The sequence below is a fragment of the Myotis daubentonii genome, chromosome 7 (assembly GCF_963259705.1).
Source record: "Myotis daubentonii chromosome 7, mMyoDau2.1, whole genome shotgun sequence".
In the NCBI taxonomy this organism is placed as follows: Eukaryota; Metazoa; Chordata; class Mammalia; order Chiroptera; family Vespertilionidae; genus Myotis; species Myotis daubentonii.
The window spans coordinates 2,893,881-2,954,828 of record NC_081846.1 but is presented as its reverse complement, the minus strand read 5'-3'; the positions used below and the strand labels follow the sequence as shown (position 1 = coordinate 2,954,828).

Genomic DNA, 60,948 nt, shown 5'->3' with positions numbered 1-60,948 from the left:
TTCTCTCTCACAAGTTTTCACTGGACCCGAGTCATTTTCTTTAGTCTATCACCCCCCACCACACACGCGCACACACACAGCGTCTATATCTTAAACTTCATACAATTCGAGCTATCTTTTCCCCCACTTATCTTTTCCCAGATAGTATGAAGTATAACACAAGCCTGGAAGTATATGGATCCTTAGGATGTGAGTTTTCCCCTAATTCGGGTGAATTGAAGGCTGGAATCTGGGAGCAAAGAGGTCAGGGAAGGGCCGCCCAGCCCTTCATCTGAACATTCTTAGTAAACTCCCCGCCCAGCGCCTGCTGGGTGGGCGTACAGCTCTGAGCTGTTGGTACAAAGGTTACCCTTGGGAGCAGGCACATTACCAATGAGTCATTTCCTTCCATTCTTAAGCTTTCCTGAATATTTTCTTGTTTAGCGATCTATGGAAGACCTTAGAATCAACTTATTGTTGGATCCTCCCTGATGACTCCCGTTTGTAAAATCATTCTATTGCATACTTTCTTATCTCAAACGTTACATCCTGATTGCTTATTCCTTTTGTGTATTTTGTTTTGGAATGTTTGCCTAGCCTTATGTTCAGAACTGTTAACACTTTCATAATCTGTCTTTTGGATACCACGTGACCAATGTGAAAAGGAAATTAAACAGGGACTAGTGTACTAAGGGCTTTTAATTTCTTAAGCATTCAAAGTACAACTTTTAGAGGCTTCCCTAAAATTTGTGACACACAAAAATCCATGTTTTCTAAACCACATCCGTTGTGTCTCCACGCCTCACATCACCAAGCCATTCTGGTGAAACCTTAGGCCACAGGAGAGTGGACAGGCGATAGGAGAGAAGCACATCTCATTATGCTGCGTTTTTAACTCATTAAGCGACTTCCTCCGTGAAAGCTCTCCGTGTTGGATTAGGAATGTTACGGAGGCATTTCATCTGCTTGAGTCCTCAAAGAAAAGACTATGAAACTGACATTTTTAAAAAGGTTAAAGTTCCAGAAAAGCTTTCCATGTCGAATTCTTCTAGTGAAAGGGAACATGCCAAGCCTCGACCACGTGGACTTTCCCCCCCCACCCCCCCTGCCCCCGAGCCTCTGGGAGAGAACCTCTCTCCTGCCAATTTTCACTCCGCGTCTGCTCTCCGCCCCGCCTCCGCCCCTCCACCGCCCAGACCCCGCCCATAGGCCGCCCTAGACCCCGCCCATCCCTGCCCCTGCCCCCAGCCCTCGCCCCGCCCCCTGGCCGTCCGAGACGACGCCCCGCCCCAGGTCCCGTCCCGCCCCTCGGCCACCGGCCCCGCCCCTCGCCGTCCGAGACCACGCCCCGCCCCAGGTCCCGCTTCGCCCCGCCCCCCGGCCACCCAGTCCCCGCCCCCGCCCCCTCCTCCCGCCCCCACTCTCCCTCACGCAGCTTTTCTCGCCCGGCCCTCAGCGCCGCGTCACGCGAGATCCCCGAGGCCGCTCTGCCCCGTGGAGGACTGTCATCTGCTTCCGGGTCGCGGGGCGGCCGGGGCGGCGTCGGCGGGGGCGGGCCCGACGGGGCGGAGGAGCCTGTGGGAGCGCCGCCCCGGCCGTGTGCTCGCTGGTGTTTTTGGAGCTCAGGCTGCGGGAGATGTCGGGCCTCGCGTCAAGGTGAGCGGGCGGCGGGCGGCGGGCGGCGGGCGGCGCGCTTGCGGGAGGAACGTGTCGGCCTGAGCCCTGCGGCCTGAGGTTCCGAGTCGCCCGCGGGGACGCCACTCGGCCCCGTCCTGTCGCGGGCGCCCCGGCCGCCTTCGCGCCCCTGGCCCCTTGTTGAGGCATCACCTGGACCCCGCCCTGACCCTGCAGCACCTCCTTCCCTGGCCCGCGCTCCTCCCTGTCCGCACATGTCCGCCCGGAGGAACGGGGCCGGGGCGCGCAGGCCGCACTCGCGCGTGCTTGGCCGGGGCGCCCCGGGCGCGAGGCGGGACTTGGCTCAGCAGCCGGTGGTTCCGGGCGCCCCTTGGTGCCCGGGAGCCCGGGGGGAGCAGGCGTCTCAGCGGGTGGGCTGCGCCCTCCGGCCCCGCTCCCCCGGGAGAACCGGCTCGTGGACCGGACAGCGGAGCTCGGAGCTCGGGTTCTTCGGCCTTGGCGCCGCCCGGGGCCGGGCGGGGGCGTGCTCTTGGCCTGGGGAAGGGCGTTGCTCTGCAACATTTGTTGGAAGATGCCCGAGGAACTGCGCTCTTTGTGGTTAAATGCCCTGAAATCAGCGGCCCCGCCTCCGAGCCGCTCGCAGCGGGTTGGCGGCTCTGAGACTCCAGCCCGTGCTGTCCGCGCTGCTGGCGCCCTGAGCGCGGGCAGACCCCCTGCACTTGCCGGCTAACGGGCGGGGGGGGGTGGGGGGGTGGGGGACTGTTCTTGACCAAGTGAACGTCCTTTGTCAAGGAGGGAGTTTGTCCTTCCCAGCGGTCAGGTGGGCTGTGTCCCACCCGCATGTCAGGGCAGACTGGCCGGGTGAGCTCTGGGCAGTGGGAGGGCTCCGGGTGGGGCCCTAGCAGAGCGGAGGCCGGAGCCCAAGGCCACATCCTGACCCCCAGATGCATTCAGAGCGGGGCCACAGGCGCGCTCCCCAGAGGAGCCAGGGCTCTGCTGTGGTTGGGTGGTTTCCCGCGACCTCCGGCCTCCCCGATGCCCTGGGGTCTCCCCGATGCCCGGGGGTCTCCCCCATGTCCGGGGGTCTCCCCGATGCCCGGGGGACCTGCGGATTTCCTACCCCACTGCCCTGCTGGGGGAGCCTTGGTGCCACTTCAGCCCTGGGACATTCCTGGTCTTGTTCCCAAATAAAGCGCCTCTCTCTGATGATAACTTCAGCTTTTTATTTCTGTAAACCTTGGTGTATCCTGAGCACCCGTGCTAGGCAGACCATCTCGCTTTGCGACCTTTACTTGGCACCCGCACTTTCAGTTCCTGGGCACCTTCCTCCTAGATTCCCGAAGCGGTGGGAGCTCTCCCACATCCCCACTTCTTGCCTCTTCCTGCCGATTGGAGCTCAGGCAGTGCTCGCAAATGTGTCACTAGTTCACCGTTACAGAAACCTGGCTGCTGGCCGTGCCTCTTCCCGGGCGGAGTCCGCACCCACCGCCTCCCTGAGCAACTTGCTCACGTGTCCTTTGGCGCCTGCGGGTCCTCTGCTCGGAAGCTCGCGGAGAGGCTCCTGCCTTTGGAATGAGCTAGGACATCCCCGCCTGGGTTTCAAGATTTGGCCCCAATTTGCTTCATGAATTCAGCACTTACTGTTACGTTCTTGTTTCTGAGAGGCACTGTTCTGGGTTCTGTTGCTATCCCCTGGCCCATCTGGATTATTGGATATTCTTTTGTTGTTGTTAGTCCTCACCCAAGGATATTTTTTTCATTGATCTTTTTTTTGGGGGGGGAGCATGGGAGGGAGGGGTAAAGACAGAGAGAAACATCAATGTGGGAGAGACACACTGACTGGTTGCCTCCTGCATGCGCCCCCACCAGGGCAATGGAGGTGCGTGCCCTTGACTGCAATTGACCTGGTGATGCCAGGACTTGTATGCACATTAGAATCACCTGGAGACTTGCACACAGCCAAGACCATACACTCTGGAGGTGGGCACAGGCAGAGGTGTTTGGTCCCAAAGCGCTGACAAGTTGTCATTAAAATCAGTGCTTTTAAAAACGTGTCATTCCCAGAGTTCAGGCTGAAGCGACAGACCCTAGCCCAGCCGTGGGCAAACTACGGCCTGCGGGCTGGATCCGGCCCGTCTGAAATGAATAAAACTAAAAAAAAAAAAAAAAAGACCGTACCCTTTTATGTAATGATGTTTACTTTGAATTTATATTAGTTCACACACACACTCCATCCATGCTTTTGTTCCGGCCTCCGGTCCAGTTTAAGAGCCCATTGTGGCCCTCGAGTCAAAAAGTTTGCCCACCCCTGCCCTAGCCTCTCTCAGGACATTTTCTAAGTAGGGTTTTCATATGGACATTTAAAATCAGAACTACATTTACCCGGGAGCACCATTTCTAACGTTTTTAAAAAACTTAATTCTATCTTTTTGGAACCTGTTTTAACCAGCAGAAAACGTAAGTGCTCTCTTCCTTAAGTCAGAACAACTTTGAATTCCTTAATGAGGCCAGTACCCAAATGCCCGCCCGCGCAAGGTTAAAGATGTGCTGCCAGATTGGCAAGTTTTACATAACAGTTCAAATACTTCCTGCAGCACGGAGAGTAAACAGCGAGAGCAGGTCTAGCGTCAAGTCCCAGTTTTATTTGTGAGACAGAATTTTATTTCATTCATAGGAAGTTAATAAAAACCTACAAATGCAAGTGTAACTCAGTGAGCACTGCATTCATAGGTCACAGAAACCTCTGGACCAAAGCAGAAAGCAAACAAACCAAACTACCACTAAGTTCCTCACCAGATTTTATATCATCATATTACTTCTCTTCCGATTCATACTCGCATTCAAGTATTCAGAGTCCCCAAATAACTCTGAGTTTATGGTCTTCTCTTTCCTTCCCGTTGGCTCCAAACCTGGCACGTGGTTGAGGGGAAGCGGACATTCATATCCCAGCCTTCATCACTCATCCAGGGGCAGCTCCACCACCTTGGCGTCCACGGCTGTGGTACAAAGGAGAAATGGTAACCCCCCTAAGAGACCCAGCGCTGGTCCCAGGCCCCACAGACCCCACATCCCCACCTTGCCCTGCACAAGAGAGTGTGCTCATACCCTTTGGGGATCTGTGAGTGCGTGGACATTGTCCTCTAGAGTCCCTGGGACAAGTTCTGTTTTCACACTCATTGATGGTAAGTGTGCCTGCCTTCTCCACCTCCAGTTGTACGGCCCACGGCCTTCGGTCGGGGACTTGCCGCAGGTGGTCTGCGTCCGCTCATCCTACTGGCCCTGGCCCAGTGGGTGCCCCGAGACACCACATCCACCGCCTTGAGGTGGGGACCATGCGAGAGTGGTAGGGTAGGGTCCAGCCTTGTGCTTTGGCAAAGTTCAAAAAGGCAGGCTCCTTTACTTTTAGTTTTTCTGGTATTTCTAGCCCCTCACAGTTCCTAACACAGCTACAAAGAGCAAACAGACTGACGTGCAGGTCGGGGTTCCTTCTGTGATGCCTGCTGTTGGGCCTCTGTGCAGTGTGTCTCTGGGAATGACACTTGACCTAGGGCAGAAAAGTAATTTTTGATTAAAGAATTGGCACTGTTTTCTTAGCTGTGCAGGAGCTAACCCTCACGCCTCCAGGCTCCCTCTCACTCAGATTCCTCACTGCATTCTGTCTTTCTGATGAACGAGTCAGTATTTTCGTGATGATGAAATGTTCGCTGCTGGACATCTGGGCCTATCTGGATGCAGAGGACATTTTTCCGAATCAGTTGAACAGTGTGTCCTAGTGGATGAGTTCCGTCTTGGTTTCATTTAAAGTCCAGCTGCTCTCTCCACCACTGCAGTCACACAGACTCCTTTCACTGCCCAGGCATCCCGGGTATTCCACCTCTTCTCCCCTCTTGCCGGCAGCCTCTGGTCTGTTTACTGTCGCCATAGTGGCAGTAAAGTGGAATATACAGTACAGTACATATCTTTTCAGAAAGACTTCTTTTGCTTAGCAGTACGAATTTAAGGTTCCTCTGTGCCTTTTTGTGGAATGACAGTTTGTTTATCCTTTTATCTATTGAAGGACCTCTGGTTACATCCATGCTTAGGCTCTTGTGAGTAAAGCTACCATAAACACGTGGGCGCTGGTTTTATTGTGAAAATGTTACCAACTCATCTGGGTAAATACGGGGAGTGGAATTGCTGGATCGTACGGTGGAGTATGTTCAGCTTTGTAGAAACTGCCAAACGGTCTTACAAAGTGGCCAGACATTTGTTTCTACCATCAATGAATGAGGCTTACGCCTTTTTTTATTTTTTATTGAATTTATTGGGGGGACATTGCTTTTTATATAATTTACATAATTTATTGGGGTGACATAGGCTTCAGGTGTACAATTCTTTAATACGTCATCTGTATATTGTACTGCGTGTTCGCCATCCCAAGTCCCAAGTCAGGTCCACTTCGGTCCCACTTACCCCCCCGTTTGCCTTCTACCTAAATCTTTAAAAAAAACAAAACACTTTTTGTTTTAATACGTTTCAGAAGAGACTAAAGCAATGTGTGCAGTATTATACACTGAAATGTGACTTCTCACATTATTGTGTTCATTGTACTCTACGTTTGTTTCAGGTTTAGCTCATTCAAAAGGACTAATGTCATCCTGCAACATCTGGTAAGTTTGGACTTGGCTTTGCTGGCATTGTTAGATATGAGGGGTAACTTAGGGTGCCATTGTTCGGGCAGAAGAGAAGTACTGGCAGGTGCCTTTGACCTTGGTACACCCTGGTTCCCAATCATACAATGTCAAGACGTGACCAACATAGCTTGCAGGAGGTGGCCTGAGGCAGGCTGTGGATAAGAGCACGGGTCTTCGCGTTGGAATGCCTGGGTTTCATGGGCCCCCACTTAATCGTGGGCAGAGCACTTGGTCTCTCAGCCTCCTCTTGACCATATATAAACTGAGGATAATGGTATCCACCGTAGCGTGCTTATGGATAATAAATACTATACTTCATTTGAAAAACTAGCCTAATGCTTGGCATATAATGAACCAGTAGTTTTCAGGTTTCTAAAAAGACAGGAACTTTTCAAGCGGGAAAAAAATCATTCACTTCTTTATATCGTTCTAGTAGGAATTAACGTTAAAGATTCTGTAATATCCTTTGCTCAAAGTCTCACCCTCTGTAACTGTCCGCCAAAAATGCTTGGCCCAAGTGCGTGAAGATCCATGCCTAAGGATATCCCTGCAGCATTGGAATAGCAGAAGGTGGAAATTACCCAATGCTTTTCAGTATGGGACTGAGAAATTGACATGTAAGACTGCATAACTGTCAAAAATAAATAGGCATCCTGTGCAGCCAAGTCCAACATGAAATATACAACATGATTTTATAAAGGAGGACTTAAACCTTGTGTGAGCCCTAGCTGGTGTGGCTCAGTGGATAGAGCAGCGGCCTGTGGACTGAAGGGTTCCAGGTTCAATTCCAGTCAAGGGCACATGCTCAGGTTACAGGCTCGATCCCCAGTAGGGGGTGTGCAGGAGGCAGCCAATCAGTGATTCTCTCTCATCATTGATGTTTCTCTCCCTCTCCCTTCCTCTCTGAAATCAATAAAAATATATTTTAAAAAGAGATATTGCTTAATACTGTCAAAATATGGGTTTCTGGGTTTTATTAGATTTTTGTTAGTAAGGATTCATTCTCCAGTTAAAAATTTCCAGTTTAAGCTCTCAGTTTCATATTGCACTTTGTTCCCATGTGAAGTTTCAAGCACTGTCCTTAAAGGAATGTATGAAGTGGGCGGTGCCATTAGCCTTGATAGTGGTGTGTAGCAGAGACCTGGGAATTGCTATGTAGTTGGAAACGTTAATTCCAGGTGTTACATTAGTTAGTCCTCTATTACATGAGCCGTGAGACCTGGTGATTAAGTCACGGTGTGTGCGGCCCTTATGTGAGCATATGGGCAAGTTCTTCATAACTATGACATGTGAGCCTGTCATTTTATAATCTGGCTTCACACTGCTCCTTCCTGTTTTCCCAGAAATGTTTACTCATTTCTTCAACCAGCCTTTATTCTGCACAGGTTTATTTTCAGTGAATATTTTCAAATAATAATTGCTACGTTTTTGCATGTACTATTCTGTAGCATTCTCATCCCCCCTTTTTTCTTAGCATATATGAAGGCCCAGCTCAAATAACAACTTTTTCCAAGTTGTTGGTAGCCACTGTAGTCTGAATTATTTGCCCTCTGTATTCATCTTTGCTTTATAAGTAGCTAATATATTGTTGGTATACAGTAATAAAAGATTAAAGAATATTTCATCACCCAAGTTGACTCATTTCACGTAGAAGTAAAATTTAAAAGATGTAAGAGGTAGGTATAGTTGTTTTAATTTTAGCAATCTTTGTCAGATGTGCTCAGTTACCCATGTGATCGGTTACCTTAGCACTGTGTGAAGGCTTTGATTTGCTGTAGCTGTTTCAATGTAAAGCTCTCATGTGCTTACACAGAGGCTGTCCGCCCACACGGATGCAGCGGGAGAGGTGCTGCTGGAGAGGAGGGGCTGCGCAGGGGTGATCACCCTGAACAGACCCAAGGCCCTCAACGCACTGAACCTGAGCATGATCCGGCAGATCTACCCACAGCTAAAGGTCGGTTGTTTTCTTACAGCCACTGTATCGATTGCTTTAAAAGTGCACCTTATAGTCCATTTCTGGCATTCTTTCCCACGGAGTCATTGGACTGCCTGGGGTCGGCGCCCAAGCCCATCGACTCCTAGCTTCAGTGCTGGCCCTGCGTTCGCCTGAAGCACCCAGGCCGGGAGGGCGTTGCCCCAGGAGAGCCCCTCCTCTTCTGTGGCTCTAAGTCTCTGCTTTGTCCTGCCGCTCTTTCTTCCTCCCCCCTTTTACCCGGTGATCCTGGGTCTGCCTCGTAGGGCCCGTGTGAAGGTACAGATCTACTCTGCTTCCACATGACAGCGGCCTTTTGATTTGAAGACCACTGTTTCTTACTGCGTGGCCAGCCTTTACTGGGGAAGGTCATACATAAGCTTTTCTATTCTGAGTGAACTGCGGGTGCAGGGAAATCATCACTAAAGTCAGACCGCTGGTGCTTGAAACCTAGGCTTCTGTTTACTAACTGTGTCGATGGAGAGTGCCAGTCGTGTGTACCTCCCTCTGCTCAGCTGTGAAGTAGGGTGCTCGCACCTCAGCATTGCTGTGGAGAGAAGCCAAGCAGTGAACCTCGTACAGTCAGCCACATGGTGTTCCACAAATGCTAGCTCTTCCTGGCCACCTGTTCTTCATTCTTCATTTGACGAGTCTCTTCAATTTTGCTGTCTGTTGGAATACCTTGTAGTATGTTCTTAAATGTGACACAGAGAAATAAGCAGTGTTCCAGGTCAGAGTGGACAGAGTGGAAGCAAGAAGAGAATTCCTTGTAGAACACCACGTTTCCACTAACTGTCCAGCTCCGCCTCTGCCTTGGGCATTTGTACTTTTATTCTCAAGTGTAGAATGTATAGAGCCTCTGTTAATTTTTCTGTCTCTCGTTAACTAATATTTTATTGGTCCATTGTTCTAGTCTTTTGAGTTTACATTGGCTCTTCATTGTTTTATCCTACTTAATTTTTAGCTGGCCTTACCTGCCCCCACTTTCAGATTTGGTCTGTGTGTTTTCACTCTGTCACTTACAAATTTGTCAGTTGGACGGAGCCCCATAGCAACACACTAGAAAGGTAATTGCTCTGTTATCAACAACCTTTGGATGGATTTGTTCACTAGATTACTAAACTAACGTAACATGTAGTAGTATTAAGCCTATATATATGTGTGTGTGTGTATATATATATATAAAGCATAATATGCTAATTAGGCCAGACTTCCTTCTGGGCGAGCTTCTGGACGAAGTTGGGGCTGTGAGGGAAGCCCGGGTTCCGGGTGCCAGAGGGAAGCTGGTGCCAGCAGCAAGGGGAAGGAAGGCCTACTCTTGCACGAATTTCGTGCATCGGGCCTCTAGTGTGTGTGTGTGTGTGTGTGTGTGTGTGTGTGTGTATTAATATATATATATATTTATATATTTATTATATTTATATATTTTAACCTTTGTCTAAAAGTCATGGCAAAGATGTCAGATGCCATCATGAAAAGTTGGGATCCATTCTTCTGGATATACTTTATAAAGGTTCTGCTATATATCATGTATGGATATACACAGGGTGGGGCAGAAGTAGTCTATCCATATACTGTATGCCTGTACACATGTGAGTGTGTGTGTCTGTGCAAGTGCATGCATCTTGAATGAGTTTGTGGTCGTAATGTGCTTATTCTGTCGTCTTTTTAGAAATGGGAACAAGATCCCGAAACCTTCCTGATCATCATAAAGGGCGCCGGGGAGAAGGCCTTCTGTGCTGGGGGAGACATCAGAGGTACCAGCCCCTCCTCGCCCTGAGTGCTCCCTGGACAGAACGGATAAAGTGCTAGCAAGCTTTCCTACTACTTTGTCACGTGTGTTACTTTTTAGAATTTTTTAAAAAGTTTATATATTCTCAGCTAGTTAACTTGTCAGTTTAAAGATGGGTGGAGCCTTATATATTGATTTTTAGCTTCTTTAGACTATTTTTGCATAAAAGCCTACCTTGATATTGTTGTTTGGAAATACAGTACAAATTGTAGAATTATTCTAGTTTACATGAAATAAAACAGGGATTTCAATTCCAAAAAATTGAGCTTCTTGAAAGATCATAGTTCAGAACGATAAGTGGGCACTCAGAAAAATTTTTAAATGATATTGTGAACGTCACTTAATTATTTTATATGGAAGTAATTGATCAGAGTAAGACCGGAAGGAGATGTCAGGTCTTTGCGGAAGAAGAGCTTCAGCATGCAGTGCAGGGTACCCTCCTTTCCGTTGAGAATGGCAAGGAGTGGTCAGCACTGAGCGGAGACGGTAGAGGAGCGTTTGGGGCATAAACCAGGGAAAGCCTCAGAATGACAAGAATGATAAAACTGTCTTTTAATAGCCATGCAAAGAAGTCAAATTTGGAGCATTTTAAAGGAAGATGACATTAGAGTTAGTTTAAAACTATAAACAGTCAACAGGTTTTGTGTGACTTTCCCATAACAGGGAAATTTGTGTGCTAGTAGGTGAGTCTCATAGGCCTTGACAGCAGGAAGAGGCATGTGCTCTCTCAGTGTGCGTGAGAGAGAGAAGGGTCTCATAGTGGTATTGACAGTGACTGCAGAAAACACAGTGGGTGTGAGCTTGGATGATAGGCAATTGCAATAGAAAGGAAACCACTGGTAGTGTTTATAATTCAGGCATTTACTGTGCACCTTTGTATTATGCCAGGCAGCAGTACGCCGTAGCAGCATCTTTGGGAAGATGTATTTCCTTTTGTATTATTAATAAATAAGGGCCTTACTATCTCATTTCCCTCTCTAGCTTCTTTTATGTTTCTCCTTCAGTCTTTTAAAACGACTTCTTTCCATGGCACCTCCTGCTCGTGCTCCTGCAGCACCTGCCTTAGAGTGAGCATCGCACCGGCACTGTATTGTAGTATCTTCTCTCTGGTCTGCATTCAGGGAAGACTCTTACATTGCTGTCTTCATAACTGCAGCACCTAAAACAGTGCGTGGTCCTTGGTGGATGCTCAGTAAATGTTTCGTGGGGAAGTGAAGGTGGCAGAAATACTGAATTAATGGGATATATATATATTTATTTCTCTGTGTGTGTATGTATAGTATACTTGAAATATATATTACCACCCTGTCAGGTAGCTTCTTTGTTTAGAGCATCGTCCCAATGCGCCAGGGTTGTGAGTTTGATCCTGGTCAGGACCACATACAAGAGTCAACCAATGAATGCACAAATAAGTGGAACAACAAATCCATGTGTGTTCTCCCTCTCCTCTTTCTCTCTTTCTCCCTTCCTCTCTTTCTCTCAAATCAATAACTTAAAAAAACATATATATTATCAAAAGAAATGTATGTCCACCAGATATTCACTCAGGTGCTACAGAAAACAATCAAAAGAAAGTGCATTTTGTAGCAATATATAACTTCTAAATTTAAGTGAAACATTTTGTAGGAAATTCTTAAGAATTTTTCCCTTGGAGTTGACATGGGACTATGGATCTGGGGCTACCTATAACATGTCTGTGGCATGGTCAATTTCAAAATGTTAACAAATCATTCTAGAGTTTTCCCCAGGACTGAGTATTACAGTATTTTAAATTTATTTTATTTGATTCTATTGACTAGAAAACACTTTTTAAAAAATTTGTAATCTTTTGTTCTTTCTTTCTTTTTTTTTTTGTAACAATCTCAGAAGTTGTAAAGGGAGACCGGAAGATAAGTCAGGATTTCTTCAGAGAAGAATATGTGCTAAACAATGCCATTGGTATGTGCTTTGCTGAGAGCTTTGAAAATGGAATCAACAAAAGCAGCATTAAAGTATGAATTATTAAAAATGTAATCAGTAGATAATCTTATTTAATCTTTTATATGCTATGTGTCAGTCATAAGTCAATTTTTTTTTAAAATATATTTTTTATTGATTTTTCACAGAGAGGAAGGAAGAGAGAGAGTTAGAAACATCGATCAGCTGCCTCCTGCACATCTCCCACTGGGGATGTGCCCGCAACCCAGGTACATGCCCCTGACCGGAATCGAACCTGGGACCTTTCAGTCCACAGGCCGACGCTCTATCCACTGAGCCAAACCGGTTTCGGCAATCATAAGTAAATTTGATTAAACTATTTGGACTGCTCATTCCTAAACCACACTTTCATATTAGTAGGCTGTACTCACCTATTTGTCATTCAGTTGATATGAAAACATGATTCTGATCATAGCGCTGGCTTTCTTGGAAAACAAAAGACGTGAGTCCCAGTATTCTCTGTACAATGAGGTATCATTTTCTAAGTATTGAAGAATTTGGGATGAAACGTCTCTAGGTGATGTTCCAGAGCCTGGTTTTAGATGTTAAACTACAGTGAATAATACAGTAAGTGCTTGTGTGCTCACCAGCCCAGAGGGAGCAGGCATCAGTACTTTATTTTGCTTGATGTTTTACAATTTATGTAAAAGAAATAGGATTCTACACGTTTTAACATTACAGCTCCGTCTGCCTTGTTGCTTTCCTGGGCACCATTTCTCTCCCCAGAGGCAGCCGCTACCCCTCCGCAGAGCACCGCTGTCGTTAATTCGTAGTTTACCCTCGCAGACCACTCTAGATTTTACTACATGCTTACCTGTTTGTTGCTTACCTATGTATTATATAGAGGGTGTCCAAAAAGTGTATACATGCTTCAGCAGCTGATAACTCAGTTAATTTTCACTCCTTTTCAGGTTTAACAGATTTGAGATAATGGCTGAAGCCAGACTCATTTTTGAGCAAAGAAAATGTATCCTAAAGTGCCACCAGACTTTTTTTTATGGAGATACATAAAAGATAAAGTTTATGGTACAAATCTGGTGACAGCTGACAAATTGAGGGCACACAAATGCTGAACGAAATGACCCTTGATGTCTGCGATCCCATTGTTTTGCGTTTTCAGCTGTGCCTGCACCAGAATAGTCATCAGTTTGAAAACAGGCATTGGCAAAAAACTTACTCATATCTGTAGTTTTTAACTTTTGGAAATGAACTGTGTATTAATAGACACTGACTTCATAATCATTCAAAGCGTATATACATTTTGGGGCGCCCTATATGATATACACATAAGATATGCATGTAACGTGTTAGTATATTTACGCCTGAAGCCAGTATGTCTGTTGAACATAGCTGAATTGGCAGTTAATGACGGCGCTGAGACTACAATCTGGGCCTCCCAACTTCTGGTCCGTGCTTTTCCCTTTATGCTTCACTTCTCTTTGTGTCCAGTTACTTGAGATTTATAGAAAACAAGTTATGTTCTTTAAACTATAGCTGTGTCTATAAACATCAGTGGCTTGTAAGGCAGTTGTTAGTCATATTTCTCAGTAGCTGAATTAAACAAAGCTTCCATTTGTTTCAAATTGCAGGGTTGAGTTGTTAAGTGATTATGAACAGATCATCAGGATTGTTTATGGATTGTCATTTTAAGAAGAACAGTTTACAGGCCACACATTTAGTCTACCTTGATATTTCTTGCAAAAATTTCCTTGGGAAAATATTCAGTTCATATAACATGTGGTTTTTTTAGGGGGAAAATTTTTTTAAACATTGCAATTAATTACAATTCTTTTTCTTTTAGATTCTTGCCAGAAACCGTATGTTGCCTTTATTCATGGAATTACAATGGGTGGAGTAAGTAGACTGTTTTACTCTCATCATTACTATGTGAGTTGTATTAGAAATAAGTTAGTTATTAAACAGAAATAGGTCCTGGCCAGGTAGGTCATTGGTTAGAGCACTGTCCTGATATGCCAAAGTTTCAGGTTCGGCCTTCAGTCAGGGCGCATACAAGAAGCAACCAGTGAATGCATCAATAAACTGAACAACAAATCGATCTCTCTCTCTCTCTCTCTCTCTCTCGCTCTCCCTCCAAAAATGACTTAAAAAAACCCCAAACAAACCAGAAATGAATCGATGAATATAACACAATAAAACTTGTTGAAACAAAGTTATGTTTGGATTGTAGAGCCTTGCAAGTTTGGGATACACATTTATCACGTTTACACTATCTCCACCCAAAAGAAAATGGTCTTACTTATGTTATATGCTGTGTTAGCGTCTGGAATTAACAGATTTTTTAACCAATAGAACTCACTGAATCTTGTTTTTAAAAATGTAGAGCCCTTTTCTACTATAAGTAACCGATTGCTCCCAACAGCGTTGGGAGAGAACCTGGGCTCTTGGTGTGTTTTGCCTCCGAGTAGTGGGGATGTGGGGTCGGCGTTGTCTGTGGCACAAACTCCCCTCAGTGACAGTGGCTGTTCTGTGACGTTCTCTGAAGTGGCGTTTGTTAGTTGAAATCTTTACTTTGAGTCTACGCTCTTATAAAGAAGTCTTACAGGTCCCTGGCCTTGAATAACTTGATGTGGAGTTGGAGAAAACGTAAGATAATTAGCAAGTGGTAAATTGTATGGCACTGACAATAGCGAAGACAAATGTTTCAACAAGTGGGAGGTCTGAGGGAGTCTCCATGGCAGGAAAAGGTAGGCTTCAGGTAGGTGGTAGGAGGCCAGAGGGTAGGATTTAAACTTCCACCTGCCCCAGTGTTGCAGGATCTGGTCATGGGCGTGTAAGAATCCCCTCTTTTTCTGAGACACGCACTTCTGCAGCCTGTGGGCCTGGGAGGGGCCTGGGGCTTGACATCCCTGCGGGAGGGATTCCTCAGCTGTGGTGAGGAGCAGGAGTTGATTATGGCGGTGGTGTTTTTTGTCAGGAAGCGCTAACAAAGGGAAGATAAGAGCTCCCTGAAGAAGTGCTGCAGAGCAAGGGCAAGGAAAGGAACTGCAGCACTGAATGTGGACGGAACCAGGGCAAAGGAAAACAGAACAAAGAAGACTTGGGGGATCCTTGCTACCATGTGAAAAGCTGTGGCCCCAGTAAAATAGGGACAACAGCCCCTAAGGAGACGACGGCTCAGAGGAGAGAGTCACAGGTTGCAAAGGCGAACCAGGCGGCCCGGGAAGGCGACTGGAAACTAAAATGCAGGAGCAGAACTGATGTCACGTGAAAGCACAGCAGCAGGAGTTGGATTTGGTGCATGTTACTAAGACAGACAATGACTGTGCTTTCAGTAATGCAAATATTGAGGCTGTGCCTGTGGAGGACAAAGGGATAAAAGGAACAGTGATAAGAAGGAGCAGTGGTGAGGTGGTGAATGTGAAAGATACCGGTAACCCCACAAAGGAATGATAAATACTCCATGGAGTGTAAACCCAATAGTTGCAACAGAAATGATGATATAATTAAAGATTATTTTCTTTTATTTAAGAAAAAACTAAAAACTTTCAAACCTTTAGGAGGAACTGCCTGGGACTCCAGCAGCCTCTGTGTCACCAGCCACAGCCCCCACTGGTTTTTACAGCCAGAGCTTATGGGGCCGTCTCTTCCCAGTCCTGGAACCCTGGGCGGGGGTCTGGTGTGGGCCTGGGACCCCTTGCTCCTCAGGGTAGACCTCTGCAGCCAAGACATCGCTCCCATTTTCATCCCCACACGTGGGTGTGGGACCAGCCAGGTCTGTGTCTCTGCCTTTCCTACCAGCCTGGGGTGGCTGCTGCTTTCAATCCCTAACAGCCAGATTTCAGGCAGTTCTGAATGATGGTGCTTCTCTAGCTTAGGTGTCTGACTGTGTCTTAATAAACACCTATAACATGATATTGGCTTTTACAGAGAGTATCAAACATTGTGATTGACTTTATAAACGTTGACATCGAAGGATATAGGTAATAACTGAAGGATTTTATTCATTTCCATCGTCTTTTAAAATATAAGATTGGCATATAGTACATAGAATTTATAGGAAATTGCATGTGTTTTTTAATATTTTCTGAAAAAGGTTTAAAAGTTTCAAGAGCTTTTAAATGGCTGAACTTGAACTGAGGAAATGTAATGAGAAGTTAGAATAATCAGATAGAAATGAGCCCCTTTCTAATGCGTTCACACTGATAGAACTCTGAGTGCTTGACATTGTTTCAAATAATTTACATGTTTTAACTCAGTTAACTGTGTGATGTCAAAGATAGGGTACACTGGTTAGAAAGGATTAAGAATGAGAACTAAATGTAATAGAAGTTTTGAACAATGTGAAGAGAATATAAAATAGGAAATGTATGTTACAGTGTGAACACTGACATAAATTTTTTGATACTTTGTCATCACGTGTATACTCCTTATTTATTTTATTCAAATATCTGTTTATTCAACTATGTTTATTCAGAGATGACTGTTAAGTTTGCCCTTCTCAGTGACCTTCACCCAATCAGAGGCTTCCGGCCAGCCTTTTTATTTTCTAAAACTTGTGTCTTAGTAACCATTTTTAAAGAGTTACATGGTTGGCCCATGGTATCTGAGAAAAATGGTATTGCTAATTTTATCTGATGGAACATGAATAAGTCATGTGCTAACATTCTGTTTAAAGCTGCGGAAGTTTCCTAGAGTAGCTTGATGGCACTTTTCTGACCTGGGTTCCATGAAGAACACTCAGTGGTCTGGGTAGTCAGTTCCACAGTTCTTCTGTTTGGAATGAGAGGGCCTTGGGGGGCTGGGGGGCGGGGGGGAGGACGTGAAGCATGGCACAGAGTGGGAGTGAAAACACCTTCGCCAAAACAAACCCGTCGCAGACACAGGGAGGCCTGGGTACTTGTCACCCAGCCAGGTCTTCTCAAGTTGTGTGGCTCAGGGTTTCCCTCAGTCTGTCTCCTGAAGGCAAGTCTCGTGGAATAGAAAGATGATTATTTGCTCATAATATTCTGAGTGTACGCATTTGTTTTTATTCTCTAATAGTATTTTAAAACATGTTTTGCCTTATTTGCCTAGGGAGTCGGACTCTCCGTTCATGGGCTATTCCGAGTGGCTACTGAAAAGTCTCTTTTTGCAATGCCAGAAACTGCAATAGGTAAAAAACAAACCCAAAATTTTCATAATTACTTTTATTTCAACTTATTTTGACTGCACTGTATGTCACACAAGAGTTGGTTAATTTCTTCAACAACAATGTAATCTGAACTATTAGGAAATAGGGGATATTATGAACAATGTTATGCTAATAAACTGGGCAGTGCTCTATGCTAATAAACTGGACAGTGCTCCGACCAGCTGAGCGCCCCAGCCAGGGCAGTTCTGGGTCCGTCCTGATTGGTTGTTTATCACCTCACTATGGGCAGCATCTTCCTGCTTTTTAAGATGCTTGGCAGTTTCTAATTGGACTCCAGACATTGTAAACTTCACCTTGTTGGGCGCTGGATGTTTTGTTTTCTTATAAATATTCGTGAGCTTGCTTCTGGGAGGACTAAAGTCATTTGCAAACAGTTTGATCCTTGTAAGTCTTGCAAGATTTTGGATGTTTTGGTGCAGGATCTGAGCAGTTGCCCAGGCGAGTGCTGCTTACTTTCCTCTTTGTATTCTGCTCAGTGCTGCATGCATCATGTGCTTTCTCATCTGACTGGCGGGAACAGGCACTCTTCCAGCTTGGTGCCGGTCCCGGTGCTGTTCTGTGTAATCCTTTCTTCCCTCTTTCTTTAGACTGTCCATTTTTTATTGTCAGATAACACTTCATCTCATGAACAGAGTTCAGTTTGCTCATCCGTTCACTCACTGGCAAACATTGAGTGGTTTTCATCTTGTGTCTGCTATGCGTAATCTGGTAGAACCATTTTTTTAAAATTTATCTTTATTATTGAAAATTAAGATGTCCTCTTTTTGTTTGTTTTGGCTTTGTTTTCTTTTTCCCCTTTTTTATTTATTGATTTTTTAGAGAGAGAGGAAAGGAGGGGGGGGGAAGAGAGAGCGAAATATTGATGTTTTGATTGGTTGCCTCCCATATACACCCAGACCAGGGATAGAACCCACAACCTGAGCATGTGCCCTGACCGGGAATTGAACTGGCAACCGTTTGGTGATGTGCAACCCGCTGAGCCACACTGGCCAGGCTGTGTAACCCTTTCTTAGGGTTCTTGCCCTAGCCACAGTGGTTTATTCATACACGAGTACTGCTCAGTGCTGGTCTTACCTAGAGCAGAGAAAGTTACATGCATCTCTCTCATTTGAACCCCTGCTGTCTCTCTTTGTTATTTAATTACAGGACTATTCCCTGATGTGGGCGGAGGCTATTTCTTGCCAAGACTTCAAGGAAGACTGGGTTACTTCCTTGCGTTAACAGGATTCAGGCTGAAAGGAAGAGATGTGTACAGAGCAGGAATTGCTACACACTTTGTAGATTCTGAAAAGGTGAGTACTTGGAAATTGCATCTTGTGTTGTTGGAAGAACTCATTGCATGGGAGGCAGTGGGTGGCTGAGGTCCTAGGCTTCGGTAGCCGGAGGTCTGAATCCTGGACCTCCTGCTAACAGCTCTGTGACCGCCGGGAAGGGTCTCAGCTCCCCAGATGCAGGTCACTGGGTCAGGAAGAAGGGCTCCCTGTACAGAAGGACCGGAGTTTGCTCGTGGAGCGCAGCCCCGCTGGGCTTGAGAGAGCGTGGTCAGGGGAGGCCTTCTGGGTGGCGGAAACATTTAACAAACAGGTGGGACATGGGTACTTGGGCAGCACGCACCGCTATGTTTTGGAGACAGTGAAAAGCCCCATTTGATGGAGCACAGGGGAGGTGTGTGAGGAGCCAGGGCGGAGCTCGGTGTGGCTGTGTTCCAGAGCCTACGGCCACTGTAGCGGCCACAGTTCGGTGGGATCATTTTAGTTCAAGTCAGTTACAGTGTACAGTTCAGATCTTTGGTTGTGGTACCGCATTTCACCTGCTCCGTAGCCAGAGGGGAACAAAGATGAGTGTCTCAATCCCTCCTCTTCAGTTCCCCCACCTGCACTCATTCCGGCTGTGGGGACGTGTGTGCACACGTCAGTGACAGCCTCCTTCAGCAGCTCAGCCGAAGAGAGGGGCATCATCATTGTAAGGCAGGAATTTCAGAAAAGAATCGAAGGTTTCTGAAGTACTTTGTGTTACCGTGGTGTTTCAAATCTGTTTCCTGTCCCCCTTATTATTGTTATTTTTTACCTTTAGTTGAGCCTGTTAGAAGAAGATTTATTATCCCTGAAATCTCCTTCCAAAGAAAAGATTGCAGATGTCTTGGAAACGTATCATGCAAAGGTGACCTTGTCAGTATTCTAACCTCAGGCTTTAATTCCGGGGAAGGGTGAGTGGCTGGAGAGCGGTGATGAGCACTGTGGTGCGTGGATGTGGATAAATGTGTGCAGCCTTCTGAAAGCCACAGAGGAAGCGTCTGCAGAGCTGTCAGGGAGGGGACCGAGTCCAACTCAAATCCAAGGTCGTTCCCCCGGCAACCAGCCCTCCCATCCTCGGGGCTTTCCAGAGTCCCCTCATTAGCAGCATCAGTGCTGTGGCCGAGAGGGACTTGTTACGAAAACAAGACACCCGTCTCACCTTTATTTTGGGAACTGAAGACAAAAGACCAGATATTAACACGGAAGGTACTTGCTTATGTTTCCAGGCTGTGGGCAGCTGTGAGCCATGAGTGAGACTGAGCCTCTGTGCATTTTAAGTCACGCGGGACGGAGAATGCAGCCGAGGTGGCACAGGGTAAAAGCTTTAGTGCTATGCGTGGTCATGATGTATGGAGGGCCCTTGTCTGTGGGCCTCTCGTAGTGGACCCGTGCCAGAGGAAGTTGCAGCCTCAAACCATTGCCCAGCTTCCTTACCCTTGGGCTGTGAGCACTGAGGGGGGCTGACAGTGTAGAAATAGAGCGCTCCCTGGCTGAGGGCACTGACCGGAGCATATCTGCTCCAGGAGGAAAAACTTCATCAACACGGAGCCTGTTTCAGAAACCCAGTGATCAGTGCTCAGGCCTTTGTGACACGCAGAAAACAGGGCACGTGATAATATAACTATTTTATGTAGGAAAGTACAGATGTGTGGAATAAACCAGTAGCACTTGTGAATTTTCTGTGAGGTCTAAGAGATTCTGGACTTTTCATCCATTAAAGAGAACAAAAACCAGTCATCTTTTCATTCCTTATATCTCTTCTACCAAGATTTACAGGAGTCAATTTTTAAAAAAATATATTTTATTGATTTTTTACAGAGAGGAAGGGAGAGGAATAGAGAGTTAGAAACGTCGATGAGAGAGAAGCATCGATCAGCTGCCTCCTGTACACTCCCTACTGGGGATGTGCCCGCAACCAAGGTACATGCCCTTGACCGGAATCGAACCTGGGACCCTTGAGTCCGCAGGCTGACGCTCTGTCCACTGAGTCAAACCGATTAGGGCTATAGGAGTCAATTTTTAATATTGGCTTAAAGCACATGATCACCCCCAGACCAGTCTTAAATAAATCTTGAGTGTGTGGACTATGTTTCTAGAATAATATTGTAATCCACATTTTGTTTACTTTGAAAAGAAAAAAAAAGCTTTAGTGCTGAGTGTGACTACACAGCCCGGAAGGACTGCCCAGACTGCCCCAGCTGGTCCTCTCATAAAAGCCTCGTATCCAAAGCAGACGGGCCCGTGGCGTCGTGCTGTGCTGTGCTAGGACTCAGCTACACCAGCGAAGGTGTGTGTTCACACTTTAGGAAGAACCTTGAGCCCGACCGATGCACCTCACTGGTGGGGCTCACCCGCACCAAGAGGCCACCCGTTCCATTCCCCGTCAGGGCACATGCCCGGGTGCCGGGCTTGATCCCCAGTAGGGGGCGTGCAGGCGGCAGCCGATTGATGTTTCTCATCATCGATGTGTCTCTCTCCCTCTCCTTTCCTCTCTCTCTAAAATCAATGAAAGCATGTTAGAGAAAAATGAATGACCTGGATAAACTGGAATTGGTGCATTCGAGGGCCCTGGGTTGTGAGGACCCTGCAGTGAGGAACGATGAAGGTGGAAGAGGGTGAATTAGAGCTAGAAACACGAGGGCTTATTTTTGGCCCAGAATTAAACACAAGCTCTAGCCACAGCTGCCCCCGCACTCGGGGCGCTATTCTATCTCTGCGGCTGCAGGGAGCTGGCGGGATGCCTGCCTCACGTGGCATTGGGCAGGACGACTTCCCGGTCCTCACAGTCCTTGAACTTCCTGACACGCTGTGACGGACACGTGTCACAGAGATGATGTGAAATAAAAGTACAGGAGCACTTGGCCTTCGACCCTGTCAGGTGCTGGCCTGGAATAGACACGTCTGAGCTTTGAACACAGTGGTAGGCAGTCAGGAGACGGTTGGATGGAATTGGATTGAAAGCGATAATCTGTCACATAGTGTATCCTTCAATATGAACTGATTGAAGATTTTTAAAGGATTTGAGTTACTTCAAATGAATGTCAATATTTTTCTTTTCAAAGTCCAAGGCTGATGAGGGCAAGGCGTTCGCCCTGGAGGAGCACCTGGGCAGGATAAACAGGTACTCGAGCCCCGGGTGCCCCTGCCCCTGGGGGCTGGGAAATGGGACCTGCTAGTGGAATGCCACTGTGTTGAGGATGCACCTAATGCTGCAGCTGGAGAGCACAGTGCTTTTATTTCACTCACCTTTGAAAACAGCTCCTGGGCCACTCTACTGGGGGAGACCAACCCATTGGTTTAGGTGCATCGACTCATGTTATTGAAAAACATTTTTTTTTTAAAGTGGGAAAGAAAGGCTAGAAATAATTGAGTTAACTTACCTTTTATCTTTGTAAAGTCATCTTCCCTGAAGGTCTGATGTATCAAACCCCTCGGCCAGTGGTTTAGTGTAGTGATCTGAGAGATTAACAGACTGGCTTAAGAACACAGGAGGAGGAAACTACTGGAAAATAAGACAACCGTCTCTACAGTTAGAAGCACCAGTTTTTCAGTTTTGATATCATTTACTTAGAAATAACAGTGCAGGAGGCCCACAGAGAAGACTTGGGCTCTGCTCTGCGCCACCAAGAGCAGGGCAGCGGTAGCGCCTGCGCCTGTCGGAGGGAGGCCTGCGCTGGGCTCTGGCTGGCACAGGAGGAAGGGATCGTCATGTGACATCACGTGTCTCCTTTCCTACAGCTGCTTCTCCGCCAACACCGTGGAGCAGATTATTGAAAATTTACAGCGAGATGGCTCGCCTTTCGCCCTGGAGCAGCTGAAGGTAAAGCCTGGGTCACTTCTGCCCGAGCGGGGTGGCTCTCTGGCGGGGAGGCCGCGAGGAGGCAGGTTTCTGTGGTGGTGGCATAGCCCACTGTTGTTGTTCCCCAAAACCTTACCAAACCCAGGTGCCGGTCACCAAGCCCTTGGCCATCACAGGGAGCCCGAGGCACGCTTCCCCTGCAGGGTCCTCCTGTCCCGGGGGAGCACCAGGGCGTGTGTATTAGAAGGTTGGGCAGCAGGGACGGTCACCTTGCAGCAAGTTGCAGGTGTGACACTGATCAGTAAGTTCTGTTTAATGAGCAGCAGCTCAATATAGTCTTTCTAAGAAGTAGGTTTAATAAAAAAAAGAAAAATCTTTTAAAACCCGTTGTGTGCCATAAGTGTCTGTAGACGCAAGCGTGGACCTTCCCCACACGCCACGAGCGTCTATAAAAAACGTTTTCCTTAAGTGGCAGCCCTGATCAACTTAAAATCATTTTTCGTGAGAATTTTCAGCTGGAAATATTCAAGAACACCCGGATTGTGAGTAATATATTTATTTTTATAGTATTCATTGCACATTGATTTTTTTAAATTAAATTCAAAGTATCGTGGCGTGTGGGGGTGGTTTCCGCCTTGGACGCGTGGCAGTCAACTGATCAAACTAGCACAGGGCTCCGTCTCCAGCCGCCGCTGAGCTAAGCAGTTTCAGCCTCAGGGACACGATCTTCCACAGCCGGCTCGGCTGGCGACAGCGGGAGGCGCCGCTTTGTGGGAATGCCATGCTGGCAGGTTAGACCCCTGAGACAGCTTTCAGACTTCTAGACGCGGCAGGCACGCATCAGAGCAGGTGGGACAGCGGTCTCTCTCCCTGACTCACAAAGTCATTAACGTTATTCCAGCTTTTAGGAATGTTTGCATAAATGTAGATGGTCGTTTTCTGTTTCAGGGATTCTGACTTCAAGTTGGTTCTCTTGTTCCAGAGCAACATAAAAACTAGTATTCCTGTTATCACTGTTCTCAGCAACGTGGCTAAGTGTGCCCTTAGCAGCTCCATTTGCAAATAGCCACGTAGCACTTTGCCTGACAGGCGATCTGGTGTCACTTTACAGCAGCTCAGATGTGCAGGGACCACCTCCCTTGAGAGCACTGCCCCCCTGGCTGAGGGGGTGCTGGACGCCCTCCTGCTGCCTCTGTCCCTCTGGCGTGTCATCGTCCCACACACAGAAAGGGGTTCTGGCAAGCCCATCCCGCGAGGCCACACACACACTCACAGGAAGTGCGAGTTTCCTTCTCACTCGGCTCACTTGGAGCTCTGGTGAATGAACGCGGCTCCAAAATGCCCATCTCTGCTGGGAGTGACGTGACATGACATGACGTGACATGACGTGACGTGACGTGGGATCAAACTCCCGCTGAGGCTTCCTGGCCGAGGTAGACACCCCAGAACCACCTGAAGGAGAAGATAGCCGTTGGTGCTCAGGTGAAACGTTTGCAGACGAGAGAAATGGTGGACGGATTTTCGGAGGGTCCCGGTGCTTGTCTCGGCGAGCCTCTCGGATGGCTCCTCGCCCCGGGTGTCCTCGGGTCCCTGTGCTCTTCCTGTGGGTCCCAGGGGTTTAGCCGGGTTCCTGTGCCAAGTGCCACCGCGGCCTCTACATCTCGGGGTCCCTTTCTCTCCAGGATTGACTGTGAGAGAGACATCATTTCTTCAACATCCTTACTAATCGTTGAATAGAAACATAGTGTTCGGTGCACACCCAGTGATGACACGTTACACACGCGCTGAGTGGGCCTCCCACTGAGTCCGTCTCGGCAGTTGGAGGGATGGACTTTTCCTGACTGTCATGGATTAGGAAACGTTTCCTTGGTGCTTGGGCAGGATTAGCCTAAAGCAGTGATGGCGAACCTGTGACACGCGTGTCAGAGGTGACACGCGAACTCATTTTTTTGGTTGATTTTTCTTTGTTAAATGGCATTTAAATATATAAAATAAATATCAAAAATATACATCTTTCGCCGAAACCGGTTTGGCTGAGTGGATAGAGCGTCGGCCTGCGGACTGAAAGGTCCCAGGTTCGATTCCGGCCAAGGGCATGTACCTCGGTTGCGGGCACATCCCCAGTAGGAGATGTGCAGGAGGCAGCTGATCGATGTTTCTCTCTCATCGATGTTTCTAACTCTCTATCTCTCTCTCCCTTCCTCTCTGTAAAAAATCAATAAAATATATTTAAAAAAATATATATACATCTTTGTTTTACTATGGTTGCAAATATAAAAAAATTTCTGTATGTGACACGGCACCAGAGTTAAGTTAGGGTTTTTCAAAATGCTGACACACCGAGCTCAAAAGGTTCGCCATCACTGGCCTAGAGTGTAGCCTAACTTTGCTAGGACTTTGTCATCTGAAAGTGCTGTGTGAAGGAGCACATTTTAACATGATTAATACCAAAACTCAGCTGGTTTGTATAGACAGCAGAGGAACCATTGGCATAAAACGAGCACATGCTTTTTCCTAACAGATAATTAGTAAGATGTCTCCGACGTCTCTCAAGATCACCCTGCGGCAGCTCACAGAGGGGTCCTCGCAGAGCCTGAAGGACGTGCTGACCATGGAGTACCGGCTGAGCCAAGCTTGTGTGGTGAGAATTGGTCTAAGTGTTAGCATTTCAGAGCTACGAGCGAACGAATGGTCATTGTGGAGCGTGCAAAACACGGAGCCATCGATAGGAAAAGGGCCGTGCATGTCTGTAGAAACACAGTGGGCCAGTTAGCTCAGGTGCCGTGGAGACACTTGAGCAGAGGGATGGGTGGTGGTGGAGTGGGGACCCGTCGGTCCGTCTCTGATGCTGTGGCAGCAGTGGCCATGGGAGTGGGAGCTCAGCGGGTGTAGAGAGAGGTCGCCGGGAGCAAGGGCGCTCACAGCTCTCCCTCCTCTCGTGTCTTCCAGGGAGGCCATGACTTTCCCGAAGGCGTCCGGGCAGGTGAGTGACAGCTGGCTCCTTCGGCTCTCATGGGAGCAGAACGTGTGAGCGCACGCTGTTCATCCAAGATGGTTGCTGTCTAATTAGTGAAAATTAGACTTTTATACTGATTGCAAAGTGTTAAAAAATTACCAGCTGGCATATAGGGGAGATAAGTCATTGCATCCAATATTGTTTTAAAAACTTACATGACTGCTCACTGCTCCCTAATTTATATGTAAGAGGTCACCCTGCTTTTAAAGTCGCGGGCAGAGGCAGTGTGAGCTTGTCACTCATGCTGTTGCTGAAGCCTCAGAGAGATACGTTTATTCCGCACAATGCAGGAGAAAAACCATACTACGTAATTAGTAAAATACGTGAGTGCTTTTACTTATATTTTTGCTTATCTTCAAAGCCAGTATATTTAGAAGAAGCAAGTGGCTGATTTTTTTCATTCCTAGCAAATTTGCAGTAATTTTTATGCATATGCCCATCTCCCTAAAAACATAGCTGTTACTTCTGTGAGTTTCCCTCTGCCTGCGCTTTGCATGTCTGGTTTCCTCATGTTTTTATTGATCACTTTCATGTAGTAAGACTGGATGCCCTCTGCCTGAATAGAGCTTCGGTCAACACCGGGCACTGCGTGGGGGAACTTCTGAGCTTATGGCCTGATCGCCTATCTGAAGTGAGCCTGGGCTCAGACCCTCTCAGAGGCACATGGCGCTGCGTCGGAGGGGGCCATAGGTCGTACAGAAACCAGTAAGATAGGCATTTCCCCCATTAATTCCCAGCAATGTGGGATCAGACCTAGACTTCTGATTTTAGGAGGATCCATGTGATACTTGGGTTCTGCTGCCAAACCTTCATTTTATGTGAGAGCAACCCTTCTTAAACTTAAAAGTGTTGTTTCTAGATACACTGTCATGATTTTAAGGAAAAAGAATTGAAACCGAGCTGCATTAACTTCTGATTACAATGCAGGTTCTTATCAGGCTACTTTTTACTGAGGAGAAAGGATAGCCCCTCGTTAACCAGCATAACCTTTTTATTCGGAAAGTAGCATCTGTTCTCAGGAAAACTGTTCGGTGTTTTTGCATAATCAAATGTTTGCGTTAATTTGCTAATTATAAAATATGTCATCAAATTAAGTAAAGTAGCAAATTAGGGGAGTGGTTGTCAGAGGTGTTTGTTGTCAGCATGTAGAGCAGACTTCTGGGCGTCGGGGAAAGCAAAGCAGGTCATTCTGGCAGAGCAGCTGCGGGCGGACTGGACCCCGTCTCAGGGACCTGCGGGCGGAGCTGCCTCCATGCAGGCTGCCTGTCTGCTGACGAAGGGCTCGCTGGGGTACAATAGACTCCGAGTTGGTCACTCTTTCTTCTGCCCTTGAGGGGACGTCCGGGCGGCAGACGGCATTGGCAGGGGGCCGGGGTCCGGGCGGGAAGCCTGTCCCAGGGCTGCTTGCATGGGCACTGCCCCGGATGTGCAGCTCAGGTTGGCTGGGAGGATGACATCATGGTCAGCACCCTCACTGGGCTGATGCTGATGCTGGGGCCTCAGCCAGGCAGCTGAACTGCACCCCAGTGTCCACACTTAACTATGCATCCACCCCCACCCCCCAGGCAGCCTGCTTCCTTGTCCCAGGTGGCTGCTCTCATCATTGACCTTGAACACTAAAGGCGGTGTCTGGTTCATGTAGAGTTTGTCTGTTGATATGTTTCCGCTCTTCACAGGGACTGTGCACATTTTACTAGTAAGCATGGTTCAGACCGCCTGCCACATGTGAGTGCGGCCCTTTCCCTTCATGGCTTTGTGACAACTTAAGAAACCCCACAGAGCGGCCCTGCCTGTCCCAGCAGTCCCCAATGGCAGCATCGGTAGCTGCGCTCTATCAGCCAGAAGCTGACACCCCCCCTTAAAGGGGCCTTACAGACGCCTTGCGCTCCCCCTCCTGTGGGGTCTGCCTGGCTGCACTCAGTGAGGACACCACTGAGGCTGGAGGGGCTTCTCATGATGCCGGTGGCGTCGGCGCTCTGACTCAGGGCTGTGTGAGCGGAGGGCTCAGCAGAAGGCAGGGTCCACGCTGAGTTATGCATAAGCCCCTTCCTCTCCCTTCAGTCATCGTCCCTCACCTCAGCCTTCCTCCCTCCTGCTGTCCTCCCAGTCACCCCAGCGCTGGTCCTATAACAGGAGGCTTCCTTCACGGCTTTGCCGGAAGACGACGAGGCTTCTAGCCCCGAACCCTGGCTCCGCTCGGAGGCCCGGGCTGGCGGCTGCCACACGGTCCTCATCGGCACGTGGCCGCCCCTCCGGAATCTGTGGGGCTTCACTTTTAAGAGGAACAGACACACACACATTCACGCTTTGCAGAAAGACATGTGCTGGAAAGCCACGCCTCGTACCAGGCGTGTGTCATTCGGTAATTAGAACCGTGACTCAGCAAGGAATGAACTGACGTTTCTTGTTCTTCACTTCAGTTTTAATAGATAAAGACCAGAGTCCCAAGTGGAAGCCGGCCAGCCTGGCAGAAGTGACTGATGAGGCTGTGAGCAGTTACTTCAAGTCCTTGGGGAGCAACGATTTGAAGTTGTGAAGTGCCTGGGTTTGGGAGGCAGTTGGAACAGAGGCTGGCAAACGGAGGCTCGTGCCCGAGTCGGCTGCTGCTTTCCATGCCCGCGAGCTGGGCGGCTTCTGCTGTTAATGGGGGGAAGGAGAGCAGAGACGGGTATTTCATGAACCACCGGTGTCCGCAAGTAAAGCGGTGGAGCGTGTCTGGACTCGCCTGTGTGCACTCCCCTCGGAGATCACGGCCCAGACGAGGCCTGCCAGGCCCCAGCTGTTTCCTCACCACCCTTAGAGAGGACGTCTGCCAGCCCCTGACTGGAGATGGGAGAGCTGGTGGGAATGGGAGCTGAATGTCCGGCTTTGGGAAGGCGTTTATATGTTGATTAAGTAGATTATGTACAGATGATGAAAAATAAAATCATGTTTTTGGATACTGTGTTAATGCTTCATAGAGTTTTCTCCATGTATAAGTCTATTTTAAAATGATCGTGAGTAACTAACAGAAGTGTTCCTTTTACAGCGTTAGAAATCTCAGGCAAAGAGAGAGCTTCTCGTGAAGTTCTCTCTCCAGTGTTACTCACTCAGCCTCGGCTTTTCTAGTTAAGCCCCCCCCACCCCCGGGAGAGTGGGGCCTCACTTCCCTCCGCACCACCCGCTGACCGGCAGGTGGGAGCTGGCAGTCCAGGCTCCGAGATGGGGACGCCCTGGTGCCTGCAGTTGGCATCCAGCGTCCGTGTGGGCATTCCCATGGGTCCTTACCCAGTTCAGTCAGGAGGGAGACGTGAACACGGGACTTCCACTTAGAATAGAAATCCCTTCAGTAACTGGTCCTGTTGACAAAACGAGGGTGTTCAGGGCACCAGAAGCCGCAGGGACCTGCAAGTCTAGGTGAGAATAAGTTAAAGGTCAGCTTCTTGTTTATGTTGTAACCCGTATAGTTTTTCCTGCGTGGGGAAACCCTCAGAAACTAAGAATTTCAGGGTCATAAGAACAGAGTGGCAGCGATCCATGATTCTCTCATCATTGATGTTTCTGGCTCTCTCTCCCTCTCCCTTCCTCTCTGAAATTAATTTTAAAAAAATTTTTTTTAAAGGAAAGTGGTAGGACTGAAAATGACATCAAAGGTTTTATCCTGGACCTTCCATAGGTGGGGAGCTGCAGCCCAGAGGACTGGCTTTCCACTCTGTTCTTAGTCTACGCAGCAGGAAGGAGCTTCCAGAAACTTCAGGAGCAGAGTAGGAATAAAGGTGCCCCAAGAAGGAGCACGCTGACCATTCTGTTCGGAACGCTCTGAGTCGGACCGAATGGCCCACGCAGCCACGCAGCCACGTGCATTAGTGGGTTCTGCTCACTTTGTGTTTGTGAGAAACAGGAAATACTAAGACCTCTGTGTTGAAAAGCCTGTAAGTGCACAGTGTTAAAAGCATTTGCTTCCTGAAATTAAATAGGAACTCATAGCTAGTTAGTTGCAACTAGACCTTTATTGTACAAAGAAGTGTTTCCACAAAAATATTTGGAAAAAATATTCCATTTCATAGCTAAGACTTGGAGGGGAACTGGCTGATAAAATGTCAGTTTTGCCAAATGAGAGGGAGAGAGTGCCTCTGAGCTGTGCGTGTCCCGCGTGGTCACACAAATGCAGAAGTAAACCTGTGTGAGAGCTTTGTTTTAAATGACTGCTGACGGGGTTTATAGCGTGTCTTACCTCTAGGTTTCTCACATACAAGTGCAGTCTCCATTTCGTAAATGTCCGTGATACTGGCTAGGATGCAGGATACCATGCTGTGCCTTTACTGTGCCTATTTTTAGTGCCAATAAGGCAATTTGACAGAGGATTCCTTGGGACTGGAGTCATTTCCATCCCCTTCACCCCTGTGCATTCAGAGCTAATAAAATGGGGAGTTGGCAGAGAACCTCTGAGAGCGGAGGGAGCTCGCACCCAGGCCTGTGCTGCCCGCGATGACCTGACCTGGCAGGAGGCCAGGCCCAGCGGTGGGGGAGGTCGCGTGCCTAACGGAGGGGGGCACATTCCCTCTGCCGCCTGCAGGGGGTCGTGGCCCGTGCTGGCCCCGGGCTGGTGTGTGGGGCGCTGGCCTGTCCTCAGTGGGGAACGTGTCTCTGGGGAGCTGGCGTTCCTGCTGCGCCTCACACTCTGCCCCGCTCTCCTCCCTCACTGGCCATCTTCTTAGTTCATCTGCGTGGGACTCAAGTTGGAGCAGATGTTTTCCCTGTTGTACGTCTCCTCCCTCCAACAGTCCTTTCCCCTTTAAAAGGAAGCAAACCTAATATTTAAAAGTAAGGCCTGACGGAGCCCGAGCTGTCCTATGAAAGAGGCCTCCTGCATCTCGGCATCAGCGCCAACCACGCGCACCTCAGCGTGTCGGCGGCACCCTCCCGCCTGCTCCCAATGCAGGTGCCTCTCCAGGATCTGTGTGTCGCAGGACGGCACACCCCGAGAAAGGGCTCGGGAGCCAGGGCGCCCGGCCACGGGGTCAGGGAGGTGCATCGTGTCAGGGTCACACACAGGGAGGGGACCAGGTGGCTTTCCGTGACCCCTGAGCAGAGCAGGAGCGGAGGCTAAACACTTGGCATAAGCCAGCCAGCAGCCTGCGGCCCTCCGTGTGCTGCTGGCATGTGGCTCTGTGTCCTCACAATGTGTTGTTTATGTAACCTGTCTTCCAGCACATGGCTTTGTGCACAGGGTCCCAGGCGGAGGTGTGGAGTGAGTGAGAACAGCAGCTTCTGGGCTTTGGCCCGGGCTCCCGTCAGTCGTGTCAACACTCAGAAACCTGCATTTTCTTCCGTGGAAGCACCTGCCGTGGCGGGAGGGTGTCTGCCTCAGCCTGAGACTCGGTTCCTCATATTCGAGGGGTTTCCTGAGCTGCTAGGACGGCCGGGACCAGTGGAAGGAAGGTGAGTGACAGGCGTCCCGGGCAGTGGGGGGTGGCCCGTCACGCGCGTCGCAGACCTCCTCAGCCCGTGACTCGGACCCCTGTGCTCGGCCGGGGGCTCAGCACGGCTGTGAAGTGAGCGGTGGCACTTCCGCCTGCTGCAAGGCCCGCTGCATGTACCTCACGAGAGGCCGCGCCTGTCTCAGCTTCCGGAGGCTTCCGTGACGAGCCCATTCCTTAATGAAAGGCTCTCCCACGGGCTTAGCTCTGTCCAGTTAAACTCACCAGGGCAGGGCTTGGCAGACCATCCTGGAGACTCAGTCCCAGCCTTCCTACCAGTTATGTCTGGGCACCTTCCCCTCTGCCTGTTCTGTCTCTAGCCATCTCACACGGCCCTAAATTCCCGTAAAGAAGCTTCCTGGGAAGTCAGCTCTATGAGAACAGCACCGTGTACGGCGGCAAGTGCCCTAGGACAGTGCCACAATGAGCAGCAGCCTCCAGCCCTGCACCTCGCTGGGAGCAAAGCCTGGTGCACGCTCAGCACCACGCCCAGGCCCCGCCGCCGGCGGTCGCCGTTCCTACCGGCACCCAGCTGGTGTTCTTGTGCGGTTCTGTCCCCGGGCCTTGGTTCCTGCACTAAACGATACTGCCAGGTCTTCAGCTGTCTTAGGAGGTGCCTTCCACGGAGAGTCTGGGTCATCTGCTCACGAGGGTCCTGAGGTTCAAGGCGGAACGTGTCACAGATGAAAGCATAGCACTCTTGTCTCTCTAACCCTCACTCCAGGATGTTTTTATTGTTTTGAGAGAGAGAGGAAGGGGAAGAGAGAAACACTGGTTGCCCCTATCGGGGATTGAACCCACAACCTCGGTATGGACCCTGACGGGAATCAAGCCACAGCCTTTGGGCGTACAGACCCCACTCCCACCCCCGAGCCCCGGCCAGGGCAGCGTACGTGTCCAAAGGACAGGCTCCTGGGGGCTCTCTCCTCAGAGCTGATTCCTAAAGCGGGGCCATTGGGGTAGGAGATGGGGATCCTGGGCGCACATGGTTCTGACAAACAGAACCCACTGCGGATCCCTGTGGCTCGAGCACCACCACTGCCACGGCATTTCCCGAAAAATCCTCTCCGTGCCGTGGGGTTTCGGTGTAAACGAGCACAGGTACTGGTTAGTTCGGGGGTGTCTCCAGGCCGCTTGGAGCCTTGGGCACTATTGCGTTTTTATTGATGGCGCTGCTGTCCTGTCTCGGGCACCCAGATGGCGGCGGGACCACAGGCCTGTGGCTCGCCCTCTCCGCGGAACTCGCACCACGGGGAGCACCTGCTGCAGACACATTTCACTGGGGCCTGTGCTGTGGCGATTGTCATAGACTGGCCTTTACTTAGAAGGAGTCACATGTGTTTATTCATACAACGCTTTGCTTCTGTTTCATGTATGTGAACCAGCACCGACTCTGCCCGCAGCCCCGCCGTCATCGCTGGGCCACGCCCAGGCCGTCGCTCTCGATGAACGGGATGTCCGCGTACTTGGCGTTGCCATCCGCCCACTGCTGCAGGGCGCCACTCAGGATCTCCTGCGACAGGCGGTGCGCGAACTCGGACACCACGACTTTGGGCTCCGCGGGCTGTGCGGGCTCCTCCGCCTCCTCCACCGCCTGCACCTCCTCCACCTCCGCCTCCTCCACCTCCGCCACCTCCTCCACCTCCACCTCCTCCACGTCCTCCCCGTCCTGGGTGACGGGCGTCGGCACCCGCGGCTCACACCTCTCGATGGTGGAGGGGAAGGGGAAGGTCTGCTTGGACTTCATGCAGCCCATGCTGCGCCGACGCCGTGACCGCGACCGGCCTGGGGGCTACCTCAGCAGCATCTTGGGAGACGCCTGTCCACGGGATGCTGACCGCTCCCCGGCACCTGGATGGCGCCCTTCCTCTTCACATGGGGCGTCTGCCTGTGGAGAGAGAGGAGTTTCACGGTGAGGCCTGGCACGCAGACTCGGCGCCATCACTCCGCCCTTAGCCCTCAGCGCCCACGTCCTCCGGGGGGCCAGACGCCAGCTCTGTGTCAACAGCAGAAACCAGGAGAACCGCTCAGGGAACGTGGCCAGTGACCAGAGAGGAACACGTTTGTTCAAGGTCAGGAAAAGTTTACGACCCTGAAAACAGTTCAACTCCTCTAGCTGAGATCCACTGTGGTGGCCGGGACGACGGCGCTGGTCTCTGGGCCCCATCGCCGCCTGCTGGTGAAGGAAGCTCCCATTGCTCACACACCATCGATGTAACTTCACTTCCTGCGAGTGCCTGGGCGGGTTTTGTTGTTAACTTCTCACTCTGCAGGGGTCTCACACAGGGTGACCGCAAGCCAGGGGTCAACATACACCACAAATACTCAATCTTTTTAAAAGGCTTTATTGTTGAAACTTACATATGTCCTCTCCCCCCACCCCCCCTCCTAGGCCTTCACCACCTTACTGTCTGTGTCCATGGGTGATGCATATGTGCACCTGGTTTTCTGCTGAATGGGATATCCCTGTGAAAAGCTCAGATTAATTTAAAATAAGGTTCCTTACCTGAATATCTCATTCTTACTCTTATTTGGGATGCTGACAAAAAAGGGGGCTCCAACAAACCACCACTCCTCCTGGGAGGTAGGTGGGCGTCCGTCCCGCCCAGGCCCCTCACCGCCCATTGAGGGGTTTGAGGAGCCCGTCCCTTGCGGCTGTGCGTGTGGGCGCGCACCTGAAATGCCGAGTGGCGCCCAGGAAGGTGCGCTCGCCTGGCTTTCTCCCTTCCGTCCTCCCGCAGCCTCAGCGCATCAGAGACAGTGTGACTGTGTTCTGTGGACCGTCCGGCCCTTGGCAGCGGGTTGGCCGTTTCTCTCGCTGCAAGGGGGCCGCAGCCTTGTGATGTGTCTGCTCAGCTTCCGACGGGAGCACCGAATGCAGCTCTTACACAGGCGCCTCCTGGGGGCGGGCAGCGTCGGAGTGCGGTCAGGCTGTGCACCGTCCTCAGTGGTCGGGTCAGACCCGGCTCCAAGAAGTCGCAAAATAAGCCGGGTTGATTGGTGTCTGCGACCACCAATCTAAAGGAGTAGCCATCAGCGTGCGTTTAATCATTGTCAACAGTTCATAATGGAAGCCCAGAATGGTGGCCCTTGCCCAGGCCTCACTGCTGTGCGTGTCGGCTTCTACAGTCTCCCCAGTTCCTCCCATCGCACGGTGGTGCCCCTGCGGCCCCTGGGAGGAAGCCCAGCCGTCCGCTCCGTGGCGTCCGCTCCGCGTGCCTGCTCCGAGGTGACGGCAGAACCGGCAGGGAGCGTGGCGGCCCGTTCACGAGACCCGACTTCCTGGAGAGCACGGGTGACGTGGCCTCTGCGTCGTGCCTTGAGGGGTGGCTGAGGGGACTGGGCCTGGTTGACCTGAAGATGATGCTGGGGACCCAGGAGTGCCAGGTGCAGGCAGGCCAGGAAGCGTCTTTCTGGGTCTTAGGTTTGCAGAAGCGGTTTCATCAGACCTAGTGCCAGGTCTGCCCTCTCACCAAAACCAGCGTTAAGCCTGGACGGAACCAATGTCCGAGCTACAGAGACTTCTTCGGCGTTTACTGAGCCAGACTGAGGACGTGTGCTGTGTGCTGGGGAGCAAGATCTCAGGTGCTCCAGGGAGGGACCGCCTTCCAGCTTCTTCCCCTCCCCTCGGAGATGGAGGAGGAGCCAAGGAAGATTCCGCGAGGGAGGGAGGGAGCCAGGCAGGGCTGGACGGCCTCTCGCATTTCCAGGTGTGTTAACCCAGATGCAGGGACACCCTGGCCTGGCCGAAGGCAGAGATAAGCCTTTTAGGAAAGTGGTTACTAGCTGGGCCTGACTCCCCACCGGAGCTGCCCAGTTGGGAACTTGTGTTCACGCCGCCCTGTGGGGTCCTTTCCATAAGACCCCTGTTCGCCCCCATCGGGCCTTGTCAGGCCCTGCACAGCGGGCAGCACCGAGGGACCCCGAGGGAAGGCGGCAGCTGTAAGGCCACAGCGGGTCTGCTCCGGCAGCGCCAGCATGGTCATGGGAGCAGAGGCTGGCAGAGGCTGGGGGACGGAAGCAGGACTTTAGAAAGGGGCGGGGGGCTCATCAAGAGCGCTTCCCTGCAGGCTGGGAGGGGTGCCCAGGAAGGCTCTGTCCGTCCGTCCGTCCGTCCAGCGCACCGGTACTGCTGGGCGCCCTGGGGGTTTCACACCAGCCCCAGAGCAGAGGCTCCAAATACATCAGGCCTTTAGCGACGACCTGCTAGTGGGGCCCTAGGAGTCGGGGTGCACCGCAGGGCTGGCCAGCCTTCCCTCGGGGCCACCGGCACGTAATGTGTGAGCTCTGTGCTCTGTTACACCGCTCGGCCCGCTGTTTCACACAAGCCTCATGGACAACACGTGAGCGTGAGCCATGGCTGAGTTCTGACAAAGCCTCCTTTACGGAAGCAGGCAGCCAGCCACGGCCACGCGGACCAGTGCGGACAAAGAGGCCCATTCTCACGGGGTACAGTTCAGTCCGTTTCAGGGAAGACACCCCGGGCAGGACCCACAGGCCAGGGGCAGCTGTGAGGAGGAGAGGCCCTCGTGCTGGCCCCCGAGGGCAGCCTGTACATGCAGAGGATGGGAAAGAGCTGAGCAGCTCCCATCGCCTGTCAACGCAACGTTATCCTCTGGGATCCACCTACATGTTCCTTTTATGTTTTCATTGACTTTTTAGAGAGAGGAAGGGAGAGGGAGATGGAAACATCGATGGGAGAGGAACGTGGCCCACCAGCTGCCTCCTGCACGCCCCCTGCTGGGGGATCAAGCCTGCCGCCCAGGCCTGTGCCCTGACCAGGAACCCCACTGTGACCTGCTGGTTCATGGGTTGGTGCTCAATCACTGAGCCACATCGGCCTGGCTAAATATTCTTGAACCTTCCATTCCTGTCTCTATCCACGTCAGGGCAGTTTTCCCTACCAGTGTGGTGTGCTTTGTATTCATCTGCAAGCTGTATGTACAGTGTGGCGTTTCCTCAAAAAATTAAATATGGAACTGCCATGTGACCCAGTGAGCCCACTCCTAGGAATGTATCTAAGAAACCAGAAACACCGATCAGAAAGGATGTATGCACCCCTGTGTTCACAGCAGCGTGATTTACAGTTTCCAGCCAAGATCTGGAAACAGCCCGAGTGCCATCAGTCAGTGAGTGGAGAAAGGCGGTGGCACGTCTACGCCAGGGAATACGATTCAGCTGTGGAGGAGGAGGAACTCTGAGCCGCTGGGACAGCACGGAGGCCCCGGAGAGCAGGGTGCTGGGCGAAGTAATGATCACATGATCTCACTCACACGTGGGATCCCGTGAACACAGTAAACTGAAGAACAGAACAAACAGGCATGGCCCCGGGGCAGACAGACCAATCTCAGAGGGCAGGTGGGCGCAGCGGACAGGAAGAGATCAGCCAAAGACCTGCCACAGGCATTGCCCGTCCCTCAGCACAGCTAACAGTGGGGGCAGGCGGAGCAATAAAGATGCACATAGAAGCAGCGTTGGAAGGGGACAGAGCTGGGTGCCCCCCCAGGCCCGCCACCTTGGGGGAAGGACTGTGGCGCTGAAGGCGGGCAGCCTCTGCTTTCCCTGGTTCTCCAGCATCAGGTGCCCGTTCCCTTTTGTGAAGGGTCCCCTTTCTTAGACCTGAGCAAACCTCACTGGACCCACGGCCGCCAGCCTTTCAGGCCTCACGGCCACCAGTGGTCCGCGGACCCCCAGCTGGCAGGCGCTGCACTAAACCACCCTATTTATTACACGTTTCTGGTCACCTTCCCACAGCACCCCTCCCCCCGCCCCCCAGCCCAGACCCCTTTTCCGAGCCTCCTCACACTTGATCCTGTTCGAAGGATGGCACGTAGGTCCTTCCCTCTGTGACCCCCAGGCATAAATAGGTCATTCAATGGGTTTTCCTGTTAATCTACCATCAGCTTGATCTGCAGGCCCGCAATGAATCTAGAAGGGTAGAGGAGGGTTTTCCCTTCTCTACAAACTCAAGATCAGTCTCTATGTTATGTGGTAAAACCGCTTCAAACATTTTAGAACAAGTGGAGGCGTAAATAATAAATGAAAAGAGTGTTAAGCGCTGAGCACAGAATTCAGTCCCAGGCAGAGCACAGATAATGTTGGAGCCTGAAAGAGCCATTACTCTTCCGTGGAGGCATGAGAACACAGTGTCCAAATCCACGTAGACTCTCGGCCAAAGGACCACGAGTTCAGGAAGTTGCTATTTAAAATTTAACAATTCTTTTGTGATACACGCCCCCCAGGCCTAAGGGGCATCTAGAGTTCCCGCTCCGTGGCTGATGGTGCAGTGGTTTGGCGTGTGAGGGGGAGCAGAGGTCCATTTAATTTAAACATTGTACAGCCCTGCTTCTTATCTGCTGGATTTCTCACTAATCCAGACATTTCCTCTCCCATCAAGCTATACCCTTACCACAGCCGGTTCCTTCTCCTAGGGTTCCCTTCTCCTAGCCTTCCCGTGTGCGGAAACACACCACTGCCCCTGTGCTCCACCAGCACCCTTTCCCCTCTTCCCTGCCTAAACCAAATGTGCACACCTTCCAGGCTACGGGAAGCCCACCTCCTCCAGGCAGACTTCCTGGGATTCCTCAACCTTACTCGGAATCCTCCTAATCAGATACCCAGGCTATTTAAGTCTATTTAACGTATAAATGCTGTCTCCCCAAATGAGATGAAAGGCTCCTCAAGGGCAGCAGTCCTATCTCCTGTTTGCACAGAACAGTTCCGCGTGTGGAGGCACTTAACCGATGCTAATTAAGGGCTGGCTATTCATCAGACACCCACGTGCTCACAGTGTGAGATGCTGGGGATGAAACTGAAATAGACACAGTTCTCCCTCTGGCAGGGGACTGCAGGCACAGGCCACAGCCCGGCAGCGGCGTGGCCCGGGTGTCACGTGACCAGGGCACGGGCTACGTGTCCTGACTTAGTTCTCGGCCCTCAGGACCTCCTGCCGGGCGCCTGGCACTCATCGCCGCTCTACTGCGTCACCGTCAGCCCTGGTGAAACACCGCATCTCACAGCTCGGAATCTGTGAGAAGTCAGTCAACCCTTCACGCAGGCTCTTCCCAGCTCAGAGCCGCCCTGGAGTGTCTGTCACTCCCCTGCTTCCCACGCCCCGCGCCGCGGCGGGCGTTTCTCCACCCGACTTGCCACTGTTCACGGCACAGCCTCCTGCGGAAAACTCCAGCTGGGGCGCAAGGGCAGGTGCATGTTAATTAGATCAGCGGTTCTCAACCTGTGGGTCGCGGCCCCTTTGGGGGCCGAACGACCCTTTCACAGGGGTCGCCTAAGACCATCGGAAAACACATATATAATTACACATTGTTTTTGTGATTACTCACTATGCTTTAATTATGTTCAATGTGTCACAATGAAATTGGGGGTCACCACCACATGAGGAACTGTGTTAAAGGGTCGCGGCGTTAGGGAGGTTGAGAACCACTGAATTAGGGGAAGGAGACAGGGCCGCTCAGCACTGGTTTGCTTTCCTAAAAGCAAGTGCTCTTTAAGCTGAAAGGCCAGAGGACCCTCGTGGCGGGAGGAGCAGCAGAGGCTGCTGGACACAAGTGAGGGGCAGGAGGAGCCACGTGTGAGCACAGAATCCGACAGCCTGTGCGGGCACGCGGAGCAGGAGGCAGACTCAAACACCGCCCCCCCAGTCGCACACCCGAGACCCATACAAAGTCATAGGAAGGTGAACTGCAATTGAAAAAAAGGACACTTTTGAGAAATTCTGGATCAATAAACAGCAGTTATCTTTGAAAAAAATAAAGCAAAGCTGTAGCAGACGATCAGAATTCCTAGGCATTACAGACCAGTTGTTTAATACCAATCTCCGGCAAAATTCAAAATTTGACCCGTAAACAGGGAACATTTGGGGGAAAGATTGGGATGTCCAGGAACTAGCAGTTCGCTGAGAAGCAGTCGTTTTTAAACAGTTTACTTCTGGGACGGGGCAGAGAATACTCAAGATCTCTCCGCAAGGTGTGATCACGTGTCCTCGCGTGTCCGTATGCAGCTGCTGCTGTGCTAGCCCAGTGCTGAGCTCAGCGGCTCCCCCAGTTCCCCTCGGCGCCGTCTGCCCCGCTGACCAGGCGCCCAGCCTGTACTGCACTCGGCACTCAGCACCCCGACTCCCAGCAAGCACCCCGAAAGGTACATGGTACCCTGACTCCCAGCAAGCACCCCGAAAGGCAGGTGGTACCCCTGCTCCCAGCAAGCACCCCGAAAGGCAGGGGTACCCCGACTCCCAGCAAGCACCCCGAAAGGTACATGGTACCCTGACTCCCAGCAAGCACCCCGAAAGGCAGGTGGTACCCCGACTCCCAGCAAGCACCCCGAAAGGTACATGGTACCCTGACTCCCAGCAAGCACCCCGAAAGGCAGGTGGTACTCCTGCTCCCAGCAAGCACCCTGAAAGGTAGATGGTACCCTGACTCCCAGCAAGCACCCCGAAAGGCAGGTGGTACCCCGACTCCCAGCAAATACCCTGAAAGGTAGATGGTACCCCGACTCCCAGCAAGCACCCTGAAAGGTAGATGGTACCAACCTAATTTCATTAACATGGAAAAAGTTTCTCAAGGTCACGAAGCTGGTAGGGGTCAGGGCCAGGCTCCAAAACTGGGCTCCCAAAGTCAGGGCCGGCTGCGGGGCACAGGCTCCCAGAGGCTCAGCAAAGAGGCCGGTCCCGCTGTCGTCAGCCCCTCACCGCCTGTGCAGGTGACGGCCGCTGGTAGAGTAACACAGTGGCTGATGCCACCATCAGGATTCAAGCACAGGGCAGTGGAAATTGGAGGCTGAAAGTAATACCAGGAAAAAAGGTTTGCGCTGAAGAAATGGGCAGATGCATCACTGCATTGGCGACTCCGAGCGGAGGCCGGAACCACTGCCCTCGGCACTGTCCACTGTCCACTGTCCACTGTGGGTGAGGCTGAGGCCGAGTTCAGCGGGGGCAGGCCTGCAGCTCAGAGGGCCGAGCGGGGGAGGGAGACGGAGGCTGCTCAGTGAGGCAGGGGCTGTGCTGCTCCATCCTCCGCCTGAGCTGATGGAGACCCCTTCCCCGGAAGGCTGTGGGCGAGGCCTCGCTGGCTCGGGCCACGTTGGAGCTTCCGGGGCCGGGCTGTCGTTTTCGCCCTGGTCTCGCCTTGGACCAGGCGGCAGCTCTCCCCGCAGAACCCGCACGTGGTGCCACAGGTGGGCTGGCCAGGTGCCCGGGGCAGCCGTGGGTTCTGTGGACACGGGTCTGCCAGAGGCGGCGGAGAGGTGCCTCCGTCCTGAAAGCGCCTCCTCCTCCCGCCCGGTTGCCCCGGCCGCCCCGCACAGGCCCGGACGGAGGGGGTTCGCGGGACTCCGTCCCTGCGGGCGGGGCGCTGGGGCCACAGCGCTCCCTCCGGCTGTTCAGGTTGTAGCTTCGCCAAGGCCAGGGGTTTGCCGGCGGCTCGGTCCGTCCCTGCACCCCAGTTCCTCTGCACCCCAGCTCCTCGGCACCCAGTTCCCTTGCACCAGGTTCCCCTGCACCCAGTCCCCCTGCACCCAGTTCCTCGGCGCCCAGTTCCCTTTCACCAGGTTCCCCTGCACCCCAGTCCCCCTGCACCCAGTTCCCCGGCACCCAGTCCCCCGGCACCCAGTTCCCCTGCACCCCAGTTCCTCTGCACCCCAGTTCCCCGGCAGCCTTTTCCCCGCCCCGGCCCCGCAGCCCTGACACCCCATCATCTGCGGATCAGATCGCACCCAGCGCCCGCGGACAGGGACATGCGCACAGGCAGGCTCCCTCGAGTCTCCCTTCAGTCCTGGGGGGCGGGGGGAGCGGGGAAGGGAGGCTGGTCTCCATCCCGGCGGGCGAGGGGCTCCGTCCGCGCAGCTGCGACCTGGGTCTGCGGGAATCTGCGCCCCCAACTCCCGCGTCTCCCGCGGAAACAACCACCAGCGAAGCGGACAAGCAGGTGCACCCCGACACCCGACACGCGCGCCCCCAGATGTGCACCTACCCGGCATCTCCGCAGCTGCGCGCGGGCCGCGGGGCGGGAGGCGCGGCGGGAGCCCGGGGGCGGCCGGCGGAGGACGGGGTGTCCTTCGGCCGCGCTCCGCCCCTCCTCCCGCCGCGCCCGCCGCGCCTCGCGGGTCCCCGCCTTCCCGCCGGGGGCGCACGGAGCTCGGGCGGGGCCGCGCAGCCTGGGCCGCGGGCGGGCGGACACCCTCACGCCCCCAAACACTCTGCGGGCGCCGCCCCAGCGGGAACGAGACCCAAGTCCCGGCCTCCGCGCCCCGCCCGCCCCGCCGCCGGGACCGAGCGGCACCGGCCCTGAGCTCAGGCCCGCGTGGGGTGAGCCCGCGTGGGGTGAGCACCGTGCGGGCGGCGCGCACACAGGACACGCCCACGCCCTCTCTCCAGACACTTTCAGGCCTGTTTCTCCCTAAAACAAGCTCCCCACCCCCCAGGTCCCCGCCTCACGCGTCAGCCGGTGCCTCCTGAGCAGTGAGATTCCCACACAAACCCGCTCACAGCGTCCGGTCCACGGGCGACCTCCCTCCCGTGCGCTCTACGCTCAGCGCGCGGTGCTCCCGGGGCGCCCCAGGGATGACCCCGCAGAGATGCCCTCCCTGACCCCGCAGAGATGCCCTCCCTGACCCCGCAGAGATGCCCTCCCTGACCCCGCAGAGATGCCCTCCCTGACCCCGCAGAGACATCCCCCAGGCTGGGACCTGCGCCCACAGCCCGCAGGTGTGACGGGTGCAGCGCAGCCAGATGGCAGGGCCTGGGCCGTGCACGTGACAGACCAGCTGGTCCCTGAGACTTTACAGGGACTGGAGCGTCCGGTTCCTCACGGTGACGGTGACGGACTCACCCAGGCGATGGGTGCACCGCACGGAGGATGGGCCAGAAGGGCATGGTGAGGGCACTGGAGTGAGCACGCCGACCACACGGTGTGGGCGCCCACGTGTCTGCGCCTCCTCCTCAGTGCGCAGCTGTGGGCTCAGGTGGGCACACTCACCCGGACCTGGCCGTCCGCTGCGCTGACCACCTGACCCGATTGGCTCAATGCCAGGCCCCGCCTGAGGCCCAGTCCCTCCCTCCAGCTCCAGGGCACAGCCCTCCTGGAATGGCTCAGGGACCTCGGGCTCCCCCCGGCGCCCCGTGGCCCCTGTCCTGTCCGGCGTGAGCTGGGGCCGGAAGGGGAAGCTTAGAGATGGGTACTCACCTCCCAGCTCCCAGGGCAGAAGCAACCAGTCTGCCGGCCTCCCCAAGCCCGTGGCAGGCCCCTCCTGTCCTCCTGTCCTCCTGTCCTCCTGTCCCTCGCCGTCCGTTGCCAGGGGCCGCTCTGCCCCTTCCTCTCAGGCCGCTGGTGGCCAGTGGTTGAGCCTCGACCTGTGAACCAGGAGGTCAGGGCACCTGCCCAGTGTGGGGCGTGCAGGAGGCAGCCGATCAGTGATTCTCTCTCATAATTGATGTTTCTCTCTCTCCCTTCCTCTCTCTCTCAAGTCAATAAAAACATATTTTATAAAATACAGTATACATTGAAACTAATATATCGAATGTCAACTATAATTTAAAAATTAAAATAAAAAAAGACATGAGTTTGCCCCTCTTCAAAAGAGACTATACAATATATCAAGCCATTATGCTATATGCCTGGAACTAATATAATTCATATGTCAATTATATTTTAATAAAATAAATAAATATTTTTCAAACATTAGCTTAATTAAATAGAAAGATACACTGTGTTCTCTGCTAGGAAGACTCACTATCATAAAGCAGTGTTTTACATTCATAAATTATCAGAATAGAAGAACAGACTGGAATTGGGTAAATTAACCCAAAGTTCCCATGGACATAGCCGCTCAGGGGCTAGACATGGATTAGCCAGCGGAGCGGCCGCGTGGGGGGTTCAGGGTGCATGCCCCTGCGTGCAAGCCAGCAGGGGGAGCGGGGGGCGCCCTAACAGGGGCTGTCGGGAAGACCCGGCAGAGCGGGGAAAACAAAGCCGGTTCCGGGCCGTGCTGTACATCAGGAAGCCAGCCGGCCCCACGGACCAAAGACTTCAGTATAACTCAGTGGTTCTCGGCCTCCCTAACGCCACGACCCTTTAATCCAGTTCCTCACGTTGTGGGGACCCCCAACCATAAAATTATTTTCGTTGCTACTTCATCACTGTAATGTTGCTACTGCTATGAATCATCATGTAAACATCTGATATGCAGGATGTATTTTCATTGTTACAAATGGAACATAATGAAAGCATAGTGATTAATCACACAAACAATATGTAATTATATATGTGTTTTCCGATGGTCTTAGGCGACCCCTGTGAAAGGGTCGTTCGGCCCCCAAAGGGGTCGCGACCCACAGGTTGAGAACCGCTGGTGTAAGTAAATGAAGCCACAAGGTAGGGGAGATGCTCTGGAAATGGCCGAGGGAAGAGTGTGCGAGAGGGAAGAGGCTGTCAGGGGTCGCGTGGAACTGAGTGGAACTGAGCGGGGAGACTGGCCAGGAGACAGAGAGTGAGCGAGGGAGGGGGGACTCGAGCAGCCGAGGGTCAGGAGTGAGTGGACGACCAAGCGAGTGCGAGGGGGCACCTGGGGCAGGACGGGGCTCTGGACACAGGACCGGGGCACCTGGGGCAGGACGGGGGGCACCTGGGGCAGGACGGGGGGGCGCCTGGGGCAGGACGGGGCTCTGGACACAGGACCGGGGCACCTGGGGCAGGACGGGGGGCGCCTGGGGCAGGACGGGGCTCTGGACACAGGACCGGGGCACCTGGGGCAGGACGGGGGGCGCCTGGGGCAGGACGGGGCTCTGGACGCAGGACCGGGGCTCTGGGCAGAGCTGAGGGGCTGAGCTGCTCGAGCAGCAGGAGGACTCAGCCCCGTGAGCGGGGAGTTCACCTCACCACGCTCCCCTGAACCTTCTGGGCATCCTTCTCCCCGAAAGGCTTCTACTCCAGGGATGGGCCTGCCTCCCTCATCAGGTTGGTCCTCCCCGCACCCCCCCCCCCCCCCCCCGCCCCAGCTCCTCTGGAAACTCCTGCTTTGCCGACCTCTGTCCTGCTGCGAGGGTGGAGGGGGAGATGGGGGACAAGAAAAGAAACCCGTCAGCGCTGGAGGTGGAGGCAGTGGCCACAGAGGCCGGGTGCTCTTTCAGGAGCGCGAAACGGAGGCAGTTTGGGGGGGTGACCCCCACATCCGGCGCTCTCAGGAGTGGGGAGAAATGCGTGCAGTCCTCGGGCCGACAGGGAACGGACAGCAGTGGTTTTGGAAACATGAAAGCTCCCACCGCAGGCCAGCTCCAGCACAGTGAGCGCCTGTGAGGCTTCAGCGACGGATGAAGAGCCATCTGTGAGGTTCACTGAGTCCTTTACTAAAAAGCAGAACGTCCCGCAGGAAGAGCTGCTGAGCAAACCGTACCTGAAACTGGAATCCAGAAACCCCAAGCAGCTGCTCTAGGACATGCCAGGGCGCTGTGGCCCCCCCGCCCTTGGCTGGGGCGGTTGCTAGGCAAGCCTGGATGTGCTCACAAACGCTCTCCCCGCAGCGACCAGCATTGTGATCACACGGGCTGGGCCGGGCGGCCGCCTCCCCTCTCTGCTCCTGGGGCTCCGGGCGGGAGGCTGGCAGCAGCTCCCAGGGGCGATGCCTCAGGACGGAGCCGGAGCGGGCGCTGCTTCCTGGATGAGATGCCCTTTGCCTCTGGGCCGGGATCTCAGGGCCGGAGCGCGCACGTCCTCGGGGCGGGGTGAACGGTGTCAGGGCCGGAGAGAAAGAAGGGTCTGAGACACCTTGTCTCCCAAGTCCTGCTGCTGACTCACCCCCCGCCCCCCGCATGACTGCCGCTCACTCACTTGAATCTCCCTTTAAACTATGCAGTGGCCTTGTCCTGAGAACGTGGGACACAGAAAAAGCAAAGGCGTCCCTCCAGGCGGGGAGGGCTCACCTGGGTGTTGCCTTGGTGCTGGCACTGCGCTCAGGAAGCCGGAGTGACAGCCATTGAGGACGGAGCCCGGTCCACGCCCCTGCAAACCGCCTCTCCCGCATCGGCCGGCACCTCTGCACGCAGCGCCCAGGACGGACGCGCCTCCCTCAGCCTTGCCGCTCCGTCCTCTGCACCCGCCTGTGCAATGCTCTCATTCGTGTATCGTCTTGCTGCCTCCGTTTCTTTGCCAGAAGCTGACTTTGTTTTTAGTCTGGAATCAGAGGATCTAGTGTCAGCCCCTCTGGGCCCTCAGCTGCCGGGAGCCTCATGCTCTGGTCCCCCGGGCCTTGCTCAGAAGCAATGCCTTCCTGCTCTCGTCGCGAATCATTTCCAACGTCAGTTCCCCATCAAACGACCCTGAACTCCCACCTCCTGCCTGGAGGTGCCCTACAGTCCTGATTCTGTAGCTGATTCTCATGTGCCCTCACATAGTTCTGTACCCAGGGCCTTTTATTATGGATTTTAAGTAATATTAACAACCAAAGGAGGATTTTTTTCTGTTAGAGAAGCACATAAGATAGAATGCACCCCTTACATTTCCTTTAGCGATATTCAGAGTGTGGATGACCTAGCTCCTTGAGACCCTGGAAATAAACCTGAGGTTTCTCTCAGATAGGAAAACTAAGGCTTTATTAAGGATTAAGCTTTTTATTTATTTACTAGAGGCCTGGTGCATGAAATCTGTGCACGGGTAGGGTCCCTAGGCCTGGCTGGTGATCAGGGCCAATCAAGTTCTCTGCCTCCCCCTTCCCTTGCCACCGCACCCACCCGCACACTGCCACCATGCTCCTCCCTGCGTCCTCCTTCCCTTGCTCTATCAGCACCCCCCCCCCAACCCACCACGTTCTGCACCGCCCCCTGGTGGTCAGCACACTGCATGGTGAGCAATCGAACTCCCTTCTCCCAGTCGAACTCCCGAGGGGACACTTTGCAGATTAGCCCATTATATAGAGATTTTTATTTATTGACTGATTTTTAGAGAGAGCGAGGAAGGGAGAGAGGTCTTTGGTGTTCCACTTGTTCATTCACTCATCCATTCGTTGGTTGCACTGCACACGCAGCTTCCTCTGCAGGCAGGTGGGCGGGCCTGTGAGGAGCCGAGCCAGCGGGGCCTGCAAGGAGCGCTTAGGAACCCACGGGGGGCGCCAGCTGCTCCATGGCTTTCCGTACATCTTCTCACAACGGTAAGAGTTCTCCTCCTGCTGGTGTAAACGCACAGCAGGAGTCGCTCCGGAAAGGCTGGCGAGGCCTCCTCTACACCCAGGACCGCAAAGACCCTCCTCGTGGCTGACACACAGCCCGGAGGCCTGGCCACAGAGCCGCACCCAACAAGCACATGAGCAGGAGCAGGATCATGACATGAACATAAAATAGTAAGGTGTCACAGCCGTTAACAAAAACGATAGTCAGGTCCCCTTCCTAAACCAGCAGCGAGTGCATACGGAAAATGTGGACTTGGAAGGTTGCCAATAAGGTGACAGATTCTACTGACGGTGGCAGCAAGGCCTCGACCAAGGAAGGGCTGTCCCATGTTCACGCAAAGGGAGAAGGAGATGTTGTTCGAATATCGGAGCATGGGATCTACAACCACGTCGAGCAGTGGTTCTCAACCTTCTGGCCCTTTAAATACAGTTCCTCATCTTGTGGCCCAACCATAACATTATGTTCGTTGCTACTTCATAACTGTCATGTTGCTGCTGTTATGAATCGTCATGTAAATATCTGATATGCAGGGTGGTCTTAGGCGACCCCTGTGAAAGGGTCGTTCGACTGCCAAAGGGGTCGCGACCCACAGTTGAGAACCGCTGGTGTCGAGTGAAAAACTCAACAGAACTAAATTGATAACATTTATGTAAAATTTATAAACACACAAAAACTATACTCCGCATTTTTAGGACACACACACACACACGCACACACACACACACACACATACACACATGCACATGCACGCGCACACACACACATACACACGCGCACACACACGCACACACACCCTGGCGTGAGGTCTGTTGCCTGGTGGCGATGTGCTCTGATGCGCGTCCATTTTAGGGGCGAACATTGGAGACCCAGGCGATGACTGCCTGCGCCACGACTCCCCTGCGGCCTCGTGGCCCTGAGGACTCCGAGGTGCCCGGTGGGTGGAGATGCTGCTGCCAGGCCCCGAGTGAGGACGATGATGGAGCCCTCCCGCATGCGTCTCCCGAGTAACACAGACCTCACCGGCTCCCAAGGCAGCCTCGCCCGCCCGGGGCTAATGGACACGGCGCTGAGGCTCGGCCTCTCTGGGTAACTCGAGGACCCGCCATGGGACGCGGCCTCGGGAGGGAATCTGATTGCGCTGCTGGGTGGAAAGAAGCAAAGCGCCCGCGGCGCTCCAACCCGGGCTGTGTCTGCCGGTTCCCAACGCAGGCCTTCGAGAGACACCCCGGCCACTGGCAGCTCCGTCCGCCCACGGGCACCGGGAACCTTTGTGCTGGGCCCGCCCCCCCCACCCCCCCACCCCCCCAGACCTTCCCCTGCGCCCTGAGGGTCCCCTGCGCCCTGAGCAACCCAGGCCCCGCCCTCACACAGCCAGAAGCGCTGCTTCCCCCCCCCCCCCCCCCCCCGGCCTGGCTCAGGGAGCCAGGGGGTCAGGCCTCTTCCCGACAGGGCACATGGCTGCGGGCTCTGTGCCCGTGTGATCAGGAGGCAGCCAGTCCATGACCCTCTCATCACTGGTGTCTCTCCCTCTCCCTCCCTCTCCCTCCCTCTCTGAAAGCGATAAAAATCTTTAAAGAAGCGCTGCTTTCCAGCTCCTGACAGTTATCCCAGGAAGGTGGCGTCGGGAGGATATCGCCCTGACCTTGCACCCCGAGAGCCGGCCCAGGGCGCGGGGTGCCCTGCCTCAGTCCCCACATTCTCCACCCTCTCCCGGCTCCTGCAGGGTAGTCCTGGCCAGGCCCTCCATTCCCAGCCGTCTTCCCACCGGCGCTGCTCACACTCACAGGCCCTCTGAGCCCAGCGAACCTGACAGGAAATAGCGATGTCACTGAGGTTCATGGTCGTCCCACCAAGAGCGGGAAACGAGCGGCCATTTTCTCATTATGCTGCTCCATTACCCTCTGCCCTACGCGCACCTCACTTGATGTCATTATTACCAATTCTCCTTATTGTGCCTTTGATACCAACTTAGACCTGAGCAGCACCTGGGGTAAAGCTAGTATTTCAAGGACTTCAAGGGCGTTTGAAGGAGAGAAGTCGGAATCCCCTCCCTGCTGCCGGGGAACCGCGGCTGGACAGGAGGCACGGACGCGGGGTGTGCGGGGTGCGTGGGGTGTGCCGGTCGGAGTGGCAGCGGGCGCCTGGGTCCGTGAGGAGCTGACAGCGAGGCAGGCGAGGCTGCAGCTTCCTGCTTGACCTGCCATCTCACAAGGCGATACTCTGCCTGAATGTTGTCAGTCTTCAGATAAAGGTGGCTTCTGTCTGATTGAAAAGTAGCCGAACGTGTGTGTCCGAACTCGCCCTCCTCACGTGGCCCTTGGGGGCGGCTGCGTGGCCAGACCTGGTGCTGGGCTCCCCCAGATCGCCTCGTCTGTTAGCCCAATGGTTTTCACCACGTGGCTCCTGGCAGAGGCATCAGCATAGCCTGGGACTGACCTGCGGAGCTCCGGGGGGCGGCAGCGTCCGTCTCCGGAGAACCCGGTGGTCCTGAGCGCCCCTCAGCGCTGCGGGCCCTGTGCCCTCACGGCAGCGCCAGGAGGTCTCGCCGGGCCCCGTGCCCTCACGGCAGCACCAGGAGGTCTCGCCGGGCCCTGTGCCCTCACGGCAGCGCCAGGAGGTCTCGCCAGGCCCCGTGCCCTCACGGCAGCGCCAGGTCTCCCCGGCCGCGTGTTCTGATGCCGGACGCTGCGTCGGTCACAAGGCTCCCGGGCTCGAGACCCGCCCCGCTCAGCCCGTCATCCTTCAGTCCCGCTGGCTCTCCTCCAGGCCCATACGCCACGGGAGGGGCCGTGCGGGCACCAAGCATGACTGCCGTCTAGGCCGTGGGCAGCGCTGTCGTCCCAGGCATCTCCACGACGTTTTTCATGTAACCTTCAGCTTTCCTCATGGGAAGCAGCCACGCCGGGGATGTATCTGTTCGGAAACGGGGACAGCTTCTCCCTAAAGGCCGCGGAAACAGAGCCAGCAGCGGCGATGCCCCCAGGGCGTGGAGGCAGGTGCCCTGGGGAGCGGCGGAGGGCGCCCTGCGGCTCGGGCAGGTCCTGGGCTCCTCCGCCCTGTGAAATGCAGGCCCTGCTCTGGCTGTAATGACAGCTAAGCCTTCAAGGTCTCGCCCGGACGGACATGTTTGCTGACGGGGAACGTGGTCTGTTCTTTTGCATCCCTCACTGGCCCGCTCCCCCGCCCTGCGGGGGGCCTGCGTCTCCGCGCTCGCTCCGGGAACAGGCAGTCCCAGGCGACGGTCACCCTGGCCCCAGGCAGAGCGTCTCGGCAGCCTGGTCCTGTAGGCGAGCCCAGGTGTCTGAAACGAAGGTCAAACCCAGTCACTGCCTCTCCAGCTCGCAGTCCTGGGACAAGTGCAGGTGGAGAATGAGAGACAAACAACTTTAACAAAACTCCTGGGAACAGGGGCCCGTTGTGTGACGTGCTCTCAGATACTTTAAGTGCCAGTTTTGACTTATTATCTTAACAACTCCGTGAAGTAAGTGTTATTCTCCCAGATGGAGACATGGTCTCAAACTTGGTGACTCTGCAAAGGCCACACCACCAGGAAGTGGCAGACTCCGTCAGGGCCCGCCAGTCTCACGCTCTTCCCATTGTAGATGCCGGCCAGGGAGCACAGCCCTGGACACCGAGCACACGGCCAGGGAGCATGGCCATGGACACCGAGCACACGGCCAGGGAGTACGGCCATGGACACGGAGCACACGGCCAGGGAGCATGGCCATGGACACCGAGCACACGGCCATGGACACCAAGCACACGGCCATGGACACCGAGCACAGGGAGCACGGCCATGGACACCGAGCACACGGCCCTGGACACCGAGCACACGGCCAGGGAGTGCTGGGGTCCAACCCCAGCGGGTCCAGGGGTCCCCAAAGGTGTGGACGGAGTCGGCGAAGAAGGAATGACATGGAGACAGCGTTCAGTTGATCAGCAGCCTAGCCAGGATCTCCAGCCAAGTTCTGGTCTTGATCTCCAGAGAGGTTCTGCTTCGGATCTCCAGCCAGGTTATGTAGCCAGGTTCTAGTCAGGTTCTCTTGCCAATTTCTGTAGTCAGGTTCAGTCCAGGATCTTTTGCCATGTTCTCTCCAGCGAAGTCCTTCTGTCTCTAGAGAACGTTCTGTGTAGGTTCTGTCTTCTTGATTCTGTTCTAAGTTCTGTCTCTTGAGTTCTGTGTTCTAAGTTCTGAGTGTTTCTGTCTTGTTACAACTGTATTTATACCAGTTGATTCAATCCTATCAATCTCTATTACAAAGGTTAGGGCATTTCTTATCTCCATTCCAGGGAGAAAAGATTATGTAGTTTAAGCATGATTGTTCGTAGTTAAAGGGATTAATTACCCGCCTGGCACTTAGTTGAGGGGTTTTATTCCCTCCCTAACTTCAGGGGAAAATCCCTACCTGGGGATTCAACCTTTCTCGGAGAGGTGACCTTGGTTAAAACACAGCACCAAGAAGGTGAGCAAACATATTAAGAACCGTATGCCATATATGCCAGGTCCCTTGAAACAGCAAGGATGGACCGGCTCCGGGCAAGGGAGCACGGCCATGGACACCGAGCACAGGGAGCACGGCCATGGACACTGAGCACACGGCCAGGGAGCACGGCCATGGACACCAAGCACAGGGAGCACGGCCATGGACACCGAGCACACGGCCAGGGAGCACGGCCATGGACACCGAGCACACGGCCAGGGAGCACGGCCATGGACACCGAGCACACGGCCATGGAGCACGGCCATGGACACGGAGCACACGGCCAGGGAGCACAGCCATGGACACCGAGCACACGGCCATGGAGCACGGCCATGGACACGGAGCACACGGCCAGGGAGCACGACCATGGACACCGAGCACACGGCCAGGGAGCACGGCCATGGACACCGAGCACACGGCCATGGAGCACGGCCATGGACACTGAGCACACGGCCAGGGAGCATGGCCATGGACACCGAGCACAGGGAGCACGGCCATGGACACCGAGCACACGGCCATGGAGCATGGCCATGGACACCGAGCACAGGGAGCACGGCCATGGACACCGAGCACACGGCCAGGGAGCACAGCCATGGACACCGAGCACACGGCCATGGAGCATGGCCATGGACACCGAGCACAGGGAGCACGGCCATGGACACCGAGCACACGGCCAGGGAGCACAGCCATGGACACCGAGCACACGGCCATGGAGCACGGCCATGGACACGGAGCACACGGCCAGGGAGCACGGCCATGGACACCGAGCACACGGCCAGGGAGCACGGCCATGGACACGGAGCACACAGCCAGGGAGCACGGCCCTGGACACTGAGCACACGGCCCTGGACACCGAGCACACGGCCAGGGATCACGGCCATGGACACGGAGCACACGGCCAGGGAGCACGGCCCTGGACACCGAGCACACGGCCCTGGACACCGAGCACACGGCCAGGGAGCACGGCCATGGACACTGAGCACACAGCCAGGGAGCACGGCCCTGGACACCGAGCACACGGCCAGGGAGCACGGCCATGGACACGGAGCACACGGCCAGGGAGCACGGCCCTGGACACCGAGCACACGGCCCTGGACACCGAGCACACGGCCAGGGAGCACGGCCATGGACACGGAGCACACGGCCAGGGAGCACGGCCCTGGACACCGAGCACACGGCCATGGACACCGAGCACACAGCCAGGCATGTGGGCCGAGGACCTGACCCCGCCAGACGGCCCTCCTTGCAGCGCGCCCCCTGCCAGGGCTTGCTCAGCCCCCCCTCCTGTCCCCTCCCCTCTCCCAGCTCCTGCTTCCTGCTGGCGGGGCAGGGGCCTGGGAACAGAAGCTCTCGGGCCGGGGAATCTAAGCTCTCCTCTGTGAGGGCCGCCACTCACTGTGACCTCAGCAAAGACAGGCTCTTGAGTTGCTGGGTGAGCCCCAGCCCGAGCCAGGAGCCAGGGTTCATCAGCCGCCAGGACTTAGAGCGAACACGGTCCCTGAACGGCATCTCGCTGAGCTGATTGCGGTTCTTGCACATCTAGGACGGCGGTGCTGGCTGCCAGGGCACCTCAGTCGGACTAGAACTCGGATGTGCTCAGACAGGAACTAATCTGGGCCTAAGCGATAGCGACCTCATGGCCGCCATATTCAGGATGCCTGGAGCACAGGAAACAGTGATGAGGAGAGAGGCGAGGAAAAGGTAAACCCCCATGTTCCAGAGCTGGACAGCACCGGGGACCAGAGCAGCCAGCAGAGGGGAGGCGAACGGGCAGTGGACAGAGGCAGGATGAGGTGCGTGCCCGCGGGTACCGGTGCAGTGGCTGGAGGTGCGGGAGGAGCTTTGCGCAGAGGAGAAGCTAAAGCAACTCCGTGAAGCTGAACATAGTCCATAGGCTGAGAGCATATACTGGGTGGACCGGTTAATAGTGCGGATTTTGTAATCAAAGAAAACACGATAATCTCAAGAGAAACACCAAAAGTGCTTTGTTCAAAGTAATGTCCGTCACTAGCTACACATTCCCCCATCTTCCAGGTAATTTGCGGAGACCGTCCCAATAGAACTTTTCTTGTTTTGAGGCAAACCATTCAGGAACCCAATTTTCCACTTCTTCGTACGTTGTGAAGTGCTGCTCAGAAAGTGCGTGCGCCATCGATCGGAACAAGTGGTCATCTGAAGGCACAAGGTCTGGTGAATACGGCGGGTGGGTTAATACTTCCCAGGCAAGACCTTTTAACGTGTCTTTAACTGGTTTGAAGTGTGTGATTGTGTTATCATGAAGCAAAATTACTTTGCCCTGTCTTCTGGCACATTCTGGTCATTTCACCATCAAACAGTGGTTCAAATTGATTATTTGTTGTCAGTGGTGATCAGTATTAATGGTTTCACCTGGTTTTAGAAGCTCATGATACACCACACCTTCCTCATCCCACCGAACGCAGAGCAGTGTCTTCTTTCCGAAGCGATTTGGCCTTGCAGTCGATGTTGATGGTTGACCTGGATCAACCCATGATTTTGTGCGTTTGGGATTCTCAAAATAAATCCACTTTTCATCGCCAGTCACAATTCGATGCAAAAAAAGACTTTCTTTCATGCCATTGAAGCAACATTTTACTGATGACTTTTCGGTTTTCCATTTGTCTTTTGTTCAGTTGATGTGGCGCCCATTTTCCTTCTTTTAAAATGGTTCCCATTGCGTGTAAACCATTGGAAATTGTTTGCTGAGCAACATTTAATCTTTCTGCAAGTTATTTTTGAGTTTGACATGGATCTTCACTCAATAATGCCTGTAATTGTTGGTCTTCAAACTGTTTCGGTTGACCTGGACGTGCCTCCTTGCATGCAAGCTCCCTGTTACTGCAGAACACCTCACGGGCAGGCGCAGGTGTCCCCTCTGCCTGCTCATTAAGAAACGCATCTGAGCCCTAGCCGGTTTGGCTCAGGGGATCGAGTGTCGGCCTATGGACTGGAAGGTCCCAGGTTCGATTCCGGTCAAGGGCATGTACCTTGGTTGCGGGCACATCCCCAGTAGGAGGTGTGCAGGAGGCTGCTGATCAATGTTTCTCTCTCATTGATGGTTCTAACTATCCCTCTCTCTTCCTCTCTGTAAAAAATCAATAAAATATATTTTAAAAAAAGAAAAAAGAAACGCATCTGAGAAAGGCAGCCTGGAAGCCCACAGGTGTGGCCACAGGTCCTGTGGCTGAGGCCTCTCCCTCTTCCCAGCCACAAGGCCCGCCTTCTCCAAACCTCTGACAGCCTGCGGTCCAACCAGAGCAGCCAGGAGCGCCCTCCTCGTGCTGAGGGAGGATGGGAACTCCTGGGGGGGCTTCAGGCTCAGACAGGCCAGGCCCAGCCGCCATCAGAGCCGCTGCCGTGGGAGTTGTCCACGTGCAGCCACGGCCCTGGAGCACACAGGGGCAGGGGTAGGCCCTTCCTGCCCGATTTGGAGCTTGGAGCGAGGGGTGAGTAGCTCGCTTGCCTTTCTGACGGCCTCCGCCCTCCCCACCTTCTGTAGGTCCCAAGGTCAGGCTCCCCAGCCAGGAGGGCAGCCCCAGGGGAGAAACCCCTGACCGCTGTGTTTGGAATCTGTTAGCGACCTTTGAACCATCACACTCGGGGCCAAACTTGACCTTGGAATCACAGGACACTTACTCCTAAAAGATAATAAAAAGGAAGAGATCACACACATAAACATGACCCCACAATGAAGCGACATCATGGGTGAAGAAATGAAGGCAGGGAGACAAGACATTACCCCACTCCAGGCATCAGTTTAAAAATAGGAGGTGGCGAGTGCAAATCTTCACTCTACAACCTTAAAACCCTCTGGCTTCCCCACCTATGTTATCAGGCGTCCAAGATGATTTATTTCCTTATTCTTGCCACATGTATGATTAGTTTAGTTTCATATTTAGCGATCTTTTCTACTGTAAACATTCCTCTAGTGCCCTGATGTGCATGTGTGTCCTGTCTACATCCTTTCTACCGTGGCTGTGGCCTCTGTCCACGCGTGGTCCAGAGAGCATCGCCTGTTAAGCACCACTGTGGACACGGAGTGTCACCACAGGGGTGCCACATCCATCAGGCCACAGAGCCAGAGACACTGCTCTTCGTGGCACCAGAGTTCCGTTTCTTTGGCTCCTGGCACAATGCAGCCATCGTCAGGTTTTGTATAAACACACGATGGAGTTTGGAGAGAGGCTTTGGGGCAGACGGAACCTCTTTGAAGTTCTAAAGGGTCCCAAGATTCAGGATTTAAGACTAAGGACTTAAAAACAAACAAGCAAGACTAAGGACTGAATTCTAAGACAGGCCTCTGGGGAGCCTCTGACTTTCTGGGGTGACCCTGACTTTGCTGGGTGCCTACCTTTCAGCATCATAGACACAGTAGCCCCTGACTCTCTGCATCATGCATGTCACACTCGCAGGCTAACAGGGGCCAAATTACAAGGTTTAAGCTTCCATTTTCATAGAAACGTAGGTTTATTTCGATAGCGACATGCTGAATACAAAGGGCTGAAACAAATGAGTCATCATTAACATAAATAGGACATTTTAATAAAAATTATTATTTTTTCTTGAACATTAACTTACCAGCACTGAATAACTGCACAAATTAACAAGCATAACACAAATAAACCTATTTTTCTGGTTCTCCAAAAGCGAAATATTTCCTGTTGCACACACCAAACAAGTTAGTCCAAGACTAATGATGTGGCCATCAGCTGCTAGAATATTCGCTGTTAATATTAGTGGAGAGAAATGGTGCACCTCTGCATAAGGGAAATGAATGCAACACGATTATAGTAATGAGTCATTAGCGAGCGTTGTAGTTCATTATTAATAATTATGTATAACAGGATCGTCTCCCCCTCTCCTCCAAGAAAAAAAATAAAAAAAATAATTATGTATAACAGGATAATGTAAAAATTAAGTTATGAAATTTTTATTAAAATGTTTCTTACATACCGTTATATTGGCTGGGCCACAAAAATATTTGTTGTGGGCCACATGTGGCCTGCAAGCTGTGAGTTTGACAGGCTTGCTCTATGTTAGATGGATAGTTACTATGTTTTCAGAGGAAAAACGTATAATTTGACAATAGACCGGATATTTGAAGTTAGAACTGTCATTGAAAACCTTACCTGCTCGTGGATGTATGACCGAGTCCCTCGGAGTTCATGTACACAGCAGAATAGCCTGGGGGAGTGTGAGCAATGAAGAGAATGCTAGCAACCCCAGGGGTGGGGGACCGACTCTAAGAGGTGCTCAGAGGCTTTAAGAAAGCCGCCTCCGGAGAGACTTGAATTGTGTGTGTTTTTTAGAATATAACCTCATACAGTTAAAGACGTAGACACTATTTAATATCTACCACCATTCTCGGAGGTGAAAGAGCCAGCACAGCTAACTGAACAAACACATTATCCAGGAGGACCTCAGAGTCCACGGAGGAAAATGATCTCCCGGCAGGAAAAATAAATAAAATCAAGGAAAAGAAACAAGACTAAGACAGCACTTGGGATGGGTGTTCTGAGTGCATTTAAGATCAAGTCAGATAACCCCTGGGACACAGAGCATCTATGAGCCACTGAGGGAAATCGGGACAAAGGCCCCTGTGATTCCAGGCAACAGGAAGATCAGCCAAGGGCTCCACATGCCTGCAGTGACCCCTGCTGGCGCCATCTTTTCATCTATAAACTCAAGAGCCCACAACAAGCAGCGGTTCTCAACCTGTGGGTCACGACCCCTTTGGGGGTCGAACGACCCTTTCACAGGGGTCGCCTAAGACCGTCAGAAAACACATATATAATTACACATTGTTTTTGTGATTAATCACTATGCTTTCATTATGTTCAATTTGTAACAATGAAATTGGGGGTCACCACACCATGAGGAACTGTGTTAAAGGGTCGCTGCGTTAGGAAGGTTGAGAACCACTGAAAGGCTTGGGAAGGGCAACCGCAGTTTTCATAGACTAATTGAGTCTGGAAGTTGGAAGGAGGCTGAGCGGACATTTAGCCTTGTCTCTGATTTCATAATTACACTTGATCTTAGCCAAAAGGCCGAGAAGCGATTGATTTCATAATTGATGGAACAGGCCTTTGGCTCGAAGAGGTGAAGTGACTGCTTTAGGTCACAGGCCTGGGGTTGCCGGGAAATGAAGACCTCTGCCCGGGTCTCGGCCTGTTCATGCAGGTGGGGCTCCCTGTCATAACAAATGACAGGCTCTGCGACACACGGAACAGCGAGGCCAGGCAGCGGCGCGGGAGCTTCGCTGGTTTTAAAACAAACTATCCACTTGATCCGGTGACTCAGACTCACTTTTGCTGAGAAGAGGGATTGCTGATCTAATCGACACTCACATGACACTTGCTTTTTCTTCCCCCTTTGGACTTTTGAGTTTATACAAACGTCACATCAGGCTGCGGCTTCCTTTTGGACTGTTCGCGGTTCTTCCTTCCTAGGGTACCGATGGCCCCATCTCTGCGATGTTGGTCTTTTTGAAATGTTTCTTTGGTGTTTAGTTGCTTTTAATATCCTTCCCTTTCTCCACCTCTAAACGCTCCTGGTACGGCAGGGAGAACGGGGCACACAGGTGGCAACGCTGTTCTACCGGGTTTTCCGAGAAGCCTGGCCGCTCCTCCCCCCCTCCCGAGCGCTCTCCGCTTCTTCCACCAGGAAATACCTCTCTGCCTGGCCGCCGGAAGCCGGTCCATCCTTGCTGCTTGACACAGTCGCTACAGGAAAGAAACATCTGCACAGCATATGTTTCAAGGGACCTGGCGTATATAGCACACTGTTCTTAATATGTTTGCTCCCCTTAGCGCTGTGTGTTTTAACCAAGGTCACCTCTCCGAGAAAGGTTGTTTCCCCAGGTAGGGATTTTTTCCTGAAGTCAGGGAGGGGATAAAACTCCTTAACTAAGTGCCAGGCGGGTAGTTAATCACTTTAACTACAAACAACTGGTATAAATACGGATGTAACAAGACAATAAAGAACCAGAACTTCGCTGGAGATCCTGAACAGAACTTGGCGTGAGATCCTGGCTAGGCTGCTGATCAACTGAACGCTGTCTCCGTGTCATTCCTTCTTCGCCGACTCCGTCCACACCTTTGGGGACCCCTGGACCCGCTGGGGTTGGACCCTAGCACCTGGCCGCTGCACTCCCTGGTTAAGTGCTGGCCCCGGACTGAATCTCGGGTTAGATTCCTGTCAAGCGCTCGGACTTCGGTTGCAGGCTCGAGCCTCGCTCCAGTCGGGGTGTGTGTGGGAGGCAGTCAATCAATGTCTCTCTCTCACATGGATGTTTCTCTCTGTCTCTCTCCCTCCCTCCCACTCTCTCTAAAAATCAATGGAAAAATACCCTGGGGTGAGGGTTAACAGTAACAACAAAAACCCTCAAAAAAGATAAGAAATACCTCTCCTCTGCTCCATAAATCCGAGTTCCCCGGCACTTCGTGACCCCGGGGTTTGGGCATGTATTCTCCAGTCACCGGACAAGACGGCAGGATCCTGGCTCCTGCTTACGTTCCCAGGCAGACGGAACCTTTGGCAAAGCCTCTTGGTCCTTCCCCACTGCGGTGCTGTCCTCTTTAAAACGGGAATAACACCAGCTAGGTTGACTCCCCAGGGTCGGACCGTCCTGTGGATGTCAGCCAGCGTCTCTCCCAGCTCCCCTGGCACGCAGACAATGGGCTCGGTGAACCATGGCCCTGGCAGCAGCGGGTTAAGCACATCAGCCTCCCTTTCTCCAGGCCCACGTGGCTGCTGTCATTGCCGAGTGCCCGCTCACCACCACCAGACCCCACTGGCTCCTGAACGACCCCACCCAGGGCCCGCCAGCCACCTGCGGCCGCGGCCATGCTGAGCCCTCGCATCCTGGAGGAAAGACACCGACCGGAAGAGGGCCGCGCCTCTGACCTGGGGTGGTTTCTCCTGGCGCCACTGCCCATGGCGACAGCTTGCTGTGTCCGCTCCCCGAGGTCCCCATCAATGCAGCGTCTGGCTCAGGAGCTCCCTGTAGAGAATCAGGTGTGAATAAATGGTCAGTGTCCGTAGGAAGAAGCTGACTTGATAGAAGGGGGATGATCTGATTGACAGCTCGCTTCTATTGACACCAGCGCGACGGGAACTCACACAGTAACACTATATTCTCTGAGCCAACTCCGACACTGTGTTATTTCTTCCGTGGCCAGAACACTGAGCTCCACGGGCCAACATGTGGAAGTGATGCTGGACCCTTCGTTGTAGTTCTTAATGACCTACTCACACACCTTTGTTTCCACCCACACAATGCTGGGCTCTTAGTTCCCTAGGGAGGAAACTTCCTCTAAAAAACACCAGAATTCGCCGAATGGAAGCCGGGCTGCCTCATCAGCCACTCGAAGCACAAGTAAGAAGGGGGTTACTGTATTCGCGGGGGAAGTGGCCCCGGTTATACAGGAGAAAAAGGGCTGGTGCTGCACAGCGAAGGGAGGGAGGACGGCCTGGGAGCCAGGGACTCTCTGGGCGACTTTCAGGATGACTCCCAGCTCCTGGGAGATGAGAGCAAGCCAAGCCAAGAAAGACCCACCGACGGCCCAGATCTCCCGGGAGTGGGACTTTGGTCACGCTGGCTGCTAACCATCACAGCCCTCTACCGTGGGAAATGAGGACACAGGGGACAGGGGACGGGAGTGGAGGAAGGAGCTGCAAATACCAGCTTTGGCCCATGAACTGCAGAAATGAGGACTGTATTCATCACGCATGTTTTCCAGTTTTTCTCTTTTCCCCTTCTCCCCTGGAGTCTTTCAGGATCTGAACCTACCACGAGGCGGGCCTGGGTCTGGAGGCAGTGAGGAGCATGGGATTGACCTTGAGGAGACTCATCATGGTCAAATCGGCAACTTCAGGTTCTATTTAAACCGGTTACCAGCAAAGGGAGGCTGAGATGATCAGGCGGAGGAGGCAGATTGCTTTTGCTGACAACTAAGACTCAGTGGAATTTGGGGGCTCCAGGTAGCTGGTCTCGTTAGAACCTACCCAGGCCCCCACTCTCCTCGCCATGCCCGGAAGCCCTGCGTGGTGATGCATAAAGCTGCAGATCAAACCTGGCTTGTTTTTTGGGTCCCTCAGCCCTGTTGATGTAAGACCTGAGTCAGGGAAGCGTTCTGACTCTCACAGGGCTCTAGGCTGCAAGAGTAAATGCCGGAGTTTGTCGTTTTCTTCCCGTCAGCATTCCAAGTAACCGGAAGCACCCCACAGCCCTTATAGCAAAGTTCCTGCCCCGATATTTCCCTGCAACGGCCACTTGGTCTCCTAAAGTCTAGTCGTTGAAAGGTGCCTGATCCCGAAGACAGCAGGTGATCTCGGGAGTGTTTTGTCACTGCGTGTGGGCGACCAACCGTCCCCGGGTTCCATTCATGACTGGACCCTACCCCATGGGTGGGAGAGCGGCCCTACATGCTCACATCACACGGCAGGCTGCTCGGGGGGAGGACATGAGGGGAGGGAAGGGAAGAAATGGCTGCCAGCGTGCTGTGATCTGACCACCGGCACTGAGTCGTGATCAACGCAGAGGGCACCCAGCTTTGAGCTGCTCCTCCCCTCCCTGGGCCCCCAGTGGGCGCTCTACTGCTAGGCAGTTGGAGGGGAGAGAAGCGATTTCTTGGAGTCCCAGTGGTGACCCCAGATTTGTCCCAGAAACGTTTTAAATGATGGCCACGCCTCCACTCTGATTCCTCAGAATCTACTGGACCCAAAAGGGCATGAAACACAGCGCTGTTTGTATATGAAATATAGTACGTTCCTGGGAAAATTATGAATAGGCTTTAATGAACAACCAAGAGCCAAGCTAACACCCAGACATTGTTTCTATGTAAACCAGACTTCAAGCCGATACAGGACATAAGACACCCTTCCCTCCCTCCCACGTACGCACCCCCCACCCTGGCGCCTCCCCTCCTGGCCCTCCCTCAGCACACCCCGTGGTGTGACAGTGAAGGGTCCCCCGTGGCGTCAGGGAAGGGCCCTGGCTGCCCGGGGAGCTTGGCAGGGGGTGGTTTACGGTCAGGGTGACAGGAAGACGAGCGCTTTCCCGGGGCCTCTCACTGCGCGGTGCGCAGACACCGCCCCGAAGGAGGCCGCCCCCCTCCAGTTCTCCAGGCACCTCCCCTTCTCCCAGTCAGTCCTGCACAGATGCCAGCAGCCTGCCCGGCCTCAGCGGGAGTCAAAGCGAAGGTCACAGCTCGGCCTGCCTCCTCCCAGCCCAGGCGCCTGCCTCCAGGTCTCAGCTCTTCCCAGGAAAGTACAGCCACTTGACAACAGCCTGCAGCGGCCTTTCCCACCAAGACACACACACACACACACACACACAGAGAGAGAGAGAGAGAGAGAGAGAGAGAGAGAGAGAGAGAGAGAAAGGCGTGCCTGCTGCTGCTCGGTCACTGTGCCGTGTAGAGCTCTGGGCTCACACCAAGCAGCACCTTAGAAGCCTGGCTACTGGGTGAGTCAGGTGGGGGCAGGGCTTTACAAACACCCAGGGCAGGCCCGGGAGACCCCTGGC

General features: G+C 53.0%; 2 protein-coding genes and 1 non-coding gene across 7 annotated transcripts; 2 read left to right on the top strand and 1 right to left on the bottom strand.

The window, feature by feature from the left end:
• Window positions 1-1,481: 1,481 nt before the first annotated feature.
• On the top strand, window positions 1,482-28,229 carry HIBCH (3-hydroxyisobutyryl-CoA hydrolase). 5 transcript variants are annotated; one of them, XM_059702567.1, is made up of 14 exons: window positions 1,482-1,635; window positions 6,221-6,263; window positions 8,101-8,241; window positions 9,932-10,016; window positions 11,918-11,989; window positions 13,830-13,882; window positions 17,063-17,141; window positions 18,405-18,472; window positions 19,254-19,340; window positions 21,538-21,596; window positions 22,214-22,295; window positions 24,796-24,915; window positions 25,224-25,257; window positions 27,711-28,229. In XM_059702567.1, exons 1-14 carry the CDS (start codon window positions 1,616-1,618, stop codon window positions 27,824-27,826), a joined length of 1,059 nt encoding a protein of 352 aa, XP_059558550.1. In that variant the 5' UTR covers window positions 1,482-1,615; the 3' UTR covers window positions 27,827-28,229. The 5 variants fall into 5 exon arrangements, with proteins under 5 accessions (XP_059558550.1, XP_059558549.1, XP_059558551.1 ...); XM_059702566.1 differs by lacking the exon at window positions 27,711-28,229 and adding an exon at window positions 26,967-27,688 and having other exon boundaries at window positions 18,327-18,472; XM_059702565.1 differs by having other exon boundaries at window positions 1,483-1,635; window positions 18,327-18,472.
• On the top strand, window positions 19,810-19,944 carry LOC132238964 (small nucleolar RNA SNORA42/SNORA80 family). Its single transcript, XR_009453929.1, has one exon. It is a non-coding gene; the product is annotated as a small nucleolar RNA SNORA42/SNORA80 family (small nucleolar RNA).
• A 3,235-nt stretch (window positions 28,230-31,464) lies between the features above and the next one.
• On the bottom strand, window positions 31,465-32,505 carry C7H2orf88 (chromosome 7 C2orf88 homolog). Its single transcript, XM_059702570.1, has one exon. It carries the CDS (start codon window positions 32,503-32,505, stop codon window positions 32,161-32,163), a length of 345 nt encoding a protein of 114 aa, XP_059558553.1. The 3' UTR covers window positions 31,465-32,160.
• Between the last annotated feature and the right edge of the window lie 28,443 nt (window positions 32,506-60,948).

Bases quoted from the DNA above. Each gene is read 5' to 3' on its own strand.
- C7H2orf88 (XM_059702570.1), bottom strand. From the start codon at position 32,505: ATGGGCTGCATGAAGTCCAAGCAGACCTTCCCCTTCCCCTCCACCATC.
- HIBCH (XM_059702565.1), top strand. From the start codon at position 1,616: ATGTCGGGCCTCGCGTCAAG. The intron at 19,341-21,537 runs GTGACCTTGTCA...TTCTTTTCAAAG, and splicing joins TGGAAACGTATCATGCAAAG to TCCAAGGCTGATGAGGGCAA. The intron at 24,916-25,223 runs GTGAGAATTGGT...CGTGTCTTCCAG, and splicing joins GGCTGAGCCAAGCTTGTGTG to GGAGGCCATGACTTTCCCGA.